Source organism: Ascaphus truei, chromosome 6, assembly GCF_040206685.1.
Source record: "Ascaphus truei isolate aAscTru1 chromosome 6, aAscTru1.hap1, whole genome shotgun sequence".
NCBI lineage: Eukaryota > Metazoa > Chordata > Amphibia > Anura > Ascaphidae > Ascaphus > Ascaphus truei.
This window is the reverse complement of record NC_134488.1, coordinates 109,456,596-109,528,684: the sequence shown is the minus strand read 5'-3', so window position 1 is coordinate 109,528,684 and position 72,089 is coordinate 109,456,596. Positions and strand designations below refer to the sequence as shown.

Sequence of the window (72,089 nt, the reverse complement as noted above, 5' to 3'; positions counted from 1 at the left end):
CCTCGACTTTCTCAAGTCTGGCAAGAGGCAGCAGCTGCCCACCGCCAACACCAGCCCCTCAAAGAACCGACAACCATCTGGCTCTGCACAGCAGGCCGCTCAGACTTCCTTTGGCATGGCCTCTCAAATGCTCTCTGGGACGCTGGACTCTGCGGAGAACGACAGCCTGGTGATGAGTTGCACCAGCCCCTGCAAGCGGCTGGATGACGAGCTGAAGCGGAACCTGGAAACCCTGCCTTCCTTCTCTTCAGACGAGGAGGACTCAGTCAGCAAGAACCAGGACCTGCAAAAGAGCATCTCCTCGGCTATCTCCGCACTCTACGACCCCACTGACCGCAAGGAAGGGGAAAGCACAGGTCAGTGGATGCTTTTTCTAGAACTACATTCCGTTCTCCACTAGTGGGGTAACCTTAATGTGCAATACCATACATATTCATGTATGCATTTGAAAGAGCAGGCTTATACTGTGCACTGTAATTTAGTCTTTTTTACTCCATTTGCAAGTACATATTTTTGTTACTGTTGCCTTTTAACGTCCTGCTTGGATGGACTGAACTTTAAACTTTGCTGCCAGAGAGGATTGTAATTTAATAGCCACCTCTTGCCAAACAAATCCTTAGAGTTCTTTTCTTTCTTGTTTCCTGAGGGACCACAGTAGTAGAGGAGAAGGTGGCCAGCCCAGTGCCATCTGAACCTTCATCACAGCAGGAGCCACAAGCACCTGCATCACCACCCTCTCCACAAGAAGCTCCCGCTCCCCCACCAGAGGAGCCCCCTGCCCAGGCTTCTCCTGAGCAGGAAGAGCCCGAGGACTCCAGACCCCTGCACCTCGCCAAGAAGCAGGACACAGCAGCCATCTGCGGAGAGACGGATGAGGAGGACGTGGAGAGCGGCGGGGAGGGTATCTTCCGGGAGAGGGACGAGTTTGTTATCCGAGTGGAAGATATTCAAGCTTTAAAGGTACAGAACAAAGCACACACGCCCTTATTTAGAAGGACCATCAATAAGATCAGCTGGGATGATGTGTGTATATCTATATAAATACGTTTGTATGTGTACATATTTAGATTGTAAGCTCTTCGGGGGAGAGACTCCTTTTCCTAATGTTTGTTTCATGTCTGAAGTGCTTATTCCCATTACGTTGTATGATTATGCGGTGTATTACTGCTGTGACGCGGTGTGTATATGGATGGCGCTATATACATACACACACACAGGACAATGCTACTCAGTGTTCTATTGTACTGTACAATATATCCAGTGTACAGGAGACCAGATCCAAGATCTACATATCCAAATAGGAAAGGGGGTTCTTGCCCCAAACAACTTTCCTGAGGTTAAGCTAAATTATTTGTGCTTTTAAACATTTTTCTATTTTTTATTATTAAATTGTGTTTTGTACACAATATAAAGTTAACATAATACAGCTTTGACTGACCACAAGCAGCATCATGTGACAACAAGATGTTGCTGGAACAGTGACAGTCATATGGTGTGACGAACAGGCTATGGATAAAGAATGGTATATGTGCTGCTGTCTTGCGCTCTGGGGAAATGCTGACACACAGTCTTGTCTGTGTGTGTTAGTGCCGTGTTGAGGAAAGGTGTAAATGCGATGCCGCTTCGCAGAGGGAGAGGGACCCAGAGGCATGGAATAGATCTCTTCTTACCTCTGTCCTGGTCACCCCGATCCCGTAATGCTGATCCAAGCGGGTAGTGGGGATGTGCGGTAGCTGCGACGGTCCCGTCCTGGCAGCTGCGTGCAGGCAGCCCCTACAGCAATGAGACCTCCCACACTCTTCCTGGTAGCGTGGGTCCTGGATCACAGTGGATGAGAGAGAAGAGAGAAGAGGCTGGCATCCAGAGCAACAGCAAGGAAACGGCAATGATTGATGGTCAAAACCCACGTCAGAAAAAAAAAAAAAAGGGCTTTATTGAAAAACACGTAGGACGAGCAGTCCCCATGTTCTCCCCCCTACGTGTTTCACGCCGCTACGGTGCTTCGTGAAGCCCGTCTCCTTGCTGTTTCCCCGGGTGCCTGCCTCTTCTCTCTTCTATGTATAAGGAATAAAGGATCTTTTTGCCTCCGAGTTGAACAGTGAAGATGTATATAAATTGGTCGCTGAAAATACATGTGCCAACTAAAAGCACAAACTCTGGGGAAGTTACCAAAAAAGTATTTTACAGTCATTCTCCTTCAAAAATGTTGTCATATTGAATTTGCCTGGGTGCTTTTTGTAGTGTATAAGGAAGTAGTGTAGTGGACTAAGGAAGGGTCGGACCAGTTTCCTTTAGTGCAATATATTTTAATTGCCGCAGCACTATAATTAAAAGTTGGTGATGGATATGTGTTCTGGTTTTCTCATGTATTGTGTTAAAATGTCAGTCTCTGTATGAAATATAATCGGCGGGACGCTTGTTACATGTGGATCCAGACGTTCCCTGTGTATGAGATTTACTTATCCACGAGTGGCTTTGAGTTCCCGCCCCCCTTTATTAGCTATTGTTATTTGTGCTTTAAATGCTCTTAGGAAGGTCACCCTAACGCAGCGGTTCTCCACTCCTGTCCTCAAGCATCCCCAACAGGTCAGGTTTCAAAGATATATCTGCGTGAGCACAGGTGGCTCAGTCAAAGACTGAGCCACCGGTGCTGAAGCAGGGACTGATTGAGCCAGCTGTGCTGGAGCAGGGATACCCATAAAACCTAACCTGTTGGGGGGGGGGGAGGGGTCTTGAGGACTGGCCAGGAGAACCCCTTCCCTAACGGTAGCACAACTGCAGAAGGAATTGTTGCTCCGACATATATGTTTCAGCTTCAGAGAAATGATTTAGAAGTGTTTTCCATATGGCAGCGGCAGGAATTGATTAGTGAGCGGCAGGAATTGATTAGTGACCAGCAGGAACCACTGGCTTCAAAATGGTTCAATATCCGTGTTCCTCTCTGGCACAGTCTTTCCTTTTAGTGCTGTAAGAGGCAACATTTTTGTTTTTGTGCATGATTTCTCTGTGCTCTTTAACCAGATGTTGGTGAAGAAGAGGTCACCGTAGCTAAGCACCTTTTCACATGATTTGCATGCATGTTTATTCTTCACTTTGCATGCGCGTGGAATATGAGGTGTAAACCGATAACCGTATCTCCCCTGTTGCCTCAGCTCGCCCTGCAAACAGGACGAGAGCCGCCCCCCACCTGGAGAGTTCAAAAAGCTTTGCTGCAAAAATTCACTCCCGAAATCAAAGACGGGCAGCGCCAGTTCTGCGCCACCAGCAATGTAAGTGGCCGGTTAAGTAACATGGTGGGTGGTTAAAAAATACTCTGTCTATCTTCTAGTAACCTTCACAGATCAGCGACTCTCCCAGCTCGTGCTTCTCTTGATACTGGCCCGGATAGACAAGCTGTCAAATGGTTTTTAGTTCTGTCATTTTTTTTGGGGGGGGGGGGGGGCAAACGTTTCACACTGATCCTCAGATACAGTTGGCAGTGATCAAGGTGTGTTCTTGGTGAAGCAATGTAGCCGAGTAAACGTCAACAGATCTTTGCATTAGCCGGTATATGTATCCAATAAAAGTGAATTTGTATTCTTGCTTTTGTTTTCCGTATATCTTAATAATGGCACGTCCTCCATATTACAGCTTTCATTAAAGCATTTCATCTTTTTTCTGTTTGATCCTCTACTTTGTTTAGTATCTGGGATATTTTGGCGATGCCAAGAATAGGTACCAGCGTCTGTACGTTAAATTCCTGGAGAACATCAACAAAAAGGACTATGTGAGGGTGTGTTCTAAGAAACCATGGCACCGTCCTCTCCAAACCATGAGGTAACCGGGTTCTTCAGTGTTTCTTCTTTTGTGTATTTCTTCCATTCAACTGCAAGTGTCTGCAGGAAACCCCAATATAATCTACATAGGCTCATGGCAATGGATAGGTTTACATATGTATACTTAACACAGTGTTTTTCAACAGGGGTTGCTAGGAACCCATGGGTTCCCTGGCATCCCTAAAGGGTTCCCTGCAATGTTCTGGTGATTTGAAAATTGTATTAAATACAGAAGAATTTACAATGTATCTGATCTCAGACGCACTATTGGCGAGGGTTGGGGTTCCTTACAATGCATCTGATCCCAGACGCACTATTAGAGAGGGTTGGGGTTCCTTACGATGCATCTGATCTCAGATGCGCTATTAGAGAGAGTTGGGGTTCCTTACGATGCATCTGATCTCAGATGCGCTATTAGAGAGAGTTGGGGTTCCTTACGATGCATCTGATCTCAGACGCTATTAGAGAGGGTTGGGGTTCCTTACAATGCATCGGATTCTGACGCGCTATTAGAGAGGGTTGTGGTTCCTCAGAATTTCACATAGGGTCCCTAAACCCAAAAAAGGTTGGAAACCACTGACTTATCATTTTGGTGTGCATTTATACATCAAGAACTGAAACGCGCACAGAACTGCACTGACGGTTACAGATTAAATACAAGCCTTCCTCTTATGAACATTCATGAAACGTATATTTAAGATCCATTAAAAAGCGTTTTTAAATTAAAGCCATAACCACTAACTTCAGAGATTACAACAGCAGCTACTAAGTTATACACCACACATACTACTTTAATAAGGGGTTTAGTTGACAGCTTAAACTCATCAAGAACCAATGTTGCAGGGATCATTACGGAGCCAAGTCTTAGCCATTGTACAATAGTGGTGATTTCGAATATATATTTAAATCAGCTAAAGCAAACATTGTTTGTATATGCATTAGACAGGGCTGTATCTATAAGGTTAACGAGACAAGCATTGGTGCTTCCTAAGCAAAATAAGCATGTATGTGGCTACTAAGCTCTGCTTTTGGCCAGGTGCTGGTGGCTGACATAACCCCTTCAGTCTTTAAATGCCATGAAGTGCAAATACTGAAAAGTAGAATAGTGGATTCACTTTGAGTTTGAATCTGTGAATAATCTATTTTGGTATTTTTTTTTACATGCAATTTGATCTTTGCGTTTCCTATCACCCAGGAATCAAGACACCGTTTTAAACCCCGTACTTTATTTCTCACACAGGAGACACAGTCAGTCAAAAGCCCCCGGAGCAAAAAGTCCTGTGGTGATCACAAAGCCGGAAAAAAGTGAGAAGCCGGAACGGTCACTAAAATTGGAGGCATTGGGTAGAACTGAGGCAGGAGAGAGGACTGAGAAAACCGAAAAAGTGGAGAGAATGGATATGGTCGAAGCTGAGGAAGCAGTAGAGGTCATCCAGAAATCAGAAAGATGTGATGCAGAGGAAGGGCCTGAAAAAGAACAGCTTTTGACAAATCTTGGAAACAACGGTTATATGGGCGATACGGAAATGACCGAGCCAGTGGAAAAGGCCGAAGAGGCCGAGCCAATGGGAAAGATTGAGAAGACTGATCCTTTTTGGAGAATCGAGAAGGAAGATCTAATGGGAAGCGAAGAAATCTCTGAGCCAGTTGAGAGGAAAGAAAAGATGGGACAAGCAGGAAAGCCGGAGAAGATTGAGCCAACTCTCCTGGAAGAAAAGATGGAGCCTGTTGCAAAACCAGAAAAGATCGAGCCTATGGTCATGTTGGAGAAGGACGAGCCAGTGATAAACCCAGAGCGGTCCACCCCAGTATTAAAGTCGGAGAAGGCTGAGGCTCTTGTAAAAGCAGAAAAGGCAGCACCTGCTGGAAGGCTAGAAAAGCCTAAACCTATGATAAAGCCAGAGAAGTCTGAGCTTTTAGGAAATGCAGAGATGGTTGAGTGTGTAGGGAAGCCAGCCCTACCAGCTGAAAACCCAGAGAAAGATGAGGCAGTTGAAATGCCAGAGAAAGGAGAACCGGTGGCAAAACTAGAGCCATTTAGAAGACAAGAGCAAAGGGAACCAGCAAGGAGACCAGAAAAGGCAGAACCAGTGGAACAACTGGAAAAGGCTGAGACAGTGAAAGAGGAGCAGCAAGAAAAGGGTATGAGACCTGATAAAGTGAACAAACCCGAAAAACCCACCAAGGTGGATCGGTTAGACAAAGCCGCAAAGGTGGAACGCTCGGAGAAAGGAGGCAAGGTTGAACGCCCAGAGAAACCAACCAAGGTAGAGAGGGCAGATAAACCAACCAAGGCAGAGAAACTAGCCAATGTAGAGAGGACAGAGAAACCAGCCAAGGTAGAGAGGACCGAGAAACCATCCAAGGTAGAGAGGCCAGAGAAACCAGCCAAGGTAGAGAGGCCAGAGAAACCAGCCAAGGTAGAGAGGCCAGAGAAACCAGCCAAGGTAGAGAGGCCAGAGAAACCAGCCAAGGTAGAGAGGCCAGAGAAACCAGCCAAGGTAGAGAGGACAGAGAAACCAGCCAAGGTAGAGAGGACAGAGAAACTATCCAAGGTAGAGAGGACCGACAAACCAGCCAAGGTAGAAAAGACAGAGAAACCAGCCAAGGTAGAGAGGGCCGAGAAACCAGCCAAGGTAGAGAGGGCCGAGAAACCAGCCAAGGTAGAAAGGGCTGAGAAACCAGCCAAGGTAGAGAGGACCGAGAAACCAGCCAAGGTAGAGAGGACCGAGAAACCAGCAAAGGTAGAGAGGCCAGAAAAAGCTACCAGGTCAGAGAGATCTTCCAAAACAACCAGGACGGACAGGCCTTCAAAAATGGAGAAGTCAGAGAGGCCAGAAAAAATTGCCAAGTTAGAAAAGATGGAAAAGGTACCAAAGCTGGAAAAAGTGGCAAAAAATGATAAAATCGAGAAGACGGAGAAGCCATCAAGAGCAGAGAAAATGGAAAGACACGTCAAAGTTGAAAAAGTAGAGAAGATAGAGCTACCACCGAAAGTTGCGCTGAAACCCAAACAGAAACAGGCAAGAGTGAAAGCAGAACCTCCACCCAAGAAGAGGAAAAAATGGCTGAAAGAGGTGGCATCGTCCTCTGACTCTGACTCTTCCCCTGACCAGCAGAGTGAAGAAGGTAGGAAGAGCCTTTTATTCAAGGGTTTTTCATGCACATCTATCACTAGGTTGAAAATAAGGGGCTGATCCCATATGTGCCGAAGCGGTCAATCGGACTGGTTTTGGCCGAAATGCCCTATTTAAGGCAATGGAAAATGGCCCAGTCAGGCACTTTGGCACATATAGAATCTACCCTGTAGGCTTGTGACAAAGCATTTCAATCCTTTGAATTGTTTAAAGAGTTACAATTACATGCAATAATTTCCCAATGCACTACATCGTTTAGGTCGTTTTCTTACATAATATATATGTGCGTTTTTTTGCCGTTATAGTGTTCATTATATCACTTTAAATCTAAGTTTGATATTTAAATGCAGAGTGTGCGACATGTATGTGTCTGATCTTCTTCTGAGGACTGAAAGGGATTAGAAAGGCTCTGAGGGCAAAATAAATACAGTATTGCCCAGGGAAATGATCGCACGTGTTTTGATATAATTAAGATTCAGAAGGACCAGAATGCAGGGAGCGATTTGACATGTGGACTTTCTCGAACCGATACAAAAGCTTGTTTTTAAGGAGTTCTATCTATATCAGCGTTATTGCATATATCAATTGAATTGACAAGATTTCATACATTACAGCTATGTGGCCACTTTTAGATAAGCAGTAAGAAGATTGTACTGTAAATAGCCAGCTGAGCTAGAATATTGGCCACTCAGACTGTGTACATTTGGACCTGTATTCTGATAGCTTTTTGTGACTGTATCTCTGATACACAGAGCATACTAAGGGTTCAAATGACTTGTTTCAAGGGACTATGCATATTGATGCATACTTGGCCACTTGTATGAAAGTGGATAAGAATTGTCATTGGTAGAAACGTAGTTTGCACCATGTTTAGGGGTCGAAGGATAAGTGCTGTATAGAAAAACTGTGCTTCTTATATACTCGGCTGTAGCCTTTGTGTCACGTGTCTGTCATTTTTCAGAACGAGTTCCTGTGGGCCGTGTTTTGAATACAAGAGCCATGAAGGAGATGTACCGGAGCTACATAGAGATGCTGGTTAGCACAGCACTGGATCCAGATATGATACAGGCATTGGAAGACACTAGTGGTGAGCATCCAAATGTCAGAGAAAAGCTCTTCCTTGCAATCCAGAATCATAGATAACACTTGATTGTAAAAAGAAAACAAAACGCTGTGTTGAAGAGGACCAAAGGTCAGTGCGAGCGGACCCAGAATCCTCCGAGTCGAACCTGTCAATAGTGACGGTACTCGGCAAAGTGCAATGTTTAAAACCGTATTACGTGTTCTTTTAATATATACAAAGCGAACAATAGAGGGTAATATGAATAAATTACATTTATTCTGTACCCCACTCCTTGCACAGGGAACTTCAGTAGGGGTGTCCATGCCCTGGTCTTATGCTCCATTACAATTGACCTAACTCCAGTAGCTGCAGTGGAAGTAGAGACCAGTCATACACCTTCAATCCCAAATTTGCTTTATATACTTAGTTACATAGTAGGTGAGGTTGAAAAACGACATGTCCACCAAGTTCAACCAATGTTAGATTTATATATTTAGATGGCCGATACACATCCCATTTTTATATCTACAGTATTTTGATCTAAAGTAAGTAGGGTTGCCAGGTATCTAATCCAAAACTACTGGACACAATGGTGAAAGGTACGAAGCGCTAGAGAAAAGTCGGTGGCATGGTGTCTGTGGAGAGTGCGCCATCCTCAGAATCATCATCAACTCATCTTCCCCCCATCATCATCATCATAGTCCCCCCTCATCATCATCATCTCATTTCCCCCCCCCCATCATCATCATCATCATCTCATTTCCCACTCCCATCATCATCATTTCATCTCCCCCATCATCGTCATCATCAAAGTCCCCCCTCCTCATCATCATCTCATTTACCACTCCATTCATCATCCTCTTATTCCCCCATATCATCATCATCTTATTCCCCTCATCATCATCTTATTCCCCTACCCCCCCCCCCCCCCAATATCATCATCTCAGCCCAAATTGTATTTTGTCTTTACCTTATCTCCTGGCAGGCCGCAGACAGCACCAGAACCTGTCTCTGGGCCGCCGGGGTGTGGGCTCTGTCCCCGCCGTCCTCTGATTGGTCATCTTGTCCTCCACTCAGACAGCACATGAGTCCTCCTGACTGCTCCCAGCCACCATCCGCGGCCTGCCCTCTTAGCACCAGTGCTTCCAGTCGCACTCTGCGCTTGCCACCCTCACACTAGTCACCGCCGCCCTCGCGCTTGCCGCAACCAATTCCCCCCAATTTTATACCAGACACACAGCAGAAATACCGGCCAGTCCGATTGAAAACCGGACACCTGGCAACCCCAATAGTAAGGCAAACAGAAAACCCCAGTGAAATATCATCCAATGATCTCTCATAAGGGGAAAATAATTCCTTCCTGACGCCAAATATTGGCAATCAGATCACCCCCTGGATCTTCATCCTTCCCAAATGTACTTATTTGTTATATCCCTGTATACCTTTCCTTTCTAAAAATATGTCAAACATTTTTTTTGAAGATACAGGCATACCCCGGTTTAAGGACACTCACTTTAAGTACACTCACGAGTAAGGGCATATCGCTCAATAGGCAAACGGCAGCTCACGCATGCGCCTGTCAGCACGTCCTGAAAAGCAATACCGGCTCCCTACCTGTACCGAAGTTGTGCGCAAGCGGGGAGACTATAGAGCCTGTTACAAATGCGTTATTTACATCAGTTATGCACGTATAGGACGACTGCAGTACAGTACATGCATCGATAAGTGGGAAAAAGGTAGTGCTTCACGTTAAGTACATTTTCGCTTTACATACATGCTCAGGTCCCATTGCGTACGTTAATGCGGGGTATGCCTGTATCTATTGCATCTACCATCACAGCCTCCATGGGTAATGAATTCCACATTTTAACTGCCCTTACTGTAAACAAACCCTTTCCTTTGTTGCTGGTGATATCTCTTTTCCTCGAACCTTAAGGTATGACCCTGTGTCCTTTGTACTGTCCTTGGGATGAGTAGTTCCTTGTATTGTCCCCGAATATATTTGTATATAGCATCATATCCCCTCCTTGACATTGCTAATAGCATAGATCTAGCTATTTTTCATTTTTTGGGAAATGATTGGCAAATGTCATTTTTCAAGGGTCTCTGAATGGGAAAGTGTTTGTCAATCAAGTGTTTTCCTTGCCCAATAAAGATAGGGGAGAGGGCTCTGGCTGTTCAAGAACTTGCTGAACACACAGTGACAGATAAAAGGGAGCAGCCAGAGGAAATGAAACCCCAAGTCTCCGCTCACCATGTTCACATACAGTACTGAAAACTAATACGATATTTACAAATGCTGATAGGTGTCAGATTTGGGTAAGAAATGCATTCATTATCCCCATGTAATTCCTTAAACATGTAACCGGCATTAGTTCACTGTCCACCGTCTATACAATGTACAAGGCGTGATCTTCATTACTTGGTGTTCCTGGCCAATCGACATAGTGTGTCCCCAATAAATCTGTTTGCTATGTACTGTTACACTGTCCCAAGGCCAGCTTCTAATTACTCTCAATATTCCTCTCTCTCCTCCACTTTTCTGGCTGCGCAGACGAACTATACCTTCCACCCATGAGAAAGATTGACGGCATTGTAAATGAACACAAGAAGAAAGTGCAGAAAAAGATCTCTCTGAGCACTTCCATCCAGGTAGGGATCAGACAGACCATGTAGGACCTATCCTCCCTCCCCTGCGAGACACCCGTGGCAGCACTGATTACATGATATGTTCCTGGGTTTGCCTCAAGACACTTTGGGACCTGACTTTACAATGTGTCGATTGTCATTCTGTACATGATACATGATATGAAAGCGAACATTAAGGATGGGTGCTTACGGATCCCTGGAACAAAGGGCATGTGGTCGACGTGGTGTAATATATGACATACAAAGTATAACCTTTCCAGCCACAGTTATTGGTTGCAAAATAGATCCCAATTATTATGCGGTGTAGCCAGCGTGTTGTCCCTGCTTAGTCTTCATTGGGAAGTAAAGTATCTCTCAAAGTAAAGTATCACTGGCCGTTTCAGAGTTTATTGGATCAGCTACTCCGTCCCCAATCTGCATTCCATAACAACAGGGACACATGGTATTCTCATTTAAAAAGCTTTTTTTGTCATATTATATATGTTTTTTAGATAATGCTTTGTAGCTCTTAGGTAAAAGTTAAACTGTAATGCTTAGTTGTTTCTGCTTGAGAAGTGTTGATGGGGAGAGCGGCAACGTGACGTATATTGATAAGCGAGAGGGAGAGGAGGAGATTTCAATGGTCATGGAGACATTAGAAGGACACCTCCCTGCGTAGAGCACAGGGGAGGGCTGAGATATTTGGGCAATGTTGTACCTTGAGTTGAAGGAGAAAACCCAGAGCAGAGCACAGTAAGAAAGAACTATAATGGAAATGGGGATTGTGGTCCTTTGGAGGATGTGTTCTTTCAGACTGTTCTGTTTTGCTACCCCTGTAGGAGGCACTTCACTCGTTCCCACAGCTTAATAGTGATCCGGGAGACTGTACCATCAAAATAAAGCTCGGAGGGGAACCCTACAACCGCAAAACACTCAACAAGTTAAAAAAGAATGTATCCAAACCACAGGTACAGTAGGATGCTGCTTTGCAACCAATGAGGTTTGCAGGGAAAATCCAAGGAACATTTCTTTGTGTGCTTATTATGAGAAGTCCTATGAAGTGATGACTTGTATTGGGTCTCCATCAGTAGACTTCTCAGTAGCTAAAGCTTCTCTTGCCACAAGCCATCCCAATAACACACACAATACCGCTCATCCTAACGTGACATGTTGGGCATTGGAGGTTTTAGAAAAATTCTGTTTGTCTGAACAAATATTGACTTACCCACAGTCTTTGGTTCTGCCAGTGACCATCTTATTGTGGAAATGCAAGGCTTGTGATAAAGTTTAGCACGCTGCATTGTTCTACAGATCTATCACAAGTTACTTCTATATCCCCCTCCTGACATTTGCCCAATGTCAGGGAGCTCAGCATAAGAGTGATATAGAAGTCCTCAATGTATTGGGGGTTGGGCAGCGGGAAATTAGTGGAGCAACACTAATAAGTTAATTGACAATTATAAAGAAAACATTGAATTGGTGTTTAAGCAGGGTTGGCCAACTCCAGTCATCAAGGGCCACCAACAGGTCAGGTTGTCGGGAATACCCTAATACCTGGCCTGTGGTTGGCCCTTCATGACACAAGTTGGCCACCCCTGTGTTTAAAGCAACACCAACACCAGAGAGATAAGTTCATCTTATAATGAATTCATTGTTTGTCTACAAACACAGGGAAACCACACACTTGTTCTTGCATTCTTTTTGTTGATTTTTCTGCACTCCCCCCAAAACATTAAAAATACAAACAGACGTGGAGAGCTACAGTATTAAAAGGACAGGAAAGAATAACTGTGGCCAGCATAAATAGGCTTGTTAAAAGCATTCATTGTTGATGTTACCTGTTAGTGCTACAGATTGCTGCCTCATGTTGTTAGTTTGTGGAATTGCATTCACATGATGATGAAATTCAGCAACTTTAACACTCTTATCCATACGGTCATAGACTGACAACATCTTAATTAATGTTGGAGCTCAACATAACTTATTTACAAATCTATTCCCCGTTAGTTAATAAGGTCTTTAAATGACACATCACTCTGGCTGGTTTCTGTGTATTTATTTCCATTACAATAATGGTACTTTTCATTATTAAAAGATAGGGGAAATCCTCCGTATGCGTTGGCAATTGAAGAATATAACCCTATTGTTGCATATGGACAGACCCTCGTCATTTCTGTCATCCGAACCGGACAAGTGTCTGGACTTCACACCTTCTACTTCTTACATGGTGCTTCCTTCCTGCCGCCCACTTTCCTCCCCTTGTTTCTAGTTTATTTTAACAATTTAATGCGCTTACAATCGCAACTACTTCTTGGACATTTGTAAGTGCTGGAAAATGACTGCATTCGATTTAAATCCATATCTCAATACTTAACGTCTTAAAAAAAAAATGTATTGCAGTTTTTTCCTGTTTCATGATAAAGTGGTAGGGGCGCTAATGTATAGTGCCGCTTAAAGCTGCAGTTCAGTCTTTTTTTTATTTTTTTATTTATTTTTTTACTTCAATATTTTCATGTGTGCAATCTCTAATTACCTAAAGAACGGTATAGCTGCAGGTCAATTCGTTCTCCATGTGTTGATAGGCGAAATTTGGTGACATCATTAGTGAAGGGATCTGTTTTTTCTTCTGCTTCTGTCTCTCAGTGGAAGCTCATGAATATTCATGAGCACTCCTGCACTGACATGTGCTAGAGGGAGGGCAGGGCTGACAAAGGGGTGTGCCAGGGCTTGTGACAGGACATGAAGGGGCAGTGCCTTAGCAAATGGCTGTTCAAATAGAATACAAGAAAATTGGTCTTTCAAATTTGTTTTTTTAAAAACAGAAAATGCTAAAAGTATTTTTTCTTACTACAGAACTGATTTATTAAAAAAAAAACACACATGCAGGATATTGACTGAACTGCAGCTTTAAATAAACAGTGATTCCCTGTGGCATATACCTAAAAATGTAAGCAGTGGGGTATGCAATGAAAGACTTTCAGATTTGCAGCCGGAGATAGGAGAAGGTCCCAGTCCCCCTTGTGCAAACTGATGTCTGTCAACGGTATATAAAATTATACTGAGACCAAGATCTTCAAAACCAGAACATTTGAATTGACAAAAATCAATTTTGAATGTGCACGAAGATTCAGGTGCCTGGTACATGTATTTTATTATGTTTATTTTAATAAATTGTTCTTTTTTTATTTTTTTATTCTAATGTTCTGGTTTTGAAGATCTTGGTCTCATTATAATTTTATATGTTGTTCGCAGACATCAGGTTATGCGCCATGGATTTTTTTGTCTTTCGTATCCTTTTTCATAGATGAGTATTCTCCATATATCCGTTTGTACAATATGGGCCATATTTACTAAGGGGTGCTATTGCAAAGGGCACCTTACTGCGCTGGACCATATCGTACCAGTGCTTGGGAGTGAGCTGTCTGTACAGTGCTTTCCAGAAGGAGCAGCATCTTTTACTGAATATAGCCATGTTTGCATTAAGATCATAGCCCGACTTAATGGGACTCGTATCTGCTGTGGGCGTCCAAGAAGAATCCACTCAAGATATGACATTTTTCTCACATTGATGATGTGTGCAGATAGTAATGACGTTTGTGTGATATAATCCAGCTTTCACCTTTTTTTTTATTGCTGTTCTATAGGCATTTAAGGTGGATGCTGAGAAGTCGTTTTTTTACTCGCTGTACCATTCCTTGCATCACTACAAATATCACACCTTCCTACGCTGCAAGCAAGAGGTGAGTGCAACACACCGCACTGAGCAGACTAGTGCAGGGGGGGGGCAACTCCTGTCCTCAAGGGCCACCAACAGGTCCGGTTTTCAGGGTATCCCTGTTTCAGCATAGGTGGCTCAGTCGTTGAAGCAGGGATATTCTTAAAACCTGACCTGTTGGTGGCCCTTGAGAACTTGAGTCAGGTGGACAAGGTGGAGTCAGGTATTGGGGATATCCCTGCTTCAGCACAGTGGCTTGTGCCACCTGTGCTGAAGCAGGGATATCCCCAATACCTAACCTGTTAGTGGCCCTTGAGGACTGGAGTTGGCCACTCCTGGACTAGAGATTAGAGTTTAGGCTCATTCATACATTATGGATGTGGGTACTTGGATCATACTGTATATGTGCCATGTTGAGGAACTGATTATAAATCCTCTGGAGAGCTTCATCGCCAGAATAGAATGTTACATTCTGCCTATGGCCATTGTGAGAATCTTTAAAGGAACATGAAGGTGAGATTGGGTATGTGCTGGTCAGCTGCAGGATAGAAAAGCTGAGATGACACTTAACCTCTTCAGTAAAGGGAGAGCCCTGCTTCCCGCAGTGAAGGAATCATTTAAAGGCCAAACCTCTTGCATGCCTGTGCTTTCCGCTCTGTTTTACAGAGGTTGCCATTTTTCTTTAGTGCCACCTACATTATATTGTGCAGCCATAATGATGGGGCGACCTAGATTTTGTCTCCAATGTTATAAGCTTACGGGGTCAGGCCTGACAGCTGGCAGTCTGGGACTCCGCACAGTGAATCGGGGAGGGGTAGGGTTTTCAGTCGGTAACCCAAACTCTATATTTCCAGACTTTGTAGCCGAGGCCATTGATGTACATTTCTATTTAATTTTAAAAAAGTCCCGATCACATCAATACTAACTCAATTTAATTTACAAAAAGACATTTGAAGACATTTGGTGTCAATCTGTCTAGCTGTTTTTGCTCTACACAGAACAATCCTAATTGTTAGCAGAACATAGTATCTCATGATGTTGGTAAACACTTCTGCACCTCAGGTTCATGAAAAGTCCCAGATTTCAGTCTGATGCTACCTGGGGATCGACAAGTTAGCAGCCTCTGAAACTTTCAATGTTCTTGAAGGTCTACGTTGACCAATGACTATGTCTGCAGCTAAAAACTGTCCTCCTTCCCATCTCCTTCCACAGACCAACACAATAGAAGAGCAGAGTGACGACTTGGGGCAGGAGGAGGTTGTCCAGCAGTGTATGAGGAACCAGCCATGGCTTGAAAAACTCTTCGACTCCTTCATTGACCTGCTCACGCAGGCGCAGAGCAAGTGCGCGTGACCTAACAGATGACGATGAATACAATGAACAAAAAAACAGAAACGAGAGATAACGGGAAATCAAAACCTAAAACAAAACAACTGATTCAAAAGATGGGGGAGAGACATGCCATGCAGAAAATACAAAGCCCTTTATCCTGGACTTATGTGGTTGCTATGGCAATTGGCTGAGGCAATGAGCTATGATGGGAAGGGATGATGTAAGTCTTGCGGGCCTCTCCTAGGCCTTTGGATGGTGAAGCTTCTTTGGGTCAAGGTGGTTCTCTCTTTCTCTTGACTTCTATCTTCTTCCTCTGTTCTTTACCCTTCTGTCCTTCAGGAGGAGGTTTTTAGCTAACCGTACGTTGTTTTTATTTTCTTTCTCCGCTCCTCATGCCATCCCGCCCGTGCCGTAAGGAGGATTATCGACTCGGCCCTTTGGCTCCGATCCGCTTCCACTGACTGACATAGTCTGACAGGAGCAGGCAGAGTGACCTTTTTGCCACTCATTATTTATTGGGAAGCGTGCGTGTATGTGTTGTGTGTGTGTGGAAGAGCCAGAATCGCTGTTGGTGTGGGGTGGTGGGCATTGAGATTTTGGATTAACAAATCTTTCCAGAGCTTTGGTATGTAGATCAGAAAAAAAAGAAATAAGCTGCTTATATTTCACTGCAAACTGCAGTTGGGACACACTAAATGATGCCTTCTTGGCAAATTGTTGATGATATTCTTTCCACACCCAGATAAACTTTTACATCACATCTCAGCATGTTGGTTTTGTGTCTGATTTGTTTATTTACATGTATGTTTCATCCCCATAGTTGCTAGGGGGGGGGGCAGCAGTGCATGACAAAGCCATGCATTGCTGCCCCTCTGGCGTTTAACAAAGGCTAATTGACTTTAACGAACCAGCAACATTTTATCCAAAAAGCACTCGTTTTACTAATAGAAAAGTGCAGCCACCTCTGGGTAGTTTCGCATCACATTTCTGATTCGCTGCTCTGCATGACACACAGGACAGTCCGTTGCTATGTTTTGATTAATATTACAACATGTGGCAACACTGTGGCGCAGAAAGACTAAGTGACATGACCAGGATGACACCTGTTGACAGTGATTGGAGCCAATGCTAGAGGGTAGTGTTCTGACCACAATGCCCTGTCTGTTCCATCTGTTCTGCTTTATTTCAGGAGTAGAGAGCAGGATAATGCTTGGACACCTGCAGCTATGCTTTCCAAAGAGGTCCTAGATTAGGGTGCACTCACAGTCTGTAAACAGGTACCATCCTTATCCCCTGATACATCTCGGGCTTCAGATTATCAGTTTGGGCTGGGTTGAAAACGACACTGCACAGCCTCTCGCCAATACACTGCGTTATAAAGCTTTGTTAATCCAATATCAAAGAGAGCGCTTTTTTTTAACGGAGATCATTGTATGTTCCCTACAGGTTGACAGAAAGCTCAGAAAAGGCTTTCACCCCTTTGCTAATGTACGGGCATTTGCTCTGTGTGTTGCTACATTGTGGATTTAACCCTTTTGCAACCACACACAGCACTTTGGGGTACAAGGCGTTGTTGGCGCTTCCATTGGCACCGCTTTGCCAATGGGTGATTTGCTCTTCTCCTACCCTCTACGGTTGTGTTTTTTGCCCTAAAAACGTCCCCGTCCCCGTTAGTGCTCCCTTGCATTATATTTTATTTTCCTTGATGTCGTTACAAACAGAAAGATGCAAATATTCTGCTTTTCCAATATGGAGTCAAGATCTGTATCACGTGTATTTCTTCCTGGGGTGCGGGGAGGGAAGTCTGCTCCCTAAAACATAGAGAGAAAAAAAACAAAACAAAAAAAATGCTAGATATTTTTTTAAGTCATCGTTTTAACATTATTTAAGCGTTACTGCATAGTAAGTGTATCTCTTTTTTTTTTTTTAATTATTATTATTCTTGTGCTTAGATGAAAGTTTAAAAACCCTATTTTGCAGTATGTCGAGAGGAAGAATTTATCGGGGAGATGAAATGTGTTATTTTTTTTTTTTTTCTGTTTTTTTTTTTTTTTTTTAAACTTACTGTATATATTGTATAGGAGGAAAAAAAATAATCTATGTACAATATTGTATTTGACTATATCTAATTGATAATGATGATGATAATGTTGCCTAGATGTGAGGTGTTCAGTTAAACTGAACTTGGATTAGTATTTTGCTCAGAAAAAAAAAACTAGAACAGAAAAAAAAATACAAAACAACAATGAGGTTATCCTTAAGTGAGGACTCGTTTCCTTCTATTTCCCCCCCCATTTTTCATTGCTAAGTTTTGATTGGATATTCCTTGAAAGATAACAACCCAAGCTAGCAAAAGTAATACTGGTACTCTCATTTGCGCATGTCTATTTTTTCCCCTATTACAGGGGTGGGTAACTCCAGTCCTCAAGGGCCACCAACTGCTCAGTTTTTTTCAGGATCTCCCTGCTTCAGCACAGGTGACTCAATCAGTTGAGCCACCTGTGCTGAAGCAGGGCATATCCTGAACACCTGACCAGTGTGGTGTCCCATGTGGAGTGGAGTTGGCCGCGCCCCCTGCTCCATGTAACATCCAATCTGTTTGCGATTCTAACCTTTCTGCTGCCTGTTTCCGACTGAAAGTGATGTAGTTACAGCGCCCTACGATTTAAACGACCCCCAGTTTAAAGGACTAGAAGAGGGAGGCGCGTGTTTGAGATTTGAAAGGTGCAAGGTACACTTATTCCATCATGAAAAAAAAAGTGTTTCTTTTGTCAAAATTGCCTTTTATTTTTTGTGTTTCTCAGTCACCTGCGTCAGCAAACTTCCCAGTGAAATCATCCTGTAGTTTGTTTTCCTCTTGGAGAAATATTGATGTGAAATAGTGTTTTCACGGTCGCTAATAAATGGCCTTCATGTTGTTTTTTTTTATTATTATTTTGTTATTTTAAACGGTTTTAAAGCGTACCCTTCTATAACTGCAGCTTTGCGATATCTGCAGCATTCCTCCCCCGGGTAGTAGAAACGCAGTGGGCATTGTAGATTCCGTGCAAATTGTTGCTATGCTTTTTTTTTTTTTTTTTTTTTGGAGTTTCACTTTCGGTGCTAAATTAATTGAACATTTCTTTAAAATTTTGACAAGTGTTAAAAAAATAAATAAAATTGCAAGTAACGTGTTACGTGGCTGAGTGCTTTCAACGCCAGTATGTGTTCTGATGACGCACCAGAAATACCTTCAGAAGTAAACACCAGTTCTCACTGCAATTGTTATTGGCAAAAGAAATTGGCAATTTCCCCACTTGTAGCTCAGAAATGTAAACTCCTCTGTGCTGATGAGTGATCCTTGTGGTCCCCAGGCATTAAATACCTCCTTTGGTCACTATCCCCCACATAGCGTCATTATCAAAAGGCCAGTACCATACACATTAAGGATTAGCAAAATATAATGACCTTATCTGATATGCTTTAACACTATTAAAACCATTCAGAGCTGATGGGCTTAACCAGTTCCTTTGTGGCTTTATCCCTTGGAAAGCATTGAAACCAAAAAACAAGTGTCCTACTTGTGGATCAAGTGTTTGGTTGTCCATCCAAGTTCTGTTTATTGACGGGTATGTAATGGAGAGCTTGGTACCATCCCCTAGTTCTGTTGGCGGCTGCCAACCCTGTATAGTTCTGGCGAAACCTGCACTTGATTTATTGCTGACCCGTCCCTAGTTGAAGAGATGCAACATGACTTTCATCTGGTCACAGCTCACGCATTTTGGCAGATTCCTTTTTAAATAAATGGCAACTTTATACAATGTTTGCATTAGCACAATATATACTGGTGCACAGCCACTCTGTTGTATTAAAGGTACAGTCTCTCCTGGTCGACCCCAACACGCGCACACACACACAGACACACAAAACAGGGGTGGGTAAAAATGTAGGAGTCGGACAAAAATTTTAGGAGTCAGAGACTCACTCGCTCACTGACAGACTCGCACACACTTGACAGACTCACACTATCCTCCCTCCTGCGACAAGTTAGCTGCACAAAAATCCCCTGACTCACCTGTCAGTCACTGCTGTGGCCGGTTATGGCGCTCCCTATCCCGCTTTCCCGCTTTCAAAGCAGCATAGGTTGCGCTGTTGCTGCCCGCAGTGGTTACTGACTGGTCAATCAGCCCTGCACCTCAGCATAGGCACCAGGACTGACCTTTTAGGGGCCCGGATTTTAAACATCTGAACAAAATGCTAGACTTTGCTGTGACTGCCGAGTGCTTCTTAATTTATTGTAACTCCAGTAGGTACTGTGCTAAGTGGGACTGCACCTTTAATTACAGAGGTAGGGCAGGGCACTTTTTATACATGGGCACTTGGTGGCTACCCTTTTTACAAGTTAATTAAACTGCCTTTTTGGGAACACGTTTTTCCTGGTCTGCCCTGCTCAAGATTAAATCTTAATTATATACTGTCAATTATGCAGACGTGCCATAGCCCCCTAAGAATAAACTAAAATTTGTCATTGAGCCTCCGTGAAGGGAGCAGAATAGAACGTGGATGGAATGCAGCACAGCCCACACAAAGGGAGGGCAAGTCTTGTTTGTAACATGGGATAAAAGACGGTGAATATTAACCTTGTAGAGTTGCGGGTTGTTATTGTTGAGGCTAAGAACATATCTGTCTTGTTTAATTTCACTGAGGCCTTTGTAGTGGTATCCTGTTTCTTTAGTGGTTTTCCCCCTTTTGCTTCTGGAAGGACCTGCTATGCAATGCTCTATCAGTGCAGGGCAGGATTCAGCAGCGATGTGTTTATAAAGTCTGGGGCAGTAGTATTTGCAAACACGGTTTTGGGATCAGCAATGTCACTCATATCACAAGTCCCCCTCGTTCTAAGGGAGAGTACTATACTAATACTTCCCTTATAAAAGTTTGCTATTCCAATTGCATATCTCTGGACAATAAAGAGATGTCTCATTGCCCTTCCAAACGTACTTAATAGGAACTTTTACATCTTGGATTGTCTGCTGTCAAATGCCCCCTACTTACAGTTACAAGTACTTGGCAGGTGTACACGAGTACTTGTTCCTAAAACCTGCTGTGTGATAGGGGAGTTCCTGATCTAGTCACACATGCAGGTGACTGGGGTCTCTTACAGAAGACCAAATCTTACAAATATGTATGAAATACTCGCTTAAAAAGGGGTGTGATTGCAGTTCTAACCGGCAGATCTTACTGCAGGGGATCCACCATGTGTAATAAACGGGACACGGGGAGAGGAGATCTGAAGACAATGGCTGTAGTCTGCACTAGACGGCTCAACAGTGACACAAAATAAAAAATGCCAGTTCTTCCCTCCTTTTGCAGAAGGATACTCCATTACATAGTGTCTGTGCAGTGATTGAGTTTGGTGGGGACGTGCTCCCTCGGATCCATGACTTCCTTGAGTGGCTGCACCAGTGCCTTACCATACCGATGGCATCACTACAGCTTTTTGCAAGAATACAAACAAGTCTTCCAGTGCTTTCTTACTGTCGTAGGAGAATAACAAAGCGCAGTGGTCCCAGCACTGATCTGTGGGCCAGAGTTTGGTACTGGTTCTGTTAGACGAATCTCTGCACTGATTTACTTTCTTAGCAGCATGAGATGCTGGGAGTTGTAGTTCTGTTCCCGTCTACAGTATACCAATAGAGACCATCTGACCACAAGCTCTGGGATTGGGGAAGGGTTGTGGCTGGGGAGCCGTTTGCTTAGATTTGGTCAGTAATTACAAGCTTTTTGTTTGCAATGGTCTTTGGAACCCTTAATATAAAATTGTATTAGAAACATTATCTGCCATTGATGGGAAGTTATCTGACTGAGTTTAGCAATGTGTTATGTGTTATGTGTACAATGAAGCACTCTGGAACACTTCTATGTGCAGAAGTGTAATGCGTGAAATGTTTACACCAGGAGTGGCCAACTCCAGTTTCTCAAGTGAACCTACTGCAGAGCAGCCCCCAAATTCTACAACTGAGAGCAGGAGTGGCCAACTCTAGTCCTCCACGGCCACTGTTAAGGATATACCTGCTTCAGCACAGGTGGCACTCATTGAGCCACCTGTGCTGAAGCAGGGATATCCTGAAACCCTGACCTGGTGGTGGCCCTTGATGACTGGAGTTGACCACCCCGGTTTAGACTATACATAATAGATGGGATTTGGAATAGATATATTGGAAGATTTGCTCTACAAGCACACAGGCTCATTACATTTATCTCAGGCTGTTAACATCTGGTTCTGCCGTATACTCTCACTATCATATCCCCCTTTATCCCCCACAAAACCTTGTTTCAAATGTTCAAGGACTTCCATTGTTCCCGGTGGACCATTGATGGAAGTGGGCAGGTGTTGGCCCTTTTTTCTCAGTTGCAGAAACATTGCTGATTACCAGGACAAAAATTAGGTTCAAACCCTTAGGTAATGTTGAGAGTTGAGGTCCTGTACATATGACAATTATGAAAACTCAAATTATTATTATTATTTTTAACTACAGAGTTATCACTGCCTAAAAACCACATAAAAGCTACACAAATATTTAATTGCAGGAAAGTTCATAGAAAGGTAAAGAATACCTGATATATTCACTTTAGATTTTAATGAGTTTTTACTTTGAATGCAGAAATTGTATCCAATTGATCAACTTTAAGCAGCTACCTTCCCTTGAGTATGTAAATACTGTAAATCTCTGTTTGTAAAAAGACTGTTGAGCTAGCTACGCCTCCGAAACTCTTCATGCATATGTCTTGTAGGACTGGAGGAGTTGGCCCCAGTACAAATTCTCCATGTGCTACATTCTGGGTGCTTATGGAAGGCAAACTCTGTAACCTGCCTTTCTACGTTGTTTATATGCTTTCCAATGGGTGCCCATTGGGGAACAGTATTTAGAGGAAATGCAGCATGTATTCACATTGTAAATGTTTTTCCGACCGTGCCAATTTGAAACGATATGGATCTTATTCACCATGACATGCTAGGCGAAGCGTGAAGCATCAATTCTTGTTCATTTACATGGGATTACTGACTACTCTACACCTACCAAAGCACAGAGCATAAACCTCCATGTTTTATTATTTAGGAACTGGCGTTTTAGGTCATTCTTGATTCGATCATTCGCAGTGTTGTCAATACTAGAGATGGCTATATTTGGATATGTGCTGATGGAAGATTCTTTATTGTCCTGGAAGCCACTGAGACCTCTTTAACACAACTGTAAATGTCCGTGGGTTATCCTATGTGGAGGCCTGTTGAGTGTAAGGGGGCTTTTCAGTCGGCTTGTACAAGTAGCGGTTATACACTGATCACATCCTTACTCTTATGCAAAATAGTTTTGTTTGTAGCGCTTCGGAAAAAGTTAAGCAGATTGAAGTAACATCTGTCATTAGGCACCAGCCAATGGGGAGATAGCGTTAACCACGCCAGGTGACATCTCGGAATGCTGAAAGAGTGGGACAATGAGATGTGCCTCAGCCTCTTCACTGCAGGAGCATTGCTGAGCAGCGAATTGCAGGTCTCTTATCTCACGATTGGCGCAGTGCAGCGACTTGCAGGTCTCTTATCTCACGATTGGCGCAGTGCAGCGACTTGCAGGTCTCTTATCTCACGATTGGCGCAGTGCAGCGACTTGCAGGTCTCTTATCTCACGATTGGCGCAGTGCAGCGACTTGCAGGTCTCTTATCTCACGATTGGCGCAGTGCAGTGAATTGCAAGTCTTATCTCACGATTGGCGCAGTGCAGCGACTTGCAGGTTCTTATCTCACAATTGGTGCAGTGCTGAGGTTCAGCAGACCGGTTTGTTCTGGAGAAGTGTACTGTAGTTTTGTTGCAGGTTGTCATTCCTTATAACAGACTAACATTAGAGTTGTACACAGACACACAGCCTACGTGCATCTGACTTTTTTTAAACTCAATCACCCTTGAAGTGGTATTTTTACATATTTGTTTCCAGTGAAAAAACAAATGTTGTTTATATTAACAAATACCTTTTTAAATATGCGTTCTTATTGAAATACTCACTATACTTTTATCTGTTTAATCAAGGACGGAATTAGAATTTCAATAAGTATTTATTTTTAAAATTCTTTTCTACGCTGAACCCATTAGACATGTCGTTGAGTTTAGTTCTGAGGGCCTGTCTCCTTAATTCCAGCCAACAATCACTTGATATCTCCACTGTCTTTATACACCCCCCCGGTGCATATTGTTGCTTGCATACTGCAAGTAATTTAACGCCCAAGTTTGTCCCCAGCATGTAAGGTCCGGGGCTGAACCTGCGGATTTTGCAAGCTAAAAAAGAGCATTTTGTGTGGAGTAAAGGTGGGATCTGTTCTGGTTTGTTCAAATTGTGGTATGATTGAAAGCCCTGCACTGACAGGACATTGTGTGTGTGTGTGTGTGTGTGTGTGTGTGTTGTGTGTGTTGTGTGTGTTGTGTGTGTTGTGTGTGTGTGTGTGTGTGTGTCATAGAATTGGCTGAATAGGATTGTGGTCAGGGCAGTTAAATGGAAATGAAGGGAAACCCTCCCAGTTAAGGTCCTGATTACAAAGTCCGGTTCTTTCGTTGAATCTGTAATGGGCCGGCATTTTTCTGCATTACGCGCATCTGTTCTTGTTCTTTATTGCGCATCATACAAATCTTCTTTCATTTTAATGCATTAAAACATAACATGTTGAGCTCTGTACTCAATTGGGGAATTGCAAAATGTTAAAGTAAATCAAACGAAATAAGGCTTTTCATTTATTTTTATGTTTGGTAAATGTTTGCATTCCTTTTAATGTCGGTTGGAGGGTATCTCAGATGAACTGAGAGGTTCTGGCAATAAACAGAGAAAAGATCACAACCTGTAGAGTTAAGGTACAGTTCCCCTCTAGATCCGGCTAGAGCGTAGTGTAGGTCAGGGGAGGCCAACTCCAGTCCTCAAGGGCCACCAACAAGCCTGGTTTTCAAGATATTCCTGCTTCAGCACAGGTAGCTCTATTAGTGGCTCAGTCGAAGATTGAGCCACCTGTGCTGAAGCAGGGATATCCTGAAAACCTTACTTGTTGGTGGCCCTTGAAGGACTGGAGGTGCACACCCCTGGTGTAAAGAAAACCTCTAACTGTATACATCCAAATACGAGACATTACAGAGACCCAACAGCTGAAGTGTCCAGGTCCTTCATGACTTATGGTTACAAGCACGGCCTCTAAATTGCTGAAATGTATGCTTGTTCTGCCATTTCTTGGGCAGACATCCGCTTTGAATAGGAGGGGGTTGGTGAGTTACGCTTGTTGGTTATCTTTAATACTGCATGTTTGTTCCATGAGTCCACCATGCTGAAGATGCAACTAATGACCTTGGCAGTCGACATGGGAACAACTGCATTAGGAGTGTGTTTCCCAAAAGCAGTTTTCTCCTATGCTTGAGAACAATGCTAGATGATTGTGTCTGTGCTACATCAGCTGTGTGTGGAGTTCCCATGTAACATGTGGAAGCATGCTTATTCCAATCCAAGGATAAGAGGGACACTATTTATATACACTTTACATAGGTTAAAGACCCAAATCTGACCAGTTGTAGTAATAGTAGCTAAAAGAAAATATCCGGTTATGGTTTTTTTCACCATTTCAATTCTCAATAGGGATTAAAAAAAAAAAAAAGTCCTATACAGTATGGGACAGAAACATCGATAAAATTAGAAAGGGTGTGAAAATAATTGTTTTGTGTGTGACTGCTTTTTGGATGCTCATCCCAAACTTGGTACCATATCATTAATCGCTTGGGTTTCTTTGAACTTCCTTCTTTTAGTTACCCCTTTTCAGAAAACCCTACAAGGAAGGTGGTTGTTGACTGAGTCACATTACAGCAGGGCTGGGCAAATCCAGTCCTCAAGGGCCACCAACAGGTAAGGTTTTCAGGATATCCCTGCTTCGGCACAGGTGGCTCGTTCTTTGACCGAGTCACTGATTGAGCCACCTGTGCTGAAGCAGGGACATCCTGAAAACCTGACCTGTTGGTGGCCCTTGAGGACTGGAGTTGGCCCCCCTGCATTACAGCCACCACCACACGATCTTTCAGTATTTGCTTCCGATCTGTTCTCTGGGGGCATAACCAGCCTATTTATAAACCAGATCCCAGATTAGCATTACATTGCACAAAACGGTTGTCTCTACGTCATAGTATCCCTCATTGGTAGCTACACCTCGGATGCTTCTCGAAACCTGCCACTAAAGTGTATTTGCGCTGTTGTGTATAGATAGTGTGTGGCAGGCCTCTGCCACTGAAGGCCACGTGGCAAATGTTTGGTGTGCTTTTCTTTCTTTTTTTAATTATTATTTTGTATTGGTAATGGTCAGTATTGGGAGGCACAGGACACTGCCAGTGCTTGGTTTCTAGGCTGCGAGCTGGTAAAGAATAGCCTTGTGACTTGGGACATTGTACCGTGGTGTAAAGGTTTTGGCTTTTTGGGTGCTGGCGTGGGAGGAAAAACAAACAAAAACGGAGTTGACAACATTTCATCTGAAACACTTAGGTCTTGAATAAGAAAACCGATCTCAAACTGACTTTGTAAGTAGTAAAAATGGGTGTATAAAGTATTTAAATAATAAGTAAAAAAAAAAAATGAAAAAAAAATGAGTTAGCCAAATCGTCATGAAATAAAGTTATAACCCCAACTATTCTCTCAGTGGGGACTTTTTATTTTTAAGTCATTAGCTTGGTTGAATAAAAATGGGAAATCTAGATGAAATAATTAAAACGATTTCTCCTATCCATGTTACCAAATGTATTTCTCAACTAAAACCATAACTGCCCTCCCTTGCCCCTGCCCTGCCTTGCCCCTCCCCTATCCTGCCTTGCCCCTCCCCTTCCTCTGCCACGCCCCTTCCTATGCCCCGCCCCTTCCTATGCCCCACCCTGCCTCTGCCCCGCCCTCTTCCTCATCTCACCTGCTCCTTTTTGTGTCCTAATCTAGAACTTTTTTACAATGTGTACTGCGTGTAACTTGTTCTTGCCTCAAAGGTATTGTTACAATATTTGAATTTGTGTTCCTGTATGGATGTTATTATATATTTTTATTGTTAATTAGTGTCTGGCGTTTTTTCTCTCAATATGTACAACTCACATTGTATAATGTGTACACAAAAGAAAAAAAAACACTTTTCTTTGCATCTGTTCTCTCTGGCTGTTTCTTTCTTTATGTTCAGTGGATGCCGCCCCGGCAGGATTCCTAACCTTATGCTCCAGTTAGCGGTTCTAGGATCCCCAGTAATATAACCTGCCACTCCCTGCTGTGAGCCACCCAAGGTAGAGCTGCCGGCAACGGGTTACATGTAATGTTTATACCACCGTACTGTGCTTCACTTCTCCATCTTATTTTTTACGGGCCTTTAAATATGTACGAGGCTCATTTAAAATGAAATGCAATAGGCAACAACTAGACTGAAGTTACAGTAGGTTGGGGGGTAGTAAAATAAAGGTTGCATGACCCGTTGGAAATATTTTTGCACCACCTCGCGTCCACATCGGAGAGACATTTAGACACTCGCGCAAAGTTCTAATCCCACTTCTTAACTCGTTCGTTGCCAGGGGCCCTGGGGCTATGAAAGAGTTAAGCACATTATAGCAGTGGCTGACATGGCCTTATAGTTGGTATTCATCGCTCTGTGTATAGCCCCTTCCAAACACAAACAGAGCTTTGGAAGCCAATTCATAAGACACCGAGGGGTCTGGAACAAGGCAACTTTGGAGTAAAACTGGGACATATACGCCCTACACCTACGTCTCAAAGCATTTCAGCTCCAATGTTGCCCCGTCCGCCCTAGCTTTGCAGTATCGTTATATGCTCGAAATTCATTCAATTTTCCCCCCAGTTAAAATAAAATCAACAAGACCTGAGTTCCGGGGCTGAAAATTTCATTTTCAAAATGAATGTGTACTTTTCTGAGTGAGGACATGGAGTGAGATGGAAAATGCTCAGACATTTCCCGTTACAAGAACCACGAGAAGAAGAAAAACCCAATCCTATCTAGAAAAAATGGAGTTGGGTACTAATAAGAGAAAGATACTGGTGGCAACTGGGATAATACAAGCATTTGTTAAGTGTTGATTCAACATTACATTGTTGTTTATAATCTCAAGAATATCATTTATTTTTTCTGTGCGGCAAAACCCCAAATCTGTGGTGGCTACAAGGTTCAAATCATGATTAATAAATCAGTCCTGCTGCGTTCATGCAAAATCCAACAAGGTCGCTGAATGGGTGTTTGGAGAACACAAGAATTCTTCACCAGCAAGCTGTTCGGAACATAACAAGTCTTCCTAATTTATTTATAAAATGTTTTACCAGGAAGTAATACATTGAGCGTTGCCGCTCGTTTTCAAGTATGTCCCGGGCACAGAGTTATTGTGACTGCGCCACTGATTGAGCCACCTGTGTCGGATCAGGGATATCATTAAAACCTGACCTGTTGGTGACCCTTGAAGGACTGGGGCTGGCCACCCGTGCAATAATATAATAATTTAAATGTCCAATGCTGCAGTCCAAAGGGGACCAGGGAATGATATCATTTTAAAAGCCATTGACTATGCCAGTTTAAATACCATCATCCCTCTGATGAGCAATATTATTGCATGGAATGCTAGTGAGGGTCTTTGTGAATCGTAACCTATTAACAATATACAGTACTACATTATGTAGCCCCTCTCTGTCTGCGCTTCCATTTTTTCTAGTTCTATACATTGCATAACACCCAAACTTCACACCAAACCACCAATGTAGCTGTTCTATATAGTATCGATAGCATACCAAATAAGTTGCTACCATGCAAGGTCCTTTAGACACTGAAATAACTGCAAAGGACATTCCAATAGTTGTAATAATGACCTGAATAATAATTAAGATAGGCAACTCTATACGACCTAATATAAGAGAAAGACGAGCAGGACACAACGCAACCTTATACAAGACCAGCAGCAAATACAAGGAATTGTTCAGCATATTCCTCTCTGTTCAATGGCTTAAAACTAGTCCGGTCAGAGAGACACAAATGCTATGTTCCTTGTGCTTATACTGCAACCAGGCTGTGCAGGTGCTTAGATGTGTCATTTCCGGTGTCACTGCCACTAGTTCACCTTGGAGATAGAGCGCATTTAACTGCATCATAAAAACCAAGCAGACTTCTGTTCGATAATTACCAATAGTCATAGGGAAGACCATGCGTGTTCCCTGCAGTGTTTCTAATAATCCTTGTTCTTTTCTATTTGTCACTGGGCAGAGGCAGAATACTCCAACTCACAATTGTAGAGCTGCTGACATTAGTACAGTGGTTTCCAACCTTTTTTTTTGGTAAAGAAGGAACCCTAAATAAGATTCTGAGAAACCACAACCCTCTCTAATAGCGCGTCTGAGATCAGATGCATTGTAAGGAACCCCAACCCTCTCTAATAGCACGCCTGAGATCAGATGCATTGTAAGGAACCCCAACCCTCTGTAATAGCGCGTCTGAGATCAGATGCATTGTAAGGAACCCCAACCCTCACCAATAGTGTGTCTGAGATCAGATACATTGAAATTTATTTTGTATTTGATTCAATTTTCAAATGACCAGAACATTGCAGGGAAACCCTTTAGGCATTCACAGGGAACCCTGGTTGAAAAATATTGCATTAGTATGAAATTCCACATTACAATCTGGATGGGAACCAGATGACAGTGTTTAAAGCAGCAAAACATGTGAAATATTATATGGTTCCCCCCCACCCCCCTCCTTTTTAATATCAGTTCTGTAGTATTAGATCATAGGTTGTTTTTTTTTAAATTCAACTCAATATTATTTTTAATGCGTTTTTAAAGCATCCTTGGATTAGGTTTTAGCACACCTCCCAAGCAGTGCAAGATATTTGCAACACTTTATTTGTAATAATTTGTTGCCAATGTCCCCAACAGTTTGAGCTGTACACTGTAACAATAGCTAATGATACCTTAGTAATATCAGAATACATTGTAGCTGCTGAGTTACACTAACTGAAGGATTGTTTGATTGAAACTGAAAGGCGGGCCCATGCTAGAGGCACAATCGGGAGTTTTTCAGATTTATAACAGGCGCACCAAACGATTGGCAGCTTAGGTAAGTATGTAGAATTATAGATTGTCGCATGCTTTATATATTAAAATAAAAGGGGGGGTGGGGAGAAATGATGACGAGGCAGTCCGTATACTCAAATGAATGGGCTGTAAGGTGTCTTATGGCCTTCTACTATCACATAGTAAATATGGGCCGAGGTCCTAGGAAGTCTTTAGCATTATAAAAAGATTCTGCAAAATCTTAAAGCAACAATCACCCCTGTAGTCAAATAATCCCACTACAGGTCAATGGAAGCTGCATAGATTGACATTTTCCTAGCAAACCTCGCTGAAAATGTTTGTGGTTCATCAGTAGAACTGGGCTTCATGAACAATGTGGTCTGACCCAGTATTGGCAATTCTTCTGTATGTTTTGTTTGCACTGCTTAAATAACATTGAATCATTCGTGATGAACTAAACAGCAGCATGAGCTTTGTACCTTGAAAATGTGTCTCGTCAGCCCTAGACCAGTGAGATTGTCACCAGAGATACTGGGACTGGCATACCTGAAGTCGGTGTTATCCGAATACTGGATTGGTGCTTGTCTTTTTTTTGTTTAACCTCCAAGTCACTTCTGAGGTCGTCTTTTCCCCGTGAATTCAAGGGAAATTGTTCCTTGTTGTAGTTTTCCCAACGGTTTTGTATTAAAATGTACGTTTTCCCTGAGCATATAAATAAAAATGTTCAGTATTTTATGGGGGCATTCTGTTTTGCCGCACTGCGCCATTCTCATCCCGCGTCTGTGTCACGCGTTTGAGGTTTATACATATGACACAACTGAATCGTCTGAGTGAACAACACAACCCCTCTTTTGGGTTGTTTGCAGTGTGAATAATAAACAAAATGTCATTCTGTTTGAGGAGTCTGTGTACTTCCAGCAAAATTGGCTTCTACTGCTGGGGTGCTCAACTCCAGTCCTCAGGCCCCCCCCAACAGGTCAGGTTTTCAGGATATCCATGCTTCAGCACAAGTGGTTCAGAGGCTCGTTGAGCCACCTGTGCTGATGCAGGAATAACGTGAAAACCTGCCCGGTTGTGCGGGCTTGAGGACTGGGGTTGAGCCCCCTGCTCTAGTGGATATGCTACTCGACATATGGAGGCACGATGTGCAGTTAGAGATAGGTTTCTATTACGCAATAGGATACTTTTTGTCCCTATGGTACTACACGTGGGTAACCTAATTTAGCTGTCTCCTACCATATACTCTAATCTCCCTACAAAATGTTGTTCTTCCATATGTCCTGTAATGCACAAAGAATACATCGGCGCTCGGTTTATTAAAATGGCAACCTCATATCAGCATCTGGATTACATGTCAGTTCTGTGTGAGCCCCCAGGGATGCCACCGGAGCAAAGGCAAGGCACCATTAGCAGATTCCTCACTCTCCACTTAACACCACACTTACCAGGAGAGAGGGTGGAGGAAGTTCTGCTCCTCAGCTGCTCTCTGTGCAAGTGGAGGAGATGCCAAGAGTGAAGATACAATAAGGCCGAAGGTAAGTCGGGCAACTGGACATATATACAGCAAGAGGTCTACTTGCATTGACCTACAGAGTGGATACCTGTTCTCTCTTTTACCACCAAAGGGTTTTTTCCTGCCGAACTGATTAGCAGCACATACATAACAGCAGTCACTGGTTCAGTCCCATTACCAAAAGTGGTGTTTATGGAGACCAAACAAGTAGTATTGGTATTTAAACAAACCCTTATGTAGAGGCACAACATTTCCATAGGGTACCAACAATATTAAAAAAATAAGTAACATTTGCACTGTTTTCATGTTAAGAATGTGTCCCCGCCGACTCAAACTTAACATGTCAAACTGAGCTCCTCATACTTCCTCCCAAGCCAGCCCCTACTGCCATCTTCTACATTACTGTTGAAAGTACTCTCATGCACCCAGTATCACAAGTATGCTGCATATGTGTCACATTTGACTCCTCCTCACATTCACAATATGGCTAAAACCTGTTTTTTCTCTGTAACATTGCAAAGATATATCCGTTCCTCTTCTGCTAAATCTAACACAGACCCTCATTCTCTCCCGTCTCCACTATTGTAACCATCTACTGTCCGGCCTTCCTGCCTCTAGCCTGTTTCCCCTCTAATCTATCCTAAACTCTGCTACTAAAATCACTTTACTCTCTCCTAACTACGTCTCTGCGTCTCTCCTGCTGAAATCCCTCTCCGGGCTTCCTATCAAATTCCGTATTACACAAAATTCTCCTAATTTTAAGGCTGTACACTCTTCTGCTGCTACTTAAATCTCAGTCTGAATTTTTCACGATATACCTGCCGACTCTTGCGTTCTGCTCAAGGATGTCTTCCTATCTACCCATTTTCTATCTAAAATCCTTCCCACCGAAAACCTCTCACCCACTGTCTCACACTTCTGGAATACTCTTCCCCTCAATATCTGACTAGCACCCTCTCTATACACCTTTCATCCCACCTCCTTAACAAAGCATATAGGTAGCACCATGGCTGATACTATACACCTCATACAATGACCTTGACCCATTGCAGACGCGCTTACCAGAACGCCCGCCTACTGTCTCTGTACGTTCTTCCTACTTACCAATCAGACTGTAAGCTCTTCGGGGCAGGGACTCTTTTTCCTGTTACTTTTATGTCTGAAGCGCTTATTCCCACTATATGTTATATTATTTATTGTCACATGTATTACTGCTGTGAAGTGCTATGTACATAGATGGTGCTATGTAAAGATAAGCCCACAACTCAGTCTTTCACAGTGATCCTTGTAAGGCTGGGCCTTGATGATTTTCCAGATGACTTGTTGAGTGAGCATGACTACATACGGTACTTTCAAGAATGCCCCAGCGATAAAAGGAAGTGACGCAGTCGTGTTAGGGAATCCCTGGATTTTCTAAGTGCAACCAATTCCTTAAAATAACAATCAAGTTCATTAGAGGCATTTAGCCACATCTCTTCAGGCTTCTCCTAAACCATCTAGTAAGGGAAAGAACTCCCTAATTGGGTGCTCTAAACATCACCTGTTTTAAATGTGCAGTCTCCAATTATGTATTTGTTGGTCCAGAGTCTCAAGCATATCAATGAGCAGGGTTTTCTTACCCCCAATAAGGCAATAAAGTCAGTAATGAAATAGCAGCAGAAACTGAAATCACCGTAAACAAACCACTCCAGCCTGATACTATTGAGCAGTGCTCAGAGTCCCTTCACTTGTTTACCTCTCCTAAACCATGAAGATTTCTGAGTGGGAGACAGTACCGCTAAAATGTCCTTCCTGGAATAGAACCACATGGTGGATGGAATGAGATGAAATCCATAAGGGCAATTACCCATGTTCTTCTAACCCAGCATGGTGGATGGATAATACATGGGGACCATAAGACAAGCTGGGAATTCTAGCGGATGAAATAGTAATCAATGGACAGAATTAACTAAGCTTGGATAAGTAGTATCAGACTTAAATTCCACGTTAATTGACGTTTACTTAAATGGCAGTTAACATGGGATCAAACTCCAATAATACCCCTTTTAGGATTTAGTTGTTTTTTCCCCCAATGTGTCGTCTGACAGTGTCAGTTCCCAAACTGTTTAAAAATCAGGAACATGTGAGATTTTCTTTTTGTAAATATATTGAGGGTGGTACTTAGAACTGGTAACTGTTTCTTACGGGATTTTTTTTAAATCAAAAGTTGATTTTGGAAAATAAACACATTTAAAATGGCCCACAACTGCACAAAGTTAAAGACATGATAAATATCATTTAAAATGTACAATTACATTACGACCGTCCGATACATAAATAAAGCTAAATCAGTCAACACAAAACTGGCAAAAAAAAAAAAATCTTTATTTTGCAGAATCATGTAGTGATTTTCATTTGAAGATATAATAGACGTGAGCATACTGTAGTACCATTAGCGAGCGTTCCTTTCCCCAAGTAAAAAAAACACAAATACAAATCTTCAATGCTGACTTTCTTTACAAAATATGTGGTTTGAAGCAACAGAGGTTTTATGTTCACCAGCCAAAGGAACAAAAATAGTAGTGTCTGGGTAAAACAGATCAGATGCTTTTTTTGTCTTTAATAAACAAACCGTTTAAAATTGCAACAAAGAGCACTAGTGATAAGCAGGTCACGGGATTACCGGGTGACATTTTCTATGCATAGGCAAAGCTTGTTGCTCCTTTGCTGGTCTGACAGTGACGGTGGATAATTAGCCTTGGCCTTACACTGTCTAAAGCAAGGGTGGCAAACTCCAGTCCTCAAGCACCACGGAAAGGTCAGGATAACCCTGCTTCAGCATAGGTGGCTCAATCAGTGGCTCAGTCACCTGTGCTGGAGCTGGGATTTCCCCAATACCTGGCCTGTTGGTGGCCCATCGGCTTTAGGCCCGGCCATGGTGGAAACATGAGGACCATTTGCAGAAGAATGCATGAACAACCAATCGTCCTGCAGCAGTAATGCTGCGTGTATCACTGCTCAAGTGTTGTCTTTTTAGAAGGTTTGCTGCTCCCATTGGAGCTTCCCTGATATCCTGGTCTAAAGTCTTCTAGCTGTAAAACTGGAGCAAAAGCAGAACAGCATCAAACTTAAGTGAGAAGCATCCCATGGAAGGCAGGCATATCTACCGAAATGTCAGCGGAGTCAAATATACCCAAGAAACAAAGTGTAAATCATTTGCATTCGACAGAAACCCATTGTTTGAAGCAGATAAGGATATGCAGTTTCCCCAGCCTTGTGATTTCACTTGACGTGCATCAGGATTATACTAAAAGTATTTGAGGAATACATCCTCTGTCCTACACATTCATACCCAGAGGGGCCTGAAATCTATTGCCAAGCAGTGCACTGCAGGCTCTTCTTTCAGCTAGATGTTTAAATATCATTCATGCCACACAGAGGCTCATGTTAAACCTGTGTTGTTTAGATCATTGGGCAACGTACAGTTGACCAAACATTTACTACACTAAAAACAAAAATAGAATTCATACAGACGTTTCATGTTTGAGCAGCCCTGCTTCTTGAGTAACTGGTGCATAGAAAGCTCAAAGCAAAGGATGGCAAAGGAATTTAGAGAAGAGGCTGCTTACTGCTCTCTGGAAAGAGTCCATACCACATGGCTGACCAAAGTAAACATTTTGCAAAAACCTAGCAATGTAATTGGCTTCATTGAACAAAATCAGAACATCAAAGTGGTCGCCTAGTTCTTATTTGAGCTAAAACTCTATCCTAAAAGCAGTGGTTCGATCAATTTTGTATCAGGAGGAACTGCGCCCTTCACAGGCTTATAATAGGAGCTAGTATCTATAAAAAAAAAGGATTATATTTGTACAAGCCATGGTTCCTATGAGAGTATTTTGAAGGTCATTGGTAGATTAAAAGGCATCAATATCACAGCAGCAACGGGCTGCAAAACGTGTGAACACTTAAAATTCCCTTTATACGACGAGTGATTTCAAGACAAACCCAATGGTTTTGGAAGTGATCAGTTTTGATTGCAAGGGGTCTAGAGAATGCACGGTCAGATAGCAAGAGGGTACAGAGCCATCAAACAGCCAAACCCAAAGAATGCTGGTGACTAAAATCAAAGGAATGTACCCCCCTGATTAGTTATTTACTGTTCCAGCCCTGCCTTCCACTACACCAGTGATTTTCAACCAGGGTTCCGCTAGCACCCCTCAGGGGTTCCGCGGCCGCTGGAAGGGGAAAGCTGGGATAACTCTCCCAGCTGTCCCAGGCCCCGCGGCACCCCCACGAAGCAGGGACCCAGCATGGCATCAGCTCAAAGCTCTTCCCTCCCCTGCTTCTGGTTCCAGCTGACAGAAGAGGGGAAGAAAATAATCAGAACCGGCAGAAAGAAAGAGAGAAAAAAATAAAGGGGCAGAATGAGTGTAAGGGAGAAAGTAAGGGGGAGAGTGAGGGGGGGGGGGGGGGGGGGTAGGGAAGACACAAAAGACATGGGGTGAGGGGGCAGGAGTTCCCCAGAATTTCAGAATCGAATTCTGGGGTTCCCAACCAAAAAATGGTTCACACTACACATATTGCATTAATACAGTGGGGTGTTACGCTAAAGCAGGGGCAGCCAACTCCAGTCCTCAAGAGCTACAACACGCCAGGTTTTCAGGATATCCCTGCTTCAGCACAGGTGTGCTGAAGCAGGGACATTCTTAAAACCTGACCTGTTGATAGCTCTTGAGGACTGGGAGTTGGCTACCCCTGCTCTAAGCTGTTATCATTAGAATGAGATAGATGACCAAGTTACCAGAACCTTTTAAAGCTTCCAGGTCATTAAAACCAACAGTACTACGGCCAATACATTGCTGTTTTTTGTATACAGTATACTGTTTGTTTTACGTAACTTTTGCAGACAAGTATCTGTAACTGTGTTTGCCATAAAAGCCGACTTAAACAGCATGTGTGCACAAGGGAAAGTGGAATATGTCTGCTTCAAATCATCTCACTGCCTGATCGTGGTCACATTTAATAATACAATAGTCCCCTAATATTTTAGCTCGAGGTGGGCAAACTTACCACCACAGTTAGATTTCCCACGGGTAATTGGCATACCTTTGCAAGCGTTCAGAAACACTCGCTGCGGTTATTTTATTCGTGCAAACTTTCATTGCGTGAACTTCCATCTTTGCAATGGCTTCTCGGTGCAAAAAAAAAACAAAAACAAAAAAACGTCACCGCTTTATTTTATTTCATTTGTGGGAACTAAAATGTACTAAAATAAACAACAAAAAAAAAGCTTTTTTTTTTTTGGTGAAAGTAATAGTGAAGGCCTTTGCCGGATTTCCATCCGGTCACAGGGAATTGCCGGCAAAAACTACACCGACAAACTTTTGCGTGTTTGCGAAGATTGACGAAAGTTTGCGCGAATGATTGCCCAACTCTAATTTTGACATATCACTATGTTTGTAAAGCCATTCTTCCATGTTTATAATTTCAAAATGAACAGGTTGTTCACGGGCTCTATAAACACAGCCCAAGATTTGTTTTAAAAAGAAGACATATCACCAATGACCTGGTTGTCCTATAGAACAGAGGAAGAGGTCTCCCCCGCTCACGTCCTTGCTTTAGTGTAGCTGTGAGGTTTTGTAGAGCGCTTAGACGCTGCGTAGTGCGAAGACTGAGGAAATGAGCAGAAAGAGCAGATACTGTGCAGTGTACCAAAGGTCCCAACGCTGGACAAGACAAATGTCCCAACGCTGGACAAGACAACACCGTTCATCAAAACAAAGGCGTTTATATATATATAAAAAATAAAAAAAAGAAGGGGGACAGATTGTGCTTTGCTGGCATATATCTGAAATACAAGAGGAACCCCCACATTGGCCACTGAAATACACCCCCTCCACCCCCCTTACAAACAGCTCATGGAATACTAAAATACAAGGACATAAAATATATAAAATATATATACAGAATATATATTTACATGCAGATCCCGGTATAGAAAAACATTGACGCATCAGCACAAATGAAGGGAGTGTGTGCAAACTGCCTTATCACTGTCGTAACAAATGAAGCTTCTCCACCCTCCAATACACAGGAGCTGTTACTGTCTTTAGACATATCCCCCGTGCCATTGGCTGGGGGGGATGTGATTGTGTGATAGAATAAAGCAATTGTCGTTCTGACTCCAGGATTCCGCAGGTTTGGCGTGGCACATTAGCTGAAGAGGATTATTGATGTGGAGCTTGACTTCAGGAATAATGCATGTTTTCCGTGAGTGGTCTTCACCTACTCCCCCCCCCTCCTATTCCTGAGCCTCCGCTCCTATCCACTGGTGTTCCCCCTGGGACCAGGTTACAGGATCACACAGGGGCAGGTTTTCGATTCTTTCTTCTTGGGGTTCAGTGCCGGGGTGGGGGGACTTTCCAACTCTTGAAATTTCCTAGGATAGGCCGTGAAATAAGAACAGTGTTATCTGCTATGTACATAGGGTCAACTATCGTGTACAGTCTGGGCAGAAGTGCAGAAGTAGTGACTAAGTTACACTAGTACATACAGTGACGGATAAGGGCCTGGCTCAAAAAAGGAATATTTTACTATGTGCACAGAGTGCTATAAATTAATAGGTAATCACTTTTATATTGCATGGGCCAATGTAGGCAGCACATATTAATAGTAATAATAATAATAATAATACATCTATCTCCCAAGTAAGTTAAGATTCAAAACATCAGCCTCAAGGATTCATTAAATAACTTGCATACAAGTTCAGGCCGGGTGTCCATGAGCCCACAGTGCCACTTATCTTTCAAAATAGTCCACAAAGTTCTAAAAGTTTTTTACATTTTGGAGGCGATAACATGTTATTTCTCTGAGTTTGTCAAAATAATCCTGCCCATCAACAACTCCTACTTCAGGGGGGCTCAACTCCGGGGTTCAAGCCCCTCCCCCCCCCCCAACAGGTCAGGTTCAGGTTCAGTGGTGGGGGGAGGAGTATTGAGGATTTGAGTTGAGCACCCCTGTCCTAGTCTGTATTACGGAGGTCCTCTCTCTTGGAATGTATATGCCACTGAAGTTTGGCTAGTTGGCCTTAACCCACCCATGAGAAACAGTTAATCCTCTCTGCAAAGTAGGCGTCTCCCAGCACAAGGCACAGACCAGGAGAGAACAATTCTACCAGACGGAAGAAGGGCAAAAACCATCTCGGAATACAGAATGAGGAACTGCAGGAAAGTATTTCTCAGTAGAAGTCACTGGTGCAGAAAAGCAGCAAAAAAGGGGGATTTTAAAACCAGAGAGGACTAGAAATAACAAGAGTTATCAGTCTTTACAGATCTTGACAAGGGTTTTGCATAAGCACTGCCTCATTTTTATAACGTGAGGTCATTCCCATTTCCAGCCAGAGAAAAGCAGAGCAAAGTAGATGCTTGTTCTGTGCTGTGGGGGCTTGTGAACAATATCCTCTTTTGCAGCAAAGAACCATAACGAAAACCTATATAAAAACACCACTTGGCTCACCTCAAATGCCCACTTCTAAGATTGAAAAATCCCATAACCCATTTGATGGACATTACATTAACATATGTAGGATACACCGCCTTTCCCAAGCACTATTATTATCCCAAGCAGAATTATTTTACTGTAATATCCACTGCTACCTCCAGCATCTACTCCAGGTGTGGGCAACGCCAGTCCTCAAGGGCCACCAACAGTCGAAGACTGAGCCACTTGTGCTGAAGCAGGGAAAATCTGGCCTGTTGGTGGCCCTTGAGGACTGGAGTTGCCCACTCCTCTGCTACTCCAATTTGGCATTGTAAACGTTCACGCTTTCCAATCACTTAACATTTACACTTCTTTTTTAGGGCAGTAACTACATAGGTTTATGACACTACAAACTGCTACCAATTTCATTTGGTTCAAGGGGAACTCCACCTTTAATTACCTATTTCTTTTTTTTCTTCTAATTTTTATTACGGTGGCCATACGGTTACACCCATAACAGACCATTGAAGACTGAGAATGCCCGGATTTTATTGTATTTAATATTAAAATGGTTACATCTGCTTCTGCTCTCCCCTATGGTCCTTCAGGGTGTACCTCTAAGCCAGAGGGGCCTGCAACTCATTGCGCTGCGAGTTTAATTCAGAAGACCAAGCTCACTCTTCTATTGCCAAACCAGCATTCTCCCCTCCCGGGACCCTGCGCAGCCGGCTGATCTGTTTTATGAGCAAGTTACCTGATTGCCCGCACCAGCTCATGGAAGGACTCGTCCACATTTAGCCGGATTTTGGCTGAGGCCTCCATGTACGGGATACGATTCTCCCGTGCGAAGCTCAGGGCTTCCTCTCTGGTCACCTGGGCACGGAGAGGGGACAGAGGATAGAATAGAACACACGGTTCACTTTTGATCCAGACATTTTAGGAACGCTCAATCAAAATACATTTTTAGTTAAAAAAAAAAAAAAAAGAAGGGGGAGGAGGGGGTGGGCTTTGCTTGATTTTTAATTTCTAACAGAGTAACCCTAGTTAGGTGATCTTTAACGAACATTTAGGACATGTGGCTTGTGGTTAGAGTGTCTTTATGCTGCACAGTATATCAGGAGCCAAACTAAAATTCCCAGCATCCAATATTGCCAACGAAATAAGAGTAGTTGAAACACTACGCCCGGTGGACCAATACTATACCAGCGCTTTGGAAGTACTGCATGCTATGTACGTCTACTAGATAATTCAGGCCCTGGAGATGTGAACCCTATCAATCCATTTCAGAAACAAAACTGACTCATACAGGAAGACTCCTTCATAATTACCCAAAAACTACAATGTTTTCTACTTGAAAACAATTCTCTAAACCCAATGCAAGTCAGCAGAAGAGGACATCTTCCCTACTTTCCTCCCAAACAGCTCTAGGATTTATTTTGTTCTTACCTGTCTCTGGAGGTCCAGGTCGGCCTTATTTCCAACCAGAATCATAGGAAACTCATCTCTGTCTTTGACGCGGAGAATCTGTGTGTGAAACTTGCTGATTTCGTTAAAACTGGAAGACAATGATAAATAAATAAATACATTTGGTTTAAGCTTTCATGTGTTCTAGAACAGGGTTGGCCAACTTCAGCCCTCAAGGGCCACCAACAGGCCAGCTTTTCAGGATATCCCTGCTTCAGCACAGGTGGCTCAATCAGTGGCCCAGTCAAAGACTGAACCACCGATTTTGCTGAAACAGGGATAATCCTGAAAACCTGACCTAATGGTGACCCTTGAGGGCTGGAGTTGGCCACCCCTGTTCTAGAAGAAAGGCTTCATCTATGTAACAGTTTCTTCACATAGTCTTGGGCACCGGAGATTTGTCGGCTACCTAAAATGAATTCACACGGTGCAAACAGCACCAGTTACATTTCATCCGAAAAAGGTCCATATGCAAACATTCAGAGAAAGGCAGAGCACCAGTCATACAAGTAAAACATTAAGAAAATGTAGACCCTATATAAATAAACACACACACATTTGCATGTACTGCCATGGGACTATTGCTCTCTCAAGCAAAGAACGCTGAATTGATTTTGCTTTTCCAACGAGACATGGCTTGTCTCCACCAAGATTAGACATGTACCTTCCTCTGTCATTGATGGCATAGACGAGTAAGAATCCCTCTCCTGTTCGCATGTACTGCTCCCGCATAGCTCCAAACTCCTCCTGCCCTGCTGTGTCCAGAACTAATGGAGGAAAGAAGAAGAAAAAAAAAGATACATTACTTATTAATCTCCGGAATCCAGGTTCCTTCACAGTACCCTCTGCGTATCAATGAGCAATCCCTGTACAGAAAAAGGCAAAAAGAGGACACAAGCAAGTAGCAGCAGTGTACATTTTCCTGAATAGTAAAACAAGGCTGTAACCCAACCCCAGCCGTTCCCAGAAAGGCCAGGAGATCACAGGCATTCTAAACCGGGGTCTTGGGTTCAGAACACCAGAGGGAGCAGACGTGAGCATTCCACTAGGTTTTGTTTCATTTCAAAATGTAGTATTGCATATATTTGTCTCTACATCATTTTGCTGAGGAAAATAGGGAGAGAGGGGGGGATAGCAGGGGAGGACGGGGAAGGGGGGTGATGCTTAAATACACACACATCTGATCTATTGACACCGCAAGTCCATGGCCAATTAGGAAATCCACCCTAAAAACTTACAAACATGAAAAAAATATATAATGTCTAAATATTAAAATCGCCTAGTTTTGAAGGCACGGGGTTTCATTTCTTAACACAGATAATTGACATGGTTTCAATGTGGCAAGCCACTGCATCTCCAATTACTCTGCAGCTGATCTCCAGCAACAGAGACTTAAAACAGAACATCTTCCCATTAAAAAGCTTTGCACTAGATAAGTGAATGAAGCAGTATGCAGACCTGGTTGTTGTCAATGAGATCTATATGAAACTACGCCTGGATTATACAATAATGAATTGGATAGTGACAAAATGTTCAACTTCCATTTCAGCTGGTAGCTTACACACCTGCAGAATGCAAGAGAACAGAAGGCACGAGGCGGTTATTAAAGACACAAGGAAAAGGGTAAACCATGTCCAGAACTAGAAGGGTACTTCTGAAGAGACTTTACTTAAGACCAAGTCCATTCTCACCAACTGCAGCAGAAGAGAAACTTCGGTCCAACAATGACTAGTGATGCTCAGTACAACCAGCCTCCAAATGCACCATGTCTTTGTAGAACAGTTACTGCTCCTGGACAGTTTGTTCCTCGTATTCTGGGTTTCAAATAGTACAGGATTGGAGGCCCTCTCAAACTTTGTAGCAGGCACATGTAACTCCCCGGACACATACACATACACATCTATCTGATGGACTGAACGGAATGAGGACTTCAAAGTTTCAGGACAGATCTGCACCAGGTGCTTTATCTTCCACATCTGCAACCTTTTCCAATGAAAGCCAGGCAGAAATGTGGAGGGCAAAGCCGCAGAGAGGCTCTCTTTTGGAGGCAATGAATAATCAGCATTAGGGGTGCACAAATTTACATCTAAAGGATGCAAACACATTTAATATTTCCATGTGTTCGAAAAAGTAAACAGCTTCTCATTTATGAATATAATGTAGCAAGCCATTGGGGGGGGGGGGGGGGTTGGGATGGTTAATGGAACTCAGAGTACCTGTTATGTGTTTTGGGGGGGGGGGGGGGAGGGACTGCAGTCAACTCCTTTACTGTGAGAGGAGAAAAAATGCAGCCAGTACAAGCATGAGTTTAGATAAGAGATGTAGCAAGAAGGAACCTACTGTTTCAGTTCAAAATCTCATCCTGAAGTTGGCAGAAGGCTCCTTTATCTTGTTTTCTTGGAATTTATTAGCACGGGGAGATCCTGGTGTCACATTCCAAACATTCTGGGAAAACTCCCCCAGGTCCAGCCCAGCACTGAAACCCATAGCAACTGACCTCACCTCCATTCTCCCTGCACTTAGCTCTACTCCCTGCAGTATACAGCAAATAACCCTTGTGCGCACATTCCTATGTCTCAGACAGGTCTGCAACCCTGCCTTTCACTATTATCTCCTAGCATACAATGCTTCCACTGCAGTAAGGGATTCTGGGTAATGACATGCAGATGAGCACTCACAGTGAGCCACTATTTACTTCTTGTCCATTTTAACCTTTATGCCTGCGGTATAAGGCGGAGTCCATAGGGACAGCGGGTGCTTTCCCTGGCCTTAGTCTGCGCGCCTTCCGGGGGCGGGCCAGTGACGTCACGGAGCTGGTTCGCTCTCATTGGGCGAACCACTCACGTGACCGGCCCTCCGCTCGCAAATTTAAATCTGACCGTCTCCTCCGCAAGCGTGCGCAAACCCCTGCTAAAGCCGCTCTCATTGCGGCTGCAGGGGCTCACTGGTAAGCGTGAGCGCGGCTCAGCGCTGACCATGCCCTCGGCCTTACACAGCTTTCCAGCACAGCCTGGGTTAAAGAAGGGCATAGTCAGTAAACCTACCAGCTGTATGGAGCTTGAAAGCTGAAAGGAAGGGAATGGTATAGTGGAGGAGAGAGAGACAGGTTACAGAACCAAGGCTGCTCAACATCAAGTGAGCAGCTCACATGTTCTCTTCCTGGCACAGAGTATCCAGATTCCTCTGTTGTGGGGAGGTGGCTCAACCCTAAGAAAGGAACTGCACAGACAGAAGCAATAATACATGGAGCAGATTACGCAGGGACGCTTTGTATGGGACCCAGGGAATACGAAGAGGCAGAAGGAGCAAGAACGAGGGAGGCAGGAAGATGTCGGATTTCCTCACCTGCTCCCAAATGGACATAAGGGAGCGAGGATTTTACACATGGGGCTCTTGGGTATGAGGTGGCCCTGATGTATTAATTTATAAAGAGGGGAGAGGGAAAAGAACGAAGCACTATGTCCAGTGCTGTAAAAACAGCCAATAATAAAGCTATTTAATGGATCAAAAATCGATTACAAAACACACCAACGCGTTTCGGACTTATACAGTCCTTTATCAAGGTGTTACATACTACAGATTTGTCTTTGGAGCATCACACATTTTTACTATTGTATTAATTTATAAAATGTTTAACGAGGAAGTAACACATCGAGAGCTACCTCTTGTTTTCAAGTATGTCCTGGGCACAGATATGACAATGCAGGGTTACATTAAATGACAAGGGCTCCGGTCATTAGTACAGGTGATTTGCAGCCTGTGTACGCATCCGCAGTGTCACCAAAGCATTTTGACATCAAAGGGCATTTATTCAAGCTTGACCCTAAATAATCATTGCAAGAAGTATCTCCTGTGATTACCGATGGTGAAAGGTATAAACTGATACACAAGTTTACTCTTGTACCACCAAAGGGCAAAAACCCCCTCACAATAAAGAAACATTCAGGCCACAGCCCTCCGCCCATGTGCAACGTCAGTCATTCCATCAAACAGCATTCGGTGCAAGAATGAAATGCACCTTCGAGAACGAGGGGAAAGCGGTTTTTGGGCGGGGGGAGATCTTGACTCACATTAGTGCAATAGCACATGTATGTTCAAGAAAGGGGGTTGTAGAATTAACCCCCTGCATGCTGGAAAAGCTTCTACTGGGGGGTGGGCAACTCCATTCCTCAAGGGTCACCAGCAGGTCAGGTTTTCAGGATATCCCTGCTTCAGCACCGATGGCTCAATCAGTGGCTCGCAGACTGAGCCACCTGTGCTGAAGCAGGGATATCCTGAAAACCTGATCTGGTGGTTCACCACCCCTGCATTACAGGGACTAAGAGACAAGCTGCATCACAGTCTGCGGACGATGGAGAAAGCAGAATGTGCACTTACTGTCCAGTCGGGTTTGCTTTCCGTCGATTGTACATATTTTCGTATAGGAATCTTCAATGGTCGGGTCGTAATCCGAAACAAAGTACGACTGGTGGAGAGAGGAGGAAACACATTTAAATAAAAAGCTTCTGGGTGTGTAAATATCGTCTTCATTTCACTTTTATATAACATTCTTTATATAGATAACCACACATTAAAAATAGTAATAGTGGGTTTATAGAGAGATAGATTTTTATACCTATACATTGTCCTGTCCCACTCATGTCCCCTGTCTGTCTTTGGCCGCCTTTGCATTTCACTAAAGCCTTTTATGTCTCCACTGTTAATTTTCACACTTGGCTACCTGTTTCTACCTGCTCTCATTTCCCCACTTCCTCTCAACACCCATTGCAACCAGATATCCCTCTTACTGACACTGTATACAATAGTGTTTCTGTATTTCTGCCATACTCTATGAAGGACCCCGACAGGTTCGGAAGCTTGTAACATATCAACTTCTCGTTGGTCCAATAAATGGTATCATATCCCTTACTCCCTCTCTGTCCTTTGTTACTACATGGAAGAAAGGACCAACGTGGCTACCCACCCTTCTTTGCTCTCTTTTGGAGAAGCATTACTAAGGACCACTACAAATAGACTTAACTGGATGGAAAACATTGATTATGGGATTGCTGCCTTAATAATGCCCTTATTTCTCAATGGAAACCTTGATCTAGTGACCCTCAAAGATGCCCCCCAAATGATGAAACATGGTCCCCACAGACTGAAAAGATGAGGGTAGTTGAATATAGAAAAGCAGACAGACACTGTTTCCCCAGGCAGCAAAGAAACAAGACGACATAACTGGGGCTGTAATAAGAAGGATGGGTTATCAGCACCCAGTGAACAGCACATAAGCGCTGTCACAGAACACATTGATTTCTCAATTACACTCTAGGCAGCCAGACAGCCGCAACGTGTTGACAATAGTAAATAGCCTTAGACTTTGTTCTGATCCAGACATCCATAAAGGAGAGCAGCTCAAACATATGAAGCATTAGCACAAATGAACATGGGGTTATTTAAATAGTCGCCCCATTGAATAAACATAAGCGGAAATAAAACTCAGCCCGGTCTCAATTTAACAAAATGTTTCATTATCTAGGTTTAATATTTTTGCCACTAGCTCGTAGTGAATAAGTTCTTCCAGTCCCGAAAACATGACGCCCACCCCCGCCCAACTGCATACAAGGATTCTGGGTGATGACATGGAAATGACCCGGGGTTTCTGCTTCCTATTTATTTGAAACTTGGATATTTCCACCCGACGTTTGCCTGCCACACTACAAAGCCTGCTTTGTGAACTTGCAGAAACAGAAAATCCAAAAAACAAAACAAAAAACACACAGTTAGTTTCACCCTTTTGGTCACTGGCGTTCGAACTTGTAGTTAAAGCAGGGGTGGCCAACTTCAGTTCTCGAGGGCCACCAACATGTCAGGTTTTCAGAATATCCCTGCTTCAGCACAAGTGGCTCAATCAGTGCTGAAGCAGGGATATCCTGAAAACCTGACCTGCTGGCGGCTCTTGAGGACTGGAGTTGAGAACCCCTTAGTTGCACTTTTGCATCACAATACAGAAGCCGTCACAGTACAGAGAATCAGAATAACTGCGGCTTTCATTAAAGGTTTGTTCGCAGCAAAGCACTGCAGTGGTTATAAACTATTATTTTTACAGAGCCTCCTAAAAATGGACATTATTCTCTAAACATTGCTTTCTATAATGGATGTGAGATATTATTAGTTGTACTATTTCCATAGTGCAGATACACGTTAGCCTTTACCAAGAAAAGAACCCCCCCCCCCGAAAACTTAAAGTTTCATTTTCTAATGTTTAAAATTCAGGTACCAACTAGAAGTTCCTCTCCTACAGAAGAAAAGCTCTTGGAGGCACACCCCGCAATTTGGAGGTGTCATAAGGTCAGTATTTTAATTAACTGGCACACAAAAAGTTAACCTCAGTTACAAGTACAGATTCAAAATACATGTATTGTTTTATTAGGGGGTCAGAAAGCTGGTCTGGTTTTCTGTGTTTGTCTAGAAGTGAGGTTATCTGGGGCCAGAGCCCGTTCTGGAAAGTGGGGCGATTGAATCCTGAAGTCCCAACTCATAGACCATAGAAATAAGCAAAAAACTAGCTGATGTAAGCTTAGCCGGTGCTTTTTCAGCTACCCGGAAATTACCCGGACCCGGCAGCAGGGGGCTGAGACCGGTGCCGGGTAATTTCAGAAACTTCAACACTTACTTACCTGCAGCCGGCAACGGAGGGTGAGGAAGATCGCTGCTGATGGTCAGGAGGACCGCAGCGACATCGTGGGAGCAGCAGACGTCCTGGTGGTGGTGACAGCAGCAGAAGTCCTTGTTCAGCCGGCACGAGCAGCGGAACACAGCACACAGCTGATGCTGGTGGGAGCCGGGGAACCGTGTGACCAAAGTAGGAGCGTTCCTATTGGACAGCCGGGGAAGAGCTCCGGCCAATGTTGCCAAGTGAATTAAAACCTATTTTTATTAGCATTTCCAGTTTTGTTCCCCGGTTTTCCTGGAGCACTGCTCTCCTTTTTCCTGCATGTCAGGAGATCTACCAGCTACCTTCACTTTGGAGACAGCAGGGCCCACGGAGTTCGGATCCAGCAGCGACGGCGAGTGCAGCGAGTACAACCGGCGGTTGCCACAAGTGTTTTCTATGTGCTGATGCTTCAGCTTAATGAGCCAAGAAGTTAAGTGTATCCGAGTTGGGGACAATGCAAGCTTGATCTGTGAAAGGAGAGGCCTGGCTGTATGGGGCCTTCACTGTGACCATGATCTGACAGGAGCGTCCCCCTCCCGCACCCCCCCCCCCCACCCCTCTTCTTCAGAACCTTATTCCTCGCACTGCATTGGTATACGGAAGTGTTTATATATACACCAAAGGGACATATTTAAATGACAGATGCACTGAAAGACTTTATATCTTCATTTACACTGCTACCCGCCAGGACTCCATTAATTTTCTCATTGAGATACATGGGTATATACCTTGTCAGGATCTGCGTCGCCGCAGACCCGGCTGGCAGCAGGTGAGTTAGAGGCCTCACGCCTCCCCCGGCATTTAATTTAAATGCTGTGGGGAAATTCGCGGGGCCCCTGTATCCGCCGCGTCCCCCCTAAAAATTCTCCTGCCCCCCAGGGGATGCCCCCACCCCCCCTCCCCAGTTTGAGCACCGCTGACTTACACAATTCATAATCATCCTGCTATTTGCATAAACCATTGGATTCCCAACAGGGTGTTCTCAACCCCCATTCACGAGGCGTCGGGCCCCCCCAAAAAAGAATCTGTAATGGTGGATCTTAGGAAGTACATTGGGCCCGTGTGGGGATTGCGCACTTAGTAAGTCCCCAAACGTGGGGGGGGGAGGGGTATAGCTGTCAATTACAACAGGAGCTTCCAAAGTCTCACCCCACAATGCTTTGCATCCACAGCACCCAGGCACTGTTGGGCGTGACTTTGGAAGCTCCTGCAGTGACAGCTATACCACCCATGCTGCCTTCACACACTAAGGTGCAGTTTGGGGGCCTTATTAAGCGTGTGTTCTTCACACGAGCTCAGGACACAATGCTGCCTGGGATCTGTCACACAGCAAGAAGATTCGAGGTTCGAGGAAAAAATATTTTCTAGCGGGGGGACAACAATGTACAAAGGTTGGGAACCTCTGGCATAGGCAATACATTTAACAGTCTAGAAATAGGAGGCCACAAACCTACAAATACCAACATGCGCCAGGGCGTCATATTTCCGGCTGGTGACTGTTCCCGGCTTCTCACTTTACTACGAGTTGCAAAACTGCCAGGAAAGCGAGACCACCGAGATGTAAGAGGAAATGAAGATCCAACACTAAGCAAAGGAGAACTCCCAATTCCTATAAATCTTCTTAGCAAATGCGCTGTTTAACTTATCTGTAAGTGACATTATGTATCCAGGCGTTCTTTAAGTTTTTACATGTTTAAACATTGGGTGGGGGGGGGAGGTTGGGACGATTTGTCGTTTTAGTTATGAGTAAACTGATCACACCACTTCATAAATCCATTCAGTGATTGGCACGATAGTACAACGTCTAGTTCTAGCCCAAAAGAGAGTGCGCGCGCACGCGTGCGTATGCTGCATGTACAATAGCGAGAAAAAAAGTGTGTGAACCCCGATGATAATTACGGAAATTCCATCGTTTTTCCATAATAACCTTCTTGTATTATAACCAGTATTTTCTTAAATATTCAGTAGGGTTTATATTAACCAATTCCATGTCTTTTGAAACAAAATGATATATGAATTATACAAACAATGGAGTAATTAAAAGTCAGGGTATGTGCAAAAGTAAGCGAAACCCTGGTTTTAGCAGCTAACTTGAAGGGAATAATTAGAATCAGGTGTTTAAATAATTAGGTAGATCTTCAGGTGTGAGTTTGGGAGGCCCCACCCTATATAAAAAGGTCAGAAACGTTGTGAGTTTGGTCTTCACCATACAGGTGTGTGGAAACACGGCATGACACATGAACAAGAATGGTATTCATGGAAGGATAGCCAGGAGGAAACCACTGCTCTCTAAAAAGAACATTGCTGCCCATCTGAAGCTCGCCAAAGAGCACATAGATGATCCACAAGACTTCTGGAACAATGTTCTCTGGACAGACGAGTGAAAGGTAGAACTTTTTGGCAGCAATGAGAAACGTTACGTTTGGCGAAAACCAAACACTGCGTTTGAACAGAAGGACCTCATCCCCAACCATCAAGCATGGTGATGAGTGTGATGGTTTGGGGCTGCTGTGCTTCCACAGGACCTGGACAGCATTGCCATCATTGACACAATCATGAATTCTGCATTGTATCAGAAGACTCTACAGGAGAATGTCAGGCCATCCGTCCGTGAGCTGAAGGAAAAGTGGGTCATGCAGCAAGACAAATCACTCTAAACATACAAGTACATCTACAAAAAAAATGGCTGCAGAGGAAATTCTGCATTTTTAGAATGACCTAGTCAAAGTCCAGACCTAAACCCCATCAAAATGTTGTGGCAGGACCTGGAGCGAGCTGTCCATGCAAGGAAGCACTCAAATGTCACAGAGTTGAAGCAGTTCTGTAAGGAGGAATGGGCCAAAAATTCCTCAAAACCGCTGTGCGACTGACCAGAAGTTACAGGAAACACTTAGTTTAAGTGATTGCTGCTCAAGGAAGTGCCACCAGGTACTGAATCTAAGGCTGCGGCCACGCTGCCAATGAGCGCGCTCATGCTTGGGAGCGGTGACTTCACCAACTCTCCGAGCATGTGCGCAGGCTGTCCTGCATATTTTTTTTCAAGCGCGAGTGGGGGGGGGGGGCGTGGCCGAGCAGTGACTGGAGCTGATTGCTGATGGTCATGTGACCCTTCAGTGCACCTGGAAATCAATCTGTCTCGCCAAGTACCCGCGAGCGCACGGTACGCCGCGTGAGCGTGGCCGGAAACATTGACATTCATTGAACTCAAGAAAGGACATTTTGCAAAGTCCTGTAGAGTGCTGGTTCTTTATGTTTTAGGATCTAGTTTCCAATAGACAAACAGTCTCTCTGATAGCTTGCAATACTCAGCAGTTACGATCCAGATAGTAATGGTGTCACGAAGGTGTCCGATTGCCACGACTCCATGCTGTATGGGTCATCAGTACCGGAAGCTGCAAGCACAACAGCCGTTTTGCAAACTGCTTCGGCAGGGCATGGATGCTGCATTATTGACTTTCAAGCAGTGGTTCCCAACCTTTTATGCATTGTGCACCCCCTGCTAGTAAATAGTTTGTTCCGCAAACCCCTAATTCATAACTCTTATTGCCTAGTCCAGTGTTTTTCAACAGGGGTTCCTAGGAACACTTGGGTTCCCCAGGCATCCCTCAAGGGTGCCCTGCAATTTTCTGGTCATTGCAAATGACCAAATACAGAAGAATTTACAATGCATATTATCTCAGACGCGCTATTAGAGAGGGTTGGGGTTCCTTACAATGCATCTAATCTCAGACGCGCTATTAGAGAGGGTTGGGGTTCCTTACAATGCATCTGATCACAGACGCGCTATTAGAGAGGGTTGGGGTTCCACTGAATTTCATAATATAATTATAGGGTTCCTTATAAAAAAAAAAACATTAGAAAAACACTGGCCTAAATCAGACTATTGCCAACAAAACTGTTTGACCGATCCCAGGCAGTATAGTGTCCTGAACTCGTCGGGAGAACACACGCTTAATAAGGTTTTCGACTGAGCCACCTGTGCTGAAGCTTGGATATCCTTCAAACCTCACCTGTTGGTGGCCCTCGAGAACTGGAGTTGGGACCCCCTGCTCTATAGCAGGGGGGCGCAAACTCTTTTCCCTGCGCCCCCCTGCCGGCTGTCCCCTCACTCCCGCGCCCCCCTCCCAACCCCAACTTACCCGTGCTCCGGCGTAATGACGTCACATGACCTCGCAGCGTCATTTTGACGCCGCGTTGCCATGGCGACACAGAGAGGAAGCCGCCAGAGCCACGGTAAGTTAGGTTTACAGAGGCCCTGCAGCTCCCCCGGCACTTAATTTAAGTGCCTTCGGGAAGCGCGCGGGGCCTCTGTAAACCCCGCGCCCCCCGTCGGCAGTGTCGCGCCCCCCCTGGGGGTCGCGCCCCACAGTTTGCGCACCGCTGCTCTATAGTATGCTTTGGGGACATAAGGATAATGCTAGTTTGGCAGACAGGTCACAGACTTTAATGTGTCATTTCACTCCAGAGAGAAAACTTTATATTGTTCAAAATAAAAAAGTCTAGGACATGACACTCCTGATTGTGTATATTATTCAGATTACTTATGAAACTCCAAATGTCTTTTGCTGTATATTGTAAAAAAAAAAAAAACACTTTGAAATATGTCTATGTCTGATCTCCTCTTAGATTGTATTTTCTTTATGTGCACTGTAAAACTAAAAAATATTAAAAAAAAAAAAAAAGAATACTAAACACATATGTTTTTTTATGTCCCAAAACTTACAATACTGCTGTAAAAAAAAATTAAGTACAATACATTCATTTGAATGAATTTACACTGTTCCCAAGCAAGGGGGAGACAGTGTCACAGAATATTACGAATACACAGAATACTCCATTGGGAATGTCGTCAAATTTTTTTTTTACAGCGACAATGCAACACAGCAGCAAATAAGACCAAGTGAGAGCGGTTCAAGACCTGCCCAGCAGCACATCATTAGACCAGGAGAACACCCTGGGCTGTGTGAGTAGCAGATATGTAATTGCACCGAATCTACAGGAAGAATTCATCTTCGCTCCTTCCTTTCACTCCCTGCCTGTGGCACTGAGAGCTCAGTGACAAAAATAGCAGAGGAAACAATATACAGTATTTGGTTGGCATGCAGGTCCCTGCAGAGGAGAAATGTATACAGACATACACACACACACACACACACACACACACACCCCCCCCCCCCAACATGTGCAAGCAGGAGGCCTTCATAGCTTATGTCACAATTATCTGCATTGCATTATCCTCATCCCTTCTGTATTGCATTATTTTAAAGTGAAAATGACAAAAAATGGCTTCTTGGGAGGTTAAATAATTTTCTTTTTCACTAGGGTCTCGAAATCCTGACATCTTGTCAATCTCGCTTCCTCCCTCTGCTGCTCATTTTGGCACCAAAGTACTGTCCCATTCTCATCCAATGAGCAAACGTAAACCAGGAGGGAATGTTGTACTTCACATGGTACATTTACACAAAGCATTTTATAACGGCAGTGTAATACTCTCCAAGTTTAAAGTTTCCAAAGCAACAATTGAACATGGAAATGACCTGTAAATAGGGTCGCCAGGTGTCCGGTATTGAACTGGACTGTCCTGTATTTGGATACTCTGTCCAGTAAAAAATGAGAGGTACTGCAATACTGGACATGTATGTGTCCAGTATTTTTCTCCCTGGACAATGACCTGACGCACCTTTCACCATTGAGTCCAGTATTTTTGGAGAAGCCACCTGGCAACCCTACTTGTAAAATGCTTGCGATTTTCTACAAAATAATTTAAAAAAAAATGTAAATCTATGAGTTTTAGGAGAGCTGTTGCATATGCTAAATCAAAATAACCCCGTACGTTTTGCTCATCATTAATACGTAGTGAGCTGTCCCGCTTAAGGCTGCGAACCCGCTGCGGCCGGCGGCGCACGCGGCCGCGGGCCACCAGACCCTTACCCGAATGGTCCCTGCCCCCGCTGCCTCCTTCCGGCAGGGCTGACTACGTACTGTGACGCGTCAGCCTGCTGGAGCTACAACCTCCTTGTGCTTTTCAGACCTGACACGTCACGTGGTGCAGCAGTCAGCCAATGAGGAGGGAAGAGAGGCGGCTACCCTTTCTGTACAGCTGTGCATAGCGCCGCCCCCCCTTCCTCTGGTGCCCTTTCACAGGCTGCCCCTGCTCCGGGAGGGGGGGACTCGGGACCGACAGGGGGGAGAGGGACCGACAAGTTGGGGGGCGGACAGCACGAAAGCCCTCCCCGCAAACCACGCCCCCCGCTCAAACCACGCCCTCAGCTCCCGCTCCCTACAGACCGCAGGAGCGGTTAATTGCAGGGCTGAGGGGCTGCTGTGGGGTTGTGTGATGGTCCCGCCCCCTCACGTCATGGCTGCGCCCCCCACCCGGCTCCCTACAGACCGCATATCGCGGTCTGTGCCTTTCAGCGCGCCTCCTGTCTGCAGTGTGGGCGCGCTGAGGGAGCGGGGCCTTAGCTTAAGTGTCATGTTCTCCCTCACTGGACACCAATTGGGCGCTGATGTTTTAACATTTTGAGAATTATGAACCACAATTGCTTTAACGCAAAAGGTCCATATTTTATATTTTTAGCAGCCCACTAGAAGGTTCAGGGATCTACTGCCTTTTACGTATATTTCTGATCGAGACCTCTGCAGTCTCAAATACTTATGCACAAGAAAACCTTGGACGATTGATATATTGGTCAAAAGACCGATTATTATGGCCTACAAAAAGTAGGCTAACACATGGACATCATTTGCCTGATGGAATGCTAAAGGTGAGGGGGTCAAGCAGTGGTTCCCAGATACAGGTCACTGAATAATAATAATAATGGTAGGGACATGAGCTGGGCCTCAATGACTTGTGGTGGCTGAGTCACTGGCTCCTCTCGCTGCAGAAAATCAGGCATCATATTCCCATTGAAAAGTGCATGGGCATGCTTTCTTTTATCCACAAGTGTCCAGTATAAGTGGAATTAAATAACATGACACGTATGCACTGTATTTGTGCGCACATTAAATTCAATCCTGCGGGCAATTTAAACAAAGATATTGATGCCTTGTACAATGAACATCACATTTATTTTTGTATATTACAGAAAGAAAAAAAAATGAGGGTTAAAAAGGCTACAATGTAATATGGATTACAGCATTTCAATATGGTCAGGACTGGAGTATTAAACAGAGGAACGATAAGAATGAGAAAAAAAAGACACCAACTAATACTGTACAGCTGGGGAAGCACAAAATTCCTCTCCCAACCTTACAGTACATCCGAGAGAACCATGGTTTCCCAATATGGAACGCTGCCTGAGCCAACGGCTAATGAGGATGTCATGTGTCAAAGCAACATTCCTGGTACTGAAGGGCTCACCTGTACCAACATCAGTGGAAGCCATGCTATCCTCCTGGGTATCCCAGCAGTGGAATCAGGTTTCCCACCCAAAAAGAAGACCCGAGACTGAGCTCTACCTCCTCCCGCTCCAATACAGTGTTAAGTTCTGCCTTAAAATCATACTTGGCTGTTTTCTGTGTTTGCTAATATGGGCAAGTATTCCCCGAGCTGCATTGTAGACATACGCACTGATAAAGCTCAAGAAGAAGTGTATCTGAATGCATGTATCATTTTATTTATATAGTGCCGACTACGTGTGCGGCGCTTTACAACATTGAACTCCTATTGTAATCATTTACAATTACAAACAATGGGATATGACCATGTATGCTCGAGTCCTACTATGAAAAATACTTGTGTTCATTAGTATTTGCATATTTACTACAACCACTATACTAAATAATATGCTGGTTTACTGGAGGCAATCCCGTTTGCACTGGTCTATGGAAAGTAGAAATCAATCAAGGAGAACTGTGACAGGCATAAATTTAATACAGTCAACAAAACTATGGGGGTCTCCCAGTTGCAAGAGGGGGTGAGAAGCGGGTGCAAAATGATGCCATCAAAGAAACGGCGTGCCATGGAATAGGAATATGTAATACGGTTCCCTTGCACCTTTATAACACCCTTAATGCTTACATCTGTATACACCTTTATCTCCAGCTGCAATTTCGAGATCAAACTGGTAAGAGTCAAGGATTTTTTTCTCCTTTTAAACCCCCTTCCCCCATGTACTTTCTTTCAAGGCACTTGATCAGCACAATTTAACACTTACAAATTGCCTTTCCTTGCACTCATCATCCTGGTGTCAAACATTTTTTTTTGGCGGGGAGTGGGCTATAAAAAGATGGCCACGTGTTCCTTTTCTATCAAATACTTTGCGACTCAGCCCCAGACCACTGCGCGGTGTTCATCCCACGTGTGTACATTTAACTAAACCAGCTTGTCCCATGTTTGCGGGCGCTGTGGGGGAGTGACAAACGGACCAGTTGGAGACGGTTTACATGACTCACCCATTATCAGGGGTGGACAACTCTAGTCTTCAAGGGCCACCAACAGGTCAGGGATTCAGGATATCCATGCTTCAGCACAGGTGGCTCAATCAGTGGCACAATCTTCAGTTGAGCCACCTGTGCTGAAGCAGGGAGATCCTAAAACCTGCCTTGTTGGTGGCCCCTTAATGACTGGAGTTGCCCACCCCTGGATTATATTGAGAGCTATCAAATTGTGTGCCCGAGCTTCACTTTCTACCTTTAAAATCAGGAGTCAAAACAAAAGTCACATTTAAAGGAGCAGTTCCCCCATCAGAGTTGTTCTTTCACATAGGTGGGAAGCTGAGGGTCTCTGGAGTTGAACAGTTAATTTCTGCTCCAGGGACCCCTTAGATCCAGAGATAGTCACCGGGGATATGTTGCAGCCGACAGCATCCCGTCCTGGGGAAACAAAATGGCGTTCGAACCTCCTGCGTTACACGGACCAACAGAAAGCCACAATGTAATCCATCGCCGTTTCCTATTGGTCCCTGTGACGCAAGGATTGGAATGCCAGGGAAAAAAACAGCGACACCTTTACCGGTACCGATCTTGGAAACCACAGGGTCCCCGGTGCTGAAATTAACGCTGTTCAACAAGGGGACCCCCTGCTTCTCACCTATGTAAAAAAGCAAGGCGTGCATTTTTACAGCCATAGGACTTGTTGGCTTCTAACACTCTTCACCAGGTGTAAGAAAGAGTCTATTACATGTGCTCCAAAAAACAGTGCAATACTTCAAAATACACTTTCTCTGCTCCAAAACAGCCATAGTACACTGCCCCCCAAATTTGGCTAAATGTGTTAAACGATGAATACATTCAATTTATTGCAACTGTGCATGCTGCTACCTCCTGTACCGTGCACCTCACAACTCAAACAACCTACCAGAGACTCTCAAAGCCGCCTCCAGTTTAAATCATTTCAAGACTTCAGCGGCCTCACAATTTAATGTGGTCTGCAAGTGTTAAATACGCACATAACATATATTATCCCCAACTGTCCATGAGATGTCTATAACGTGTAACGATTTATTGCCATTGTGCCCAGAACATGCTTGAAAACAAGAGAACTCTAAATGTATTATTACTTCCTGATGTAGCCGAGTCCCCTACCCTGCCTCTGGTGCGGGGGATCTGCCCGGCTATCGCCGGAGCTCTGCGCGATCGGGAGTGGGGGGGCGGCCATGTTGTTAGGCATGCATGCGCATTGTCAGGAGTGTGGCGGCCATCTTAGAATGGCTCTGCATGTGCGGCAGCGGGACTACATGTCCCAGAATCCTCAGGTGGGAGGGAAATACCACAGGGGACTGTCCCAGCCATTGGGACTCTTGCAGGAGGAACAGGATATCCTCCGCGGTGGGAGAGCCAGGGTGCCAGCAGCCCCATGACTAAGCCAGAACTCCGCCCCTAGGCCCCAGTCAGGCCCCGAGACACCCGAAGAGCAGTATTGCAGGGAAGGCCACAGATAGGGATGCGTCGGTGGCGGACGGCCATGTGGCGATCTGCGCTGTATCCCAGAACACTTGGGTGAGACACTCCAGCTGGAACTCACCCCACCAGGAGGATTGGGACCCTTAAAAGAGAGGGGAATTGTGTCGGAGGCCCCGCTGCGTGGGACCCGCTCCAACACACCAAGCAGCACCTGGGTACTGGAGTACCCAGGCAGGTACCCAACGTGCACCAACATTTACAGGGGGTAGCGCTACCTCACATTTGGGTTGGGATTGCTGGGACGGACAACAGGGGTTATTGGTGCCACGGCACCCTCAGTACTTTGGGGGATCCACTCAATGTTTGGGGGTCACTGCATTATACTGTTGGTACCTGATAGTGTGTTATCTGTGTTTAGTACAGTAAAGACTAGTTATATATATTACGTGGTGTATTGCTTACTATTGTTGTATTGGTTCTTGTGAGGGGTTATCCCGCCAACGCTGGGATCCCTCATAGGTGGAGGCGCTGCACTGCAAAGAGAAAGAGCTCACCCCAGGCTCCCAGAAGCGGAGGCTTAGGCCTCCTGTGAGCAAACAGGTAGTTCCCTTATTGCACAGGGAAAGGGTGCTACACTGGTAAACCATTTTATAAATAATAAAGTGCTAATGTACTTTTAACAACAGAGGTCCCAATGCAGGCTACAAAGGTTCATCCTTTAAAAAGATTGACCATGCTATGCAAAGCACACATCACCAAGTAACAGATCAAATCAGGGTGGGGTGAGCTAGATAAACACAGCTCCAGCCTCCAGCTGGCTTATAATCTTTTCTCCACAAAAAGAAAAGAAAACAAAGCCTGGAGCCTTTGCTTAAATCCTCCAATCCCTGTTAGGAATGCAAACTCTGAACGCATTGTGTGATATGCAAACTCTCCCTGAAGAAAAAGTTACAATGGCAAACACCGGGAAACAGAGACCAGACTTATTTCCGAGCGGGTCAGAATTATCCGAGTAAATGTGCAGGGACCCAGAAAAATGGGGGGGGGGGGGGGGCAGAGATTTGGGGACTCTTCTCAATATAGCGATATGATCTTGTAAAATGTGTTCCTAAAAGAGCGAGATTCCACTGGAGGCTCCCAAGGAAATGCACGCACGGTGGAAGAAATCTACACCAGTACTGGAAGAGTTAAAGGACGACAAAAACAACAAAAACTGAAAATACATCCTGTATTGTATGCCACACTGGCAGAACAGGGGTTAAACTGTGACCTGGTATTGCAAGTTTTACTCAATAACGGCAAGTATTGCGTTAACACATAATTGGATAAGGGACGCCTCCGGGCACAAGGGTTAACCCTTCCTTACAATAGAGAAGTCAACTCTGGCAGTGAAGATGTTAAGTAGTCATATGGAGTCATTCTTCCATTTCCTGCCCATCCTTCTGGCATTGGAAGTGTTGGATTACACAGGGAATTTGAGCAAAAAAAATTGGAAATAGGTTGAAATGCATTGTAACCCATACCTGAGAGGTTAAACTATAATAAAACATAGCACTAGAAATACATCATTCCATTATGTTGCTCGACACCAATGTGTGTAATTATATACAAACATACAATGAAGGGATATATATCTATAATATAATATAAGTTGTGTGTGATAGATATATATATATACATATACACACACACCAGAATATGAAATAAAGGGAGTGTGCATACCATCCAAAATGGAAAAAGGACAGGCACACCTATACGCAAAATGTGAAATGTATTGATACATTTCTGAGATAGATATATCTTAACCTTTCAGTGCTAGTGTCCTGTTTATATATATATATATATATATATATATATATAAATAATTGTATAATATATACACAATTGTGTGTGTGTGTGTGTGTGTGTGTGTGTGTATATATATATATATATACACACACACACACACACAATTGGAGTACCTATTCAGGCACTTAAGGAGTTACGAATAAAACTCATTTATGTGCGGCAAATGACAAATACTGATAGGTTTAAACAGTAAGCCATTCCTTAAAGTTCTGACAAGACCCTCTGTGACTACTGCCTGTGCAGCAGCAAATGGGTTAACAAGGAAATAAGGTGGCATGGGTGATGATCCACGCTGCAGTTATCTAAATCAGCACTTTACTATCCCTGTATGTAAACTCTGTTTATGTAACACACGAGTGTGTGTGTGTGTATATATATATACACACACACACACACACACACACACTTCTATAACGTCGAGAAAGCACCGATCTGCATCCGAGTACTATATAATTTACCAACCCTACAGAGGTGCACATATAGCGAAACATATAGAGCCCACGTTAGGTAAAGGGGGGAGTAGCACCGTGTCCATGACTATATCAACCTCCCCAGTGCAGAAAGGGGACAGCAATGCAGAGGTTAACTGGTGGAGAACCAACAAGACGCATTCCCCAGAAGTTTGCAGCCACATCAGGACAATGCAAAAAAACATCAGCGGCAGCTACAGCCTCTCCCACCCAACAGCACATCAAGTGTGCGCTTCTCTACAGCTACCGGGAGACCTCTCTCTCATATACAGGTAGTCCTCGCTATCCAACGTTTCACTTTACAACGAATGGCATAACCAACGCTTTACAATGCCACCCTATGGGCCGTTATCCGACGTCAGAATGCGTTATCCAACGCTCACCGCCACTGATTAACATGGGGCGCACTTTACAACGGTTTCACTGTCCAGCGCTACTTCCAGAACGGGCTCCGTTGGATAACCGAGGACTGGCCGTATATATATATAATGATATATACTGCCAGCCCCGGGCTGTGATTATACATCTGTTTCTTACCTGGATGAACTGGATAGTTAGAGCACTTTTCCCCACCCCTCCTCCTCCCACCACCACCAGCTTGTACTTCTCCGCGGTGACTGCAGGCGCGTCCTTGCCACTCATGGTCCGCTCGGGTTGGGGTCTGTGTCAGATAATAATGTTGGTGATAATAATAATAATAATGCACAGATAGGGGAGGGGGGGTACAGTGTGAAACTCCTTCACATCAGCAAACTTTCCATGGAGTCAGTTCCTGCACAAAAATGGCTGCTCCGCCCTTATTCCTCCCCCTGTGCCCCTCCTGGGGTGCTACTTAGTGATGCTAATGTATGCTAATGAGCTCGTGCATATGCATGAGCGGGTGACCGGGCTCTGAATCACAGAGCTGCACTTCCCTACTTGGTGAGGGGCTGCAAAGCGAGCAGTCTGTGAGGTTTCCCCGCGGTCCTAACACCGAGCCCTTCAGCCTAAAGCTACATTCCCACTTATTAGAAGCAGCATAGGAAGAAAACTGTACATGTAGCTCTCTCTCTGCTATTAAAGTTTGTGTCATGCTATGGAACAATGTGTAAATACCAACCAGTGTATGCTGTAGTCATGCTCCAGACTAACATGGATGTTAATGTAATTGTGATGATGAAGTATTTTGCATTAAGTTGAAAAAAATAATTATATATATATATATATATATATATAAAATAAAGTACAGTTACCGTTTAAAAGCCGTTCTTACGCTAACACTATAATTGTAAATGCAACTATATGTGCATTTTAATTATATTTAGGTATTTGATTTCTATATCTAACCAGTGTTATAGAAGCATTGATGGATTTAGCTGTTGCTAAACTAATGGCGAGCTTCAGCAATTGGATCATATTTATAAGGCTTCCTTGTAGAAAAAAAACAAACCCCTGCTTTATTTATCAGCAGAGTATGAGCACATGTATTATTGGCACCCCTGTCATTTATAGCTGCTCTTCCCTAATGCCAACCATACCCAACAGCCCAAATATTCATTAACATATATCTTAGACCAGGGGTGCACAAACTGGGGGTGTTGCAGGATTTTTTTTGGGGGGGGCACTGCGGGTGCAGAGGCCCGCGCTCTTCCCCGAGGCATTTAAATTAAATTCCGGGGGACCGCGCAAGGCCTCTGCGACTCTGCAATCTCAACTTACCGGGATTCAGCCGGCTTCTGGTATGACGTATCGTCATGGTAACGCACATCAAATGACGCAGTGACGTCACCCGCGGCGTAACTTGACGCGCGGCCACAGGAGAGGGGCACAAGCGCTTTGGTTGGTACACAAGGGGGGCGCATCTCAAAAACTTTGCGCACCCCTGGAAGTGTTTTTCAACAGAGGTTCCCCGGGCATCCCCAAAGGGTTCCATGCAATTTTCAAGTAATTTGAAAATTGTACCAAATACAGAACCATGTATAATGCAATACATCTGATCCCAGACGCTCTGTTAGAGAGGGTTGGGGTTCCTTACAATGCATCTGATCTGAGACATGCTATTAGAGAGGGTTGGGGTTCCTTACAATGGATCTGATCTGAGACGTGCTATTAGAGAGGGTTGGGGTTCCTTACAATGGATCTGATCTTAGACATGCTATTAGAGAGGGTTGGGGTTCCTCAGAAATGTGCAATATAATTGTTGTGTTCCTTAACCAAAAATGGTTAAAAAAAAAAAACTCTGTGCTTTATTGCTTATATGCATGTTACACCCATATAAGTGCATTTCTAATGCAGACCCCTCCAAAACATCACATTTCGAAGAAAATGTCACATATACCCAATTCATAAAAGAACTGTTAACATACTTTTTCAAACAGGACTTAATGGTGAAGGCACTTTAATGCTGCTGTACATAATATATGCCGTTTTTAATCATGTATTCTCTTTAGCATTTTAAGTTGTCTGGAAAAAATATATTTACATCGATATTTTGCAAAAAATAAAAAATAAATGAGTTAATGATTATAAAGAAAAAGGAGTGCTTAGTAAGTTGTCTAAATAATTCCTGCATTACCTGTACTATATTAATTTCATCACTACCTATCCTTATTCCAGCATAGCTTTCCAATGTCCCGTAGGTCTCACTACTTCAGGACTCAGTGTCCTTCAAGGATTCAGGACAAAAACCTAGTGTGGGCACTCTGCTGATCATGTAAAAATGAATTAATTAAAATAATCTTTAATGCCAATCTCTGTCCAGTTTATGCCCTTCGAGCAATGACACATATTTATTTGCAATGTACAGTATTGCAAACCCTCCTGGCATTGGAGGGGTATTATCAGTTTATTGCAAATATTGCTTTGCAATGCATCGCAGCAACGACGGGGTTAATACAATCCCAGTACCGATTGGAAGTACTCATGCAGGTTTCTAATTCCCAAGTATTGAAAGTCATAGCCGTGTAGCAGCGTTCAACTTCAACCAATCATAGTATTGCACAAGTATTGATTCCATGGTAATGTCTTCCATCTGTGGCTTAGCCTAGAAGGTAGAGGTGACTGATCCACGGTGATTTAGCTCTTCCAGGCAAGTTCCACATTCCTCCCCTGTCTATATCTGCTTTGTGATTCACATCTTCTGACCACATTGACCAAAACTGATTGTACACTCACGGCCTTCTGCTACGAAAATCACACCAGCCAAAAAATATGGACCATGAAATGATGTTTCCAGAGGGGGAATCAGCCTTTTATTGTTCCACTGTGTCTGGGCTGCAGGAGTGTTGTTTTTTTAAAACCTTTCCAGGGCCAATGGAGTGTTCAATGCATTTTTTTATTGCAATATATCCATTGAAAGGATTGCCACCATTGTACTTTTTGCAAATTAGAACTGGGGTTTTTTCTCTCGGTTACATGACTGTTATTGCTATGGACAAGGCAATTTATGTGGGGAATCTATCTATTCTATCTAATCGGGCCGCTTTATACATTAGGCCGACTAGGCACAGCGACTAGGGCCTACGAACCTTTTAGGGCCTACAATATTTCACTTGAAAAAATACCTAAACAAAAAAAAATCACAAAATAAGAGAAAACAGCAAATTTTAATTTAAAATGCCTTCAAAGTATCGATACCTTTAAATATCGAAACAAAAGTATCGATGCCAAATATCGCTAGTATCGAAAGAAACAAGCAAACAATGAAATTAGCATATAATGAGTAAAAATATCGTACACACAGAGCTCTAGAAATAAAAGTGCCTAGGGCCTAGGAAGGTCTTAAAACCTATCTATCTATCTATCTATCTATCTATCTATCTAACTATCTATCTATCTCAATGTCTTGTATAGCGCATACACAGAGCGAACCTTGCTCCTATGGGGAAGCTGGCAGTCCTCAAGAAACTCCATGAATGGATTATGACATTATTAGAAATGGTGGAATAGTAACTGAAAGGGGATAAATACATTTCTTTATTTAAAACGGAATTATTCATGTCAATTAGTTTCCCTTTGCTTAGGGTTCTGGCACCTTTCCCCTACCAAAACACCACCGCCAAATAGAAACGACGGTGTTATCATGCCGTGCATGGCGATTTGAAGCCCTATTACTTCTACAGGTGAATCATAATGACTCCTCCACTATTTAATGGTCACTCGACAAGTTGTTGATAGCCTTTTTATATCTCCGACAAGGATAAAAATGTAAATGTTTCCAGAACTTTAATAAAAATAACACTTGTGAGCACATTGTATGTCTCAGGTCTGCAACCCTGCCTTTCCCCATTATCTCCCAGCATGCAGTGCTTCCACTGCAGCAAGGGATTCTGGGTAATTACATGCAAATGAGTCCACCGTGTGTCACCTCTTGCTTCTTGTCCATTTTTACATGGACCCCAATAAACGTATGCCTGCTGCCATCAGTGGCGGATTAAAAATGTTGCCGCCCATAGGCACTTACCGTTTTGTTGCGCGGGCTGCCGGCTCCTGCAGCGCCGCCCTCCTCCTTCTGCAGCATCGCAGCATCAAATGACGCCGCAACGTCACGTGACGACGTGTTTCCATGGCAACGAGATATCGTGTGACATCACGTTGCCGTTGCCATGGTCATGTGACGTCGCAGTGTCATTTGGCGCCGCAACGTTGAAGGAGGACGGTGGTGCGAAGGAGAAGGTAAGAGACATTTACAGAGGCCCCATGTTCTCCCCCGGCAATCAGTGGGGAAGAGAGTGGGGCCTCTGTATATGGGAAAAAAACAGAACATTTGGCGGCCCAAAATTTTGCAGCCTTAGTAAAGCTGTGTAATGCGGCAGGCATAAGCTTATAGGGCTGCATGTTAAAAAAGCACAAAGGAGACACAGATGTATTCTCACTTGCATGTCATTACCCAGAATCCCTTGCTGCAGTGGAAGCATTGCTTGCTAAGAGATAATGGGGAAAAGCAGAGTTGCAGACCTGCCTGAGACATGTGAATGTGCTCACACGTGGGATTTTTATTTGCCGCTCACAGTACGGTGGAGGGTTTTTGTCACTTTTTTACTCACCATAACTTATTTTGTGTCCACAACTTGACACATCCCACAGCTTGAAAAAGGCCATCTTGCATGGCTTCAACCCTTTTGTTTTCAGAAGAGGCCTAAACACATAATGGCAGACTCTCCTGCAAAGACAATACAGATATCTCACCATGTAACTCAATGCTGTATGGATCCATAGTATAAATACAGGTGGTCCTCGGTATCCGACGAAACGGCTTATCCGACGCCGCCTAATGTGGTTCACTGAATGCATTATCCGACGTTGGAACCGCTAATTCGACGCTCACCGATGCGTCTGTTATCCGAAGGCGGTTTGCTGGACGCACTCTGGCGGACAAGCGAGGACCGGCTGTATACATTTGAAACCCTTTGAATGTAATTTTTTTTTTTTTTTTTTAACTTTGTTTTTATTGATTTTGTGTTACAAGGTAAAGCATCGGTTATTACACATTGTGGTCCAAACATTTTGTCTGCTGTTGGTGACGCAGCACCTTTATGTCCTACTGCTCTAAGGACGAACAGGGGTAGACATACTGACAAAGACAAAGGGGAAAACAACCCCTAGGGGGAGGGGGGGGGAGGGGCGTAATGTCCATAGCGTCTTGACCTGGTTTCGTTCACCCGATTACCGGGTGTCTATTTTGTGTAATGTTAATGGGAATGGCTCCCGCTATCTCTCTGACAGCCCGTCACGGTCCTCTTAGTCCAAGTCAGGGACGACTCCGTCTCATCAGAGGAGAACTCACCTACATCTATCAATGCCATATGGTAGCAAGGTTCACCCCTTGAATATCTGACTGCGCTAGCCAAGGCAGCCATACCTTTTGGAAATTTGGGCCAGTGTCGTTAACCAAACTCGTTAACTTTTCCATCTGGCATATAAACCAAATTCGATTGCGATTTTTTTCAATAGAAGGGATCGCGTTCTGTTTCCACAACGCTGCGGTCTCGCACCTCATTGCTGTAGCAAAATGAGCTATCAACTTGTTATTTGCTCTGGATACGTCCTTTGTTGGTCTGTTAAGCAGGAACAGCCACGGATCTAGTTTAATTTCGAGGCCCAAAATCCTCTGTAGCCAATCTCTGATTTGTTCCCATAGAGGGGCTATGCGAGGGCAGGACCACAGCATGTGTAACAGATCTCCTCTTTCCCCGCACTGCCTAGGGCAGAACGGAGAGTATCCTGGGATAAATTTAGCTAATTTGGCCGGGGTGAGGTACCATCTCATTAACACCTTATATGAGTTCTCCATTAATGTGGTACAGACTGAGCTTCTGCCCACCGCGTTAAAGATCTCCGTCCAGTCATCATCCTCTAATGTTTCCTCAAGATCCGATTCCCATTGGGTCATGAAGCTAAGTTTTTGTCCGTCGTCCCTACCTGAACCTACCACATCTTTGTATAACCTAGATATGAGTCCCTTTGTGTCCGAGCCTCGGGCACAGAGCTTTTCAAAATTTGTTAGTGGTGGTCTAATTGTGTGTTTTGTATAAAATGCTCGGACCTGGAGGTACCTAAAAAATTCTGTGTTAGGGATGTCCTTGTCTGACTTAATTAGCTCAAATGTTTGAATAGTGTTTCTGCCCAAAGGTAATTTTTTTTAAGCACATTGGAGATGTTACCAGATTTCCGGTTAGATCCATGTGTCTACACTGAGATTTTGCAGTTCTGTTTTTAAATACACGCTGAACTCCATAGGCCGCGATCATAGTGGCAGCGCGCACCGCGAACATAAGGCCATACCTCTCTGAGGCAGGCCATAGAGCGCGCGATTTTTGAAAATACAATTGACTTTGTTTTTTTCGCGCCACATGAGCGGTTCTGCCAATGAGGGCGAACTGGTCACATGACGTCACAGCCACGCCATGCCCCCCCTGTCGCCTCCAGCCTAGTGCATGTTTCGCGCGCGTGATGTCACGCGCTCGGTCGCGCGCAAACCGCAACTATAATCACAGCCTTAATAAGGATCTGTAGGAGCGTTCCAGCATCAGAAGTCCCAAGTAAGTTAATGAACCAACGTAACTGAATGAAAGAATGTTCCAGATGTATATACTTGTTCAAACAACACTTTGGCTACAAATGGATAATAAAAGTTTGATTCAGAACCAGAACGGATAAGTAAATATGTGCATGTATATCTTATGTTCTCATGTGGGTGTTTGTCTTGCATTTGAGGGTATCCCGTGTTTAGGGGGCACAGAGCACCACAACCTTTTTATTCTCACACCCAAATACCACAACTTTTATTATTTACAGCTACAATTCCACTTCTTTAGAACAAAATAGGAATTTCTGTCAGAATGTCTCTGTCCTTTTGAAGCTGCAGTTCAGGCTCTCCGTTTTTTTTTTTTATGTAGCTGGGTTCCCCTGGGTCACCATGTTGTGTTGGAGAGAGGTTGCAGTGCAGGGAACACTCCGACATATCAGAGGTTCCGCGTTGAGGGCGCCGCCATGTTGGAGGGGGGGCGCAGGAACAGCGAGACCAGAGGTTGCGCATGCGCAGAGAGAGATGCCCAAAAGCCCGCGAAGGAGGTGAGCTCTGATAGGGAGGGAGCTCGGGGACTAGAACTCCCAGCGACCCCGCGGAACCCCTTGATACGCAAGGACCAATCAGGCGTGAGGACAGGGGGAAAAGGGGGGTGCTGGAGGCGCACGTTGGGCAGAGCTAGCGAGAGGGGAAGGAGAAGGAGCTCCGGTGTAGGGAGGCATCCAGCCCCTACATAGGCCTTATACCCCAGGCCCAGATAGGCCCTGAGCCACAGTAGTGTGAAGCTGAGATAGGGACTGGCCCTAGATAGGTTCCGGTTCCCTTATTGTGTACGTATCGCTACCTGGACATTACCTACTCCGCGGCAGGTCTGGGCTCAGGTTCCGCTGCGGTGCTGCTGCGCGTCTGGGTGGGATCGCCCCGGACGCCATAGCCGACGTCACCTCGGCTCCACACCGATCCTTTGTGAAGACTGTTGCAGGACTGGGTACTGGAGTGCCCGGCAGGTAAAACTACAAGTGCACCAATGGTATCACCATTTATTCAAGACACAGTGGCTGCGCAGTCACACACACAGGTTCATTGTCTCACTTGAGGGTGGTGGGGGATATTGCACGAGGGAACTGGACACGGGGTGGGATCACCCGGTGGAGGAGGGAAGTGAGCGTCCTGCGAGATGCAGAGTATAGTGTCCCCTCTAGTGAGGGACATCTGTTAGAAGGAGAGAGAGGCTACGCGATTTCCATTCATGCTAGTAAAGTTATTGGTTGGTTATATTGCTGTGTGTGTGTTGATGTACATATTGTCCTGCGACGAACCACTTCCCCTCTGGCGGAAGCTGTCGCAGGTGGAGGCGCTGCACCAAGTAACTAGTATTGCGCGGCCCCCGGGCTCTCCGTGGCAGAGGCTTAGGCCCTGTGAGCCTGCAGGTTATACAGCACACGGTAGCGGCCTGTGTTCACTAGGAAACAGGGCTACATTTAGGTTTTTTTTTTTACTTCAATAGTTTCATGTGGGCAATCTCTAATTACCTAAAGAACTGCATAGCTGCAGGTCAATTCGTTCTCCGTCTATTGATTGGCAAAGTTTGGCGACATCTTTAAATATGGGGAATGTAAATCGTTGCTATAGGAACAAGCATGCTTGTTAAAATAGAATACAAGAAAATTGGTCTTTCAAAGTTGTTGTTTTTTAAAACAGAAAATGCAAAAAGTATTTTTTCTTACTACAGAACTGATTTATTAAAAAAAACACACACATGCAGGATATTGCCTGAACTGCAGCTTTAATATCTGTAGCATCAATATTGCCTTTTTAAATACAGTGCAAAGAGATTGACAATGTTTGATTGGGTTTTTTCTTCTTCAAATCAGCACAATACAGCTACTTTTTATAGGCTACTTTGATCATTGGTTACACTAACTGTTACTTTACATGATTTAGTGCCAGGATATTCTGAGACGTTTGTTGTTGCTATATAACAACATATCATAACCCACAGTTCTCTGGACTATTCTGAGATGTAACTGAGAAGTAGCAACACCAGTCCAATTACACACATGCACATGAAATACACGTAACATGATGTTAGGAGACTAAGGCCGCGTCCACAGTTAAAGCCACGGCGCGAGCGACATCGCGCGCGCCCAAATCTAAAAGCCGGAAAGGCAATGCGCACAGCTATGGAGTGCACGAGCGCGACCGGGCCTCCGTGACATCGCAAGACAAATTTGTTTGAATTTGCCGTGCGACGGTCGGGTCACGACAAAAATTACAGGCTATTTTTTTAAAATTATTATTAGACACATTGGTGTTAAAACTGCACCAGTTTTACCAAGCAAATCAAGCAAACATTGAGTGCAAAGTAATTTTTGTTTGAGAAATCTGGTGCAATATTGACACCAGTTTTGCACTCACACGACTTTGCTAAATAGAGTTGTAGAAAACATACAGTATGAACCCTTTTGCTTCTATGCTTTTCTATTGCTATCCCTCCTTCCTTCTCCATGTTTAGGAATTAGGACCCCTGCAGACACACCAGCACTCCCAGGGGACAGCATTACCATGACACCATCACATTCTTTGTGTGTGCTGTGTCAAGGAAGTGAGTCATGGATCACCAAGCCCCCTTAACCTCTCCGTTGCCAGAGGGGCCAGCAAACTCACTGCGGAGTCATGCGTTGCTGGCCTCTCTGGCAACAAAGAGGTTAACCCACCCCCTTCTCCAAAAAAACCACCCACACATGCTCTGTGTAATTTGAACAGGCGGACAGGGATTCAACCCAGAACAGTCTCCTGTACATTAGAGCCAGGAATATTAATACACACACTTCTAGGGGCCTGCACGGGTCTGCACTAAACAGATGGTAACCTTACCTAGAAGTTAGAGTTAATAATAACAATAGTTTTTTTTTTTTACATATAATTTTTACAGTTGCCCTGTAGAAGTTACAATCCATGTTTCTGGTGCCTGAGGCACAGAGAGATAAAGTGATTTGCCCAAGGAGCTGACCCCGGGATTCGAGCCAGGCTCCCCTGCTTCACACTCAGTGCCCGTGTTTTCAGAGTCAGCATTTTTTACTCACCGAGCCTCTCCTTCATAAATTAAGAAGAAAAAAAAAGAACCTGGACGCTTACTTTTTTACTATAATTTTCCATTGAAAAAAAAAAGTAAAGGGGAAAAAGAGGTAGTATAATACCTTCTTATTAGACCAACAATAGTTTACAATTGACAAGCTTTTCAACCTTGCAGATCCTTCTTCAGGTGGAGCTTGTAAACTATTGTCGGCCCAATAGAAGTTATCTTTTCTTTCTATTGAAGAATGACAGTCGGAATGTTGAGCTAACCCAGGGGTTCGCAAACTTTCCCCCCGTGCGCACCCCTGCCTGCTCGCCTCGGCGTCAAATGACGCGTGGGGTCATGTGATGTCACATTGCCATGGTAACATGACCCACGGCGTCATTTGACGCCAGGTTACCAGGACGACGCGATGCTCGAAGGGACGGTAAGTGGGTTATAGAGGCCTGGCGCGGTCCCCCGGCATTTAATTTCAATGCCTGGGCGGAAAGCGGGGACCTCTATAACTGCCGCCTCCCACCAGAATATCTAGCGCCCCCCACCCAGTTTGCACACCGCTGAGCTAACCCATTCACTGCTAGGTTGCTGGTCAATTTGGTATTTAAAACCAGAGACAGAACATGAAACACAGACAGAGCTCAGTGCACATCCAGTGACACCTATACACGGTAAAGTGCCTAAATATATATCTATATTTATAGATATCTTTTGAATAAAATGGTCTTTTAGTTTAACTCTTTGGCCAAAGTGTTGTAAGCCCTTGAGCCCCTACACGGCAGACCACATCTCAAGGGTTCCCAACACTAATATAAATTCTTAATAACCTGTACATTACCAGGAAGAATGATTTATAATAAATCTGTCAAAATTAGTTGCAAAGTTCTAAGTCTGATTGAAGCTCTTATTAACCTGTACATTACCAGGAAAAGCACTCTGTATTAGAGTTGTCGCAATCAACCTGTAAGCAAGTTCCCCTGAGAGTGGGAAATGCAATGGAGTGAGCTTTAACCATTTAAAAGTGGGAGGGGGTGAGCTTCAAACTATGGAGGTGGAACCACCCTCCAAATCAGCCATGACCAGCTGAACAAGAATTGTAAAACATACAGGACACCTACAAGCTCATATTGAACCCCCAAAATAACCACAACATATATATATAAGCATATAAGTGTCACAGAGGAGTGCTACTGAGCATGGCAATATGTATTTAAAACCAGAGACAGAACATGAAACACAGACAGAGCTCAGTGCACATCCAATGACACCTATACACAGTACAGTGCCTAAATTATATATATATATATATATATATATATATATAGATATATATATATATATATATATATATATTATATATATATATATATATAGATATAGATATATATAGATATATATAGATATCTTTTGAATAAAATGGTCTTTTAGTTTAACTCTTTGGCCAAAGTGTTGTAAGCCCTTGAGCCCCTACACGGCAGACCACATCTCAAGGGTTCCCAACACTAATATAAATTCTTAATAACCTGTACATTACCAGGAAGAATGATTTAAAATCAATTTGGTAGATACAAAGTATGTAAGCATTTGCTTTACTTTGTGACTATATTTTCCTACCGAACAGTGGCATGGTGGCTTGTTTTATATCAGCCGAAGCAGGCGAACGGGACGTTGTCGGACCAAATTCCACACTTTACTTCAATCGGGAATTTCAGCCAAATCGCCGCTTTAACTGAGATAGGATAAGCCCTTAAATCACTGGCCCTTTATTCTATAAATTGTTATATACACACGGCGCTATTGTACGGAAAGCCCTATTATAATCAATAGCAGCACTTTTAGGGCCATGTGTCTCTTTCTAGATGAGTACATTTTAGCCTCATTTTCAAAATCTCGGGGGAATTTTAATATTGGAATTTTATTCATAACTCAAACCGAGGAGGGAGGGGGGGGGGTGTACTCCCGAGCTGAACCCCAATATTTTTAGCTCCAGTTCCCAGGATATTTACTAGTTTACTTGCCGCTGTTACTTCCTGGACATATAAATAGTCGTCCAATAAGAAGCCACGCGTCACCCACCCCATGTTGTGGCTTCCTTTTGGCCCGCGGGATCCATTTTGGCAGACAAATCCCTGACGTGGAGAAAACACTGGCAGCTAAAGCAGTTTGTGTCTCGGGGGGGTCTCTCCCAGTTTGAGTTCTGTAGAAGAATCAAGATAAGGAAAACAAACAAACAGGGAGGTGGTTTTACCACTGGTCGGTCTTGTAGTGGATATTGATCTGTAGCATGTAATATCTTTGCTTATCTCACCATGTACGGATATATGCAATGCCAAAAAGGCTATCATTTAAAAAACAAGAAAAACTGCACCCTGAAAAAGTTTTGAAGAAGAATAGTTTTAAAGTGGAATGAAGAATAATACAAAATGTCCCCCCCAAAAAAGGCGTAAGATTTGAACACAGCAAAAAAATCAAACTATCAGAATAAAATGTCATATATAGGATAAGTATCTGTCGTCTAAATTTAGCGTAGGTTGAACTTGATGGACGTATGTCTTATTTCAACTATGTAACTATGTAACAACTATGTAACTATATAACTATGTAACTCTATAACTATGTAAAAAAAAGCCTAGCCAATGAAACATCACAAAACATGGTAAGGTGAGAGAAAGCCTCAAAAGGTGAGGCAGGAGCAGGATGTTTCGGGGAACGAGCCTCTTCGTCAGAGGTGCCTGCAAACTTTTCTAAGAAATAGACGGCACATCTGATGAGTGAATAAAAATGTCTGGGTTGGAGTTTCGTTGCATGAATAAGTTAACAAACAACACACAGAACCCCAGCAAGCTCTTTTTGGGAACCCCTGAGCCCCCACAATATATATATATATATATATATATACACAGTGGTTGACAAATCACCAAAAAATCTACTCGCCA

At 43.9% G+C, this 72,089-nt stretch overlaps 2 protein-coding genes across 3 annotated transcripts in view; one reads left to right on the top strand and one right to left on the bottom strand.

The window, feature by feature from the left end:
- PRR12 (proline rich 12) overlaps positions 1 to 26,855 on the top strand; it is a 70,017-nt gene extending 43,162 nt beyond the window's left edge. Inside the window, exons 5-14 of one of the 2 annotated variants that reach the window (XM_075605749.1) lie at positions 1 to 356; positions 656 to 960; positions 3,153 to 3,269; positions 3,683 to 3,816; positions 5,056 to 6,944; positions 7,914 to 8,039; positions 10,570 to 10,667; positions 11,483 to 11,611; positions 14,288 to 14,383; positions 15,571 to 26,855. The exon at positions 1 to 356 is cut by the window's left edge and continues 176 nt beyond it. In XM_075605749.1, the coding sequence (XP_075461864.1) occupies positions 1 to 356; positions 656 to 960; positions 3,153 to 3,269; positions 3,683 to 3,816; positions 5,056 to 6,944; positions 7,914 to 8,039; positions 10,570 to 10,667; positions 11,483 to 11,611; positions 14,288 to 14,383; positions 15,571 to 15,711 (3,391 nt within the window). In that variant the 3' untranslated portion in view covers positions 15,712 to 26,855. Of the gene's footprint in view, positions 357 to 646; positions 961 to 3,152; positions 3,270 to 3,682; positions 3,817 to 5,055; positions 6,945 to 7,913; positions 8,040 to 10,569; positions 10,668 to 11,482; positions 11,612 to 14,287; positions 14,384 to 15,570 lie in introns of both variants that reach the window. The other variant, XM_075605748.1, reaches the window with a different exon arrangement.
- Positions 26,856 to 33,628: 6,773 nt separating this feature from the next.
- On the bottom strand, positions 33,629 to 59,891 carry LOC142497658 (ras-related protein R-Ras2-like). Its single transcript, XM_075605747.1, has 6 exons — positions 59,609 to 59,891; positions 44,585 to 44,672; positions 40,872 to 40,974; positions 40,190 to 40,298; positions 39,498 to 39,616; positions 33,629 to 37,703 (listed from the first exon to the last, which is right to left on the bottom strand). The coding sequence occupies exons 1-6, from the start codon at positions 59,711 to 59,713 to the stop codon at positions 37,616 to 37,618; spliced, it is 612 nt and encodes a 203-aa protein (XP_075461862.1). The 5' UTR covers positions 59,714 to 59,891; the 3' UTR covers positions 33,629 to 37,615.
- Between the last annotated feature and the right edge of the window lie 12,198 nt (positions 59,892 to 72,089).

What these genes read in the sequence shown, in the direction of transcription:
- LOC142497658 (XM_075605747.1), bottom strand. Translation starts at nt 59,713, where the DNA reads ATGAGTGGCAAGGACGCGCCTGCAGTCACCGCGGAGAAGTACAAGCTG. An exon ending in ACCTGGACCTCCAGAGACAG is followed by an intron (nt 39,617 to 40,189) that starts GTAAGAACAAAA and finishes CTCCGTGCCCAG; the next exon opens with GTGACCAGAGAGGAAGCCCT. An exon ending in GAGCTGGTGCGGGCAATCAG is followed by an intron (nt 37,704 to 39,497) that starts GTAACTTGCTCA and finishes GGCCTATCCTAG; the next exon opens with GAAATTTCAAGAGTTGGAAA.